The sequence below is a fragment of the Lepidochelys kempii genome, chromosome 9, assembly GCF_965140265.1.
Source record: "Lepidochelys kempii isolate rLepKem1 chromosome 9, rLepKem1.hap2, whole genome shotgun sequence".
Lineage (NCBI taxonomy): Eukaryota > Metazoa > Chordata > Testudines > Cheloniidae > Lepidochelys > Lepidochelys kempii.
The window spans coordinates 28756169-28824016 of NC_133264.1; the positions used below are offsets into that span (position 1 = coordinate 28756169).

Below are 67848 nucleotides of genomic sequence, written 5' to 3' on the forward strand. Positions count from 1 at the left end.
TTATTGGGGAATAAAATTCTAGCTACATGATGTCAAGAAGTAAATACTCAGGCAAAATTCCCAATATCTTCAGCTTTGCATGAGTAAGTGCCATGTCAGGGATACAGGATTTAGCCCTTCACCTTGCCTTTATTTGGGGCCTCTAATACTTTATTCCATGAGTAGCATATTTCACACTGATTTCAATGGGACTGCTTGTGGAAGAAGGCACTATTCAACTAGAATAAGGGTGACCCTGATCCAGCAAACACTTAGTGGACACAGTTAACTTTATACATATAAGTTATTCCATTGATTTTAGTGGGATTGTTCACATGCACAGAGTTCTTCAAGTGTTAGCAGAATTAGGGCATTGGTTTGGAAGCTCTCAGGCTAGGGACTGTCATTTACTAGCTTGAGGGGGACCTCAGGATGTTGCCTTAATACAAATGAATGACAATAACATACAGTAAAGATTCATCTCACTATATTGTGAGATTTGCTGATGGATAAATTTATACTGTAAGTAGATATTTAGGGTGTAAGTTTGTTATTCTACGTAAAATCTCAATTTAGTACTGTACAACTAAAGAAAAATAGAAAACAACATACAGATTATCTGGGCTATTTGTCCATATTTATATTTTGTGCCATAGAGACTTGATAAAGCATCCGCTGCTTCCTTTGCAACTTCATTCTGAGTTTAGAAAGAGAGAGAGGGAAAGATTCATTTTAGAAAAATTAAATGCTTTCACTTTGAGTCACTGAAAAGATCTGAGCTTTATTAAGCCAGCAAAATGTGCCTCCATAACTTTTGGAACAACTTCTTGTTTTCTTGATCTCATTAATCATGTAAGCCCTAGTTTAGTTGAAAAGGGGAGAGCAGTGGTAAATGCCTCAGAGAAGATCCGTCATTTGCAGGCTCTGTTTCACCCCTATGACAAAGAACAAATGGATTAATCATGTGTTTCAGGTCTAGCCTAATTTGACTGCCACTGGGCTAATGGAAGTTGGCCAATGGCTTTCTTTTTCTTTTTTATATACAAATTATAGTGGGGTTTTGAATTGCACCTGTTCATCTCTTTTAAACATGAATTATGTGGCCAATTTCATCCTTGTGTCTTAAACCAGAGGTATACAGTATGTTTAATTGTTGCGTTTTGCTCATCATTGTTGTATCTGAGAGCATAAGGCCACGTAAGAAAGTAGTTTTATACTCAAGACTCCATGCACTTTTACTGTTCAGTTTTCTCTCCAAAGAATTATTGGAAAATGCTGTAGTTTGGTATTGGTTTGTGTGAGAAATAAAACCATAAGAGGTTTGATTTTTTTTAAAGAAAGAAGTATCATTCTGTTTTACACTGAGTGGGAGCTGGGTGTGATGTACAAGGTACTTCAGAACATCGGTGTGTTCTCAGCTGGGAAGCTGAACAAATGTCTTAGGAGTCTTTCTTCAGACAGAGAAGATTAGATTTCATTTTGAAGTTGATTACAGGGACACAAATAGATGGCTGGAGCCTTGCTCCTTTGGGTCCTTCATTATTTCCATCTCTGTACTTCACAATATACGAGATACTGTAATGCACAAAATGTGGTTTCAGGTTAAAGAAAAATTAATGTTGAGGTATTGACTTTACACATATGGCCCCTATGTTTCCCTCCCTGGGGCAAAGGCAAAAGAGAGGAACATTTACTTCAAAACCTCTGCAAAGTTTGGAGAGCTAGATCTCCCCTGAATGCTGCTGACAGAAATGTGATGCAGGAAGGGATCATGGCCTGTCTTTTATTGCATTGGCTGGTGATCCATGGGAAACACCCCTTGTAACATGGATTGTCAGGACATTGGGTGGAGGAAGTCTCACTTGAGCACCCCCAGGAATTGCAGGCTAGCCAGCCCAGTCTCTGTATTGCCTTTAGGCTCCTCTCCATTCCTCACAGCGCCACTTTGGTCGCCCATCGCTGGAACCCTGAGGAGGGCCCCCTCCGGAGTTTGTCATCTGTCACTGGAACCTTGCAGGGGGCCCCCTGTCACCTATTGCTGCTGTGGCCTGTTGCTGGACCCCTGCCAGGGCCCCCGCTGGCTGTCAGCTCCAGTAGCCCCTGGGGCTGAAGCAGAGAATGTCAGGCAGGTCTCTGGAAGTCAGGGATTCTGTGACATCAACATAGCTGTACTCATGGGTCTTAGTGCCACTCTCTCAAATTTGGCCTAGTTGGCCCTCCCTAAAGCCGCAACACCTCAAATGGGTAGAGCCCAGCTAATCCCGTGGGACAGGAGCCAGGAGGTAACAGTTGGTGTCATGTTCTCGGGTAAGTATCAACTGGCAGCCCAATATACCTCCCATCCCACAGCTGGGTGACATTCTGGTATCCATATCCTCTCATACCCCCCACCCTGGCCTCCATCCGCTTCTGCCCCCAAACTCCATCTCCACCACTGCTTTATCCTCTGACCCCCATGGGCCTGTGTGGGGGGCTAAGTGTTTTCTGGGTTGTGTCTCAGCTCACTGCCCCTCTCCCTCAGTTGCCAGTTGGAGGTGGGGGGTTTCTCCAGTTGTTCACATCTGTCCAGAGAGTCTGGACTTTTAGCTCCAAGCCCTCCCTGCATGGTGTGTTTGATGTGTATAAGTAAATGTTACACTCATTAAAATTTGAGAGAGGGGCCCACAATAAAAACCTGCACTGTGGCCCATCTTCCTGTTCTCGTGACACTAGCCCTGCTAACACACAATACTCTTTATGAGCAGTAAAGTAATTCCATGCACTCTGTGCTCTTTTATGTTTACAGACTGTACAAAAACACTCCAATTAATTCATTTGAAACATGTTAATTTTTCTAAGAAGCCTCCTATAGATAGTAATGTTAGAACTTACAGTAAAGTATTTTTTGGTCCAACATGCAAATTCAGCTCCATGAAAAGGCTATAACCACTCAATTCTAGGTATGGCTGTAAAATACTTTAAAGGAGGTTTTGGGTTCCAGGACCTGGTAAGATTTGTCCATTAACTTTGAAGGGGGGAAAGAGGGAAATGCTTCATGTTCCTGTCCCCGCCATTTTCTCTCAATTTTCACTCCTTCACTGTCATATGTCCAAGCTATCATTCCTCCAGCTCAGAAATACTTTGGAGTAGCATGGCATCATTTAATGGTTGGTTGATTGAAAAAAATTGGCTTTTATTTACCTTTTCATTCAGTTAGTGACATGTGTCTCAACACAAAAGCTATTATAAAAGTGTTTTAAATCAGACAAAGCCTCTATACCCTGAGAAGGTACATAGGGCGCTGTTCAAAAGCTGTTCCAACATGGATGCGAGAGGCCAGTTTAGGATGATGCTTAGCCATATTAGCAGTCTGTGCAGAAATTATCAGACCCTGAAATGTATTTAAATAAGGGTAAAGAGCAGAGATAAGTTTAAATATTATCCCTGCGCGGTGAGGCAAATCCCCACCCCCGTTAAGGTGTTGCAGTGCTTCTCTGGCATAATCAGCCCCAGCCCACTGCACCCATGAGACCTGTCAAGCCTGGAGATGGGTGAGTCCTTAAAAGGGAGGATCCCTGCTCAGTCCAGGGTAGCACTCTGAAGGAATATCAGTGTAACTCTTGGAGATTAGGGAACAGAATTTGTTTTGACAGAAAAAATATATTTGTTGGTTAAAGGAAACTGTCATATCTACCGCTTGTTTACAGAAACATGTCAACAGAGGGATATTGTGCCAGAGAAGAAAGTCAGAGAGCACGTGCATGTCTCCATTCATCCCCCAAGTAGGTGAGTAGCTTTATAGGCATTATGTACATTCTGGCACTCAGTTTTATTAATTTTGTATAACTAAGGCATGATGAATACTAAAACCATGCTGTAGAACAGTACTAGCATGACCAGGATACATGCTACAGGAATTCATGTAAGGCTGGAGAAGATGGAGAAATTAGTGTTTCTGTGATACACTGCCCAGATGTAATTTTACCTAATTATCCTCTATAGCAAATGACTTGTCTGTTTTGCAGGATTCCCATTGATATCAATAGGGGTACTTTGGGTACACTAACCTAATATGGCCCTTAGTGAGCAGAATCCAGCTAGGCAGAGAGGCACCACACATTATCAGTCACAGAGGCCTAATTTTTCAAGAATGCATTCAAAGTGAACAGTGAACCGTAATGGAATGTGCACAGATCAGAGGAGCAAATTGAGCATCTGATGTAATTGGGAATAGGAATGTTTATACATTTGGTTAGGTGATGGGGGCCTTAAACCCAAGTCAGTTGCAGGTGCATGTCAAATTTTTATAAAGATCATGGAGAAGTTTTGATAAGAGGTAGGGCTGCTCAAAAAATTTCTATTGAAATTGTTTTTCAATGGAAAATTTGGTTTTCAATGATACGGTTTTTCACAAAAATCATCTGCTTTCCATGGAAAAATTTGACTTTTTGTTTTAACAAAATTGAAATTGTTCATGGAAGTCCCCCATCATTTTCTGACAAGCTCTAGTGAGAGAGAGAGAGATGAGTGGGAAGTAAGGAAAGATTAAGAGAGAAGAGTGACATGAACCATGCTCTTGGAAGACAAGGTAGCAAAACTTGCACCTGCTATGCAGAATGGTCATTCCCCCCCCCTCATTTCTTTTAAATTCTGAGATTTAAAATACAACTTATCTGTGCCTCATTGATACTGTGCATATACCTCTAAAAAGCCTATGTCTTTCTGTCCTTTGGCACGTCAGAAACACCTTATATATTTCCTTATACTGTGAGAGCATTTTTAATTTGAAATCTCTATGTTGGAATAATTTATTATGTGAGGAGTATGGGCAGGTGTATATTGGTGGGAGAGCAGATATCAAAAGGATAAAGGGAAAGGAGAAGGGGTGGGAAGAGAAAAATAAGAATGGAAAAGAGACAAGGGGGAACAGAATAAAGGAAAGAAAATTGGGAAGTTGGGGATTTTGAGAATTCTGAGAAGAGAGATATGTGAAAGGAGAATTAAGGGAACCAGGGGGAAGAGTGACGGAAATAGAGATATTTAGAGGAAGGGGAGGGAAAGAGGTAGGGGGATGAGATAAGTTGAGAGGCTAAAAGGAGAAAAATAGACAGTTAAAAGGCTGAAATGATTTGAAGCTGCAAATAAGAGGAAGCAGATAACAGGAGATGGGCAGGGAGGAGGAAGTGATGGCCAATTTGAAGTTTAGACATTTTTATGCATCCCTGCCTCCCCTCCTCCCAAACCCCCTGCTGGTCTCTACCATCCCTTTTCATCCACCTACTGGAACACTTTGAATAATGTCATCCTAGTTTCAACACAAAACTAGGTGAAATTTGATGGTTTCTACTAAGTTTTGTTTGAAGATTTGGGTTTTGTTCCAGCCTGGAACTCAGTGATCACTTAGAGCAAAACCTAAGCGACTATTCACACAGACCCTTGCAAAATGAAGCTCCCTTTTCCTCAGAGCTTTGTTATTTACTCCTTCTAGTGACGGAGCCACACCTGACCACCTACATCGTGCAAGCACCACAGGGTGCCTCCTGATAGTATTGTAATATCTCATCCAAGTGGTCCATCCTCCTACTGTCATACTGTCTATTTTCTGGTCTCAGTATTAGAAACTGCTCAACTAAAAATCTGTAGACAGTTACCAACACACTAACCTAATTGATTACTAGCTAAGAGATTTCTGTTGGAAGAGACCACAAAGCACATGGTCTCCCCTTACTCTTCAATACACATGAACTACTGGTATTTCATTCTGCTCCAGGAGAGTCTGGACATATCTGGATTGAGCCGGAAATCCACTTCCACATTAGCAACTTCATCATAAACTGAATCCAGATGATGGAAATCGAGCTGCACACAGAAATGAGGAGTATCTCATTTTAGTGTTTACATAGTGCAATTGGCCGGGTGAGTATGTACAGTTGTAATGGAAAACTGTTGGGACAGTGTTGCCACAACTCTAGACAATGCCTGATTTTATTTTTTGAATTGTGAACACACATTTATAAAGGTATTTACAATCCTACTTTCAGAAAACCTCATTTATTTTCTCATTCTTCAGAAGCCTTAGGAAAGCATTTATTTAAATACAATATTGTTAGTACACTCAGATCGGCAAATGCTGTGTATCCTTTAGGGTCTATATTTGGCTCATGGGCACAAATTCATCTCTGATGTGAGTGGATGCAATTCCCTTGATGTTAATGGAGTTCTGCCCACTTATACCATGGGTGAATTTGGCTCGTAGAGTCTTTCACATGTAGATTGTGGGTGAATTTGGCATATCTGGTCTTTCAAGTTAAGTCCATGTGAGTAGTGACCAAAATTGTTATATCTGGTTGTTCTGCTTGCTTGTGGGAAATAAATTTAATCACTTCAGTTCAATTTCTGGTGGACAAGTACCCACATCACAGAAATCAGGCATTAATTGGCCCCCTTGTTGGCAGCCTCAGAAGAGAGAGAGAGAGGATTGAAAATACCTTCTCAGTACCTTTTGATGAGGCTTTTCTAGAACTGGACAGAGGCACATTGGCAAGGCATTGTCACTGCTGTACCTGTTGTAGGGATAAAAACAGGACTCTTGTCTATAGGGCTGTTGAGCTGGCCACTTCCACAAACACTAAATGTGCTCATAATTATTTTTTAGTTTTAAAGACGTGCCGTCATTAGTTTAGAAGTCTTGGACTTCCCCTGATTTGTACTGTGGTACTTTTCACATTACCCTAGGCTGATACAATCTTTATCAGCTTCTCTGATAATTCAACAAAATTGTCTTGATTTTCTTTTTTTTCAGTGACAAACATACTTTTTTCTGTCTCTAAACTGGGGTTACATATCTATATCACCCCAGTTACTGGAATACCTGACAATCTTTAATGTATTTATCCTCAGAACACCACTGTGGGGTATGGAGTAACTATTATCTCAATTTTACCAATGGAAACTGAGGCAAACTAAGACTCTGGGTGACTTTCCAAAGGTGACACAGGAAAGTAGAGCACAGAATTGAACTTGGGTCTCCCAAGTCTCTAGCTAATGCCCTAATCACTGAACTATCCTTCCTCTCTTAGTTTCTCTCACCACAAAGCTATCATAAATTGTGTTTATAGCTATATAGAATTCAATTCCTTTATTAATACATTGTTTGAAATGCTTCTCTTGAGTTAAGGGTGTGTTAAATCTTTCTCAGGAAGATGGTTTGTGGCTCTCATTCCATTCAATATCTAGATGGATCAGAACATGAGCCAAGGATTATTACATTTTGGGGAAGTCATGAAATAATCTATTCTGGAGAATGTCCAATGTACTGCTGAGAAGCTCCTCTCACTATAGTGCAGTATTATGGAAATTAGTACAAATTATTTATGAGATGCTGAACATAGATTTTACAGTGCTAAAACTTAATATGCCTTTTTCAGGCTTTTCCGCATATATTGCTAATCCGGAGAATGAGCAGGAAAATGTTTGTGTTCATCTTACAACACCAGTAAGATGTCAGATATGACAATGGCTCAAAATAATATTGACACCACCAAATAGTAATAAAAACGAAACGTTTATGATACATAGATACTAAATGTAGCTTGTCAGCTCAGGAAACCAGAAAAAATAGACCACATATTCAACCATACTAAAAATTACAGCAGATCAATCCCTTCATTTCCAACGTATCCTATACTTGCTCTGCCAGTGATATCCTTTATTGTTAGGGGTTGTTGTAAACCCTTTGTTATACAGAGACTGCACCATGGTACACAAGGCTCCATTGTAATCCCAAGATAACAGGTGTGTGTTACTCTATATTTTATAAAAATAATCAGCTACTGGATGTATACGTGAGCATTAGCAGATTTTGTGGGCAAAACTGTTAGATGATGTCTAATGTAGCATAACCCATAGATTCCCTTAGACTACTTACATCTGCTCTACCAATGCATAAAGGAGTCTAAATTAACATAACTTAAATGCCCAGGAGCTGGGAGAAGGTGTATATTAAGGTGTGGATGAGGATTCTTTAACACACACTTTCTTATACTTCTTCCACCTGCTGCTTATAATCCTTTGTACTTCAGTGTAGGTGTAAGAGAGAATCTAGCAATACTACTTTAGGTACCACTTCTGAATTTGGCCCCATATTATAATGATGTATGTACAGTATATGGTGAGTTACACCTGCATATCTGAGATTTGAGACCATTGCAAGAAGCTAAAAAAAATTAAAGTGAAGAGTTAAATATATGGCACTCTGTGTAAAAATGTCTCAGCTGTATGATGCTGGCCAAGTCCTTCATGAAGTTCACTTGTTTGTCATTCTGAGGATTCCCATGAAACATTTTCTCACTTCAAAAGACATCAGTAACCAGTCACAATCATAACTTTACATTGTACAGTCCTGTTCGGTTCCAGCCCCTTTCTTTGCCTATTAGTCCCTTTGAAGTAGGGGTCCTCTAATTTGTCTGGTACAGCTCTTCTGTGCTACAATGTGTACATAATATCAAACTAATGTGATCATTGATACAATTTCTGCCAATGATCCTCAGAGAGCTTTCTACCTGTCAAAGCGATGAATGTGAGGAACAACATGAGTTGCTGCAATCAAGGCTAAAAGCAACATAAACTTCATGTTTCTGCTTGTTCTCTGCATAGCAAATACTGTCTGTCACATTTTATATTCCCCCTTCTTATTGCTCAGCAAGCAACTGACTTTCTCTTAGAGCTTCATTGGAGATGGTTTTATTATTATTTGAACCTTCCTACTCTTCAAATAACTGAGATGCTAATAACACTAATGACTCTAGCCTATACTAGTTGGGAAAACAGCACATCTATTCAGATGGAAAGCTTCTGGGACTTAAAGGTCATGGCTCAGAAAGAGGGCTTAATTGCCTTTTTCAGTATACCAATCCATACGTCGTAGTTAAGTAGTTCCTCAAGTTCCACCAGACATCTGTCTTGCATGCAGAGAGAATCCATACAGAATTTGCTCCCGTGGCATTTTGTTTGGTTTTGTTCATTTCTGTTGTTTAGCTATTAAAGTTTTGCTGGGAGCGCAGGTGTTCCTGCATGTCTGTGCATTTGGTTCTCAGTCACAAAATGAAGCTAGCAGCTCAGGATTTATGTTTGTGGTTTTGATTATTTGATTCAAGGATTACATTCTATACATGTAGAAATATAAAGACATGAGCATACCTACCTGATGGATCATATACAACATATGAAATCAGTTACTTATCAGACTGACTTCTTAACTACTGCCCATATTGCTTTAACTAATTTAAAACTGTTGGAACAAAGCCTGAGTAATCAATGTAGCCATTTTCTATATAAGTGTGTGTAGAATTTGTAATGACCGGTGAAGTTTATCAGTTCATTCCTATGTTATTATTTTTCATATTTTCTTTACTTTATTTAATTTTCAGTTCAAATGCTAACCTGTTAAATTTAGTTTTCAGGACAGGACCCCTACCTCCATCCTCATTGTCTGATTTTTGATCTCTGTCTGCCTCTGATATAGGGATGGATTAGATATAGTCATTATTAGGTTTTCCCCCAACTCCATTATTGTTGGGCTCCCATTTGCCCTCACTCTTGTTTCACCTAGGAGCTAGCTGCTATTAAAGCTTCTGATTAATATTAGCCTAGTAAGAGAGGTCCAGCTTCTGCCCCTAGATCTATCATGCAGCTCCACTGAAGTCAATGCCCCATGATTGAATTTGGTTTAGTGATCATTAAAGGGCCTTTAAAAAACGTGTTAACTGGCTGAACAGTCAAAATAGACACTGGTGGCTTCTTCATCCATTCAGTCCAGTCACTGGAGTAACAGATGTTCTATCAATATTCAAACAGTAGGTGAGTCATTGTCATTTTTATTTGTGATTAATAGAAAAATCCCGAGATATTTTCATTGGCTCTAGAGCTCAAGTGTAAAGGAGAACTAACAGCATTCTGTAAAGCAGAAATCATCAGCCATCAGGGAAAGAGAACAAAGGGGATAGTATATTTGAAACAAGCTTTCTTGAATAATTTTGCAGTACCATTCTAATATAAATGGTCAAGGACGTAATTGGCAATATATTTAACAGCTTTTAGAGTCTCTTCACAGGTTGGCTTTATCTGAGATTCAGGGAGTGCAAATCCATATCTACCCTTATCACGGAGCTCAAAGGTGAAGGAGTACTTGATACCCTCATTATAAGCCCAGTCATCAGAGCCACCAGCAGCAGGATCTGCATTGGGAGAGAAGAAAACTTTACTAGAAAGGGACAAGTCACTGGTAATCAGTGGGATTTATTATAACTATAACTACCATACTACTTAGCTAAAAATATAGGAAGGGCAGAGGAAAAAGCAGTGAGAGTCAATGAACCATTTGTTTGCATCCAGAATATGGAATAGAGCTTGCCCAGCACTTTAATAGCCTTGAAAATGGAAACCTGTAGCTGTAAAAAGAAGAATATAACCATGTCCCCCTTCTAAAAATATAGAAGAAACAATCCTGATCAGAATACAGACTCTGAGTTATTTTGCAGTGCTGCTCCCCGCTCACTGTAGAGATCCCTCCTGAGAAGGGGTGGGAGGGGTATCTTTTGCCTGAGGAGAGGACTGGAAGCATGGTATCTGCAGGAGCAAGGATCTATCACATTGAATCTCCTGTCTCTGGAGTATCTCCCTGAGATCTACACAGATCTTTGGAGATCCACAAAGCTGGGGATATGAACTCTGCTTTTTTGTTGTTGAAATAAGCTTTGCTCCTTTCCCTCTCAACGAGAGAATTCTGAGCATACTCTCTGGGTTGTTCCTTGTAAGGAGAGAATGGGGTACTAATATTTTTTATCCTATAGGTGGTCCTCAAAATTGCTAGGAATCCCCAAAAGCATTTTTCTCAATAGTTCTTTTAAACATTGACAAACAATTGCAGCCATTATATTTAAGACAAAAAAAAAAATTGGCTTCCAGATTGTTCAGTCCTACAATGCTGAATTTCAAGCAGGCGATAGCCTGAGGAATTAGGAGCCAAAACAGCTGAGCTATAAAACTCTGGAAAACTGGGTTTGGAGACACGAGGTCAGCTTTATAATGTCGCAAAGGACATAACACAACAGCTGGGTTTCAGGAGAGTGTTAGAGTGAGGCTGGAATTTATATATTTTTAAAATCACCATACAGTAACAGAAAGTAACAGTCTGCTGGCTAGAGCCATGAAGGCAAATTCTGGTCAAAAAGGTTTCACATACTATTGTCGCCCCTTGTAGGCCCTGGACATCAAGAAACTCACAGGCTGAACGAGCCCAGTTGTCTCATGTTTTAATCTAATTTTAGCTGTTTGTTTTAGGAACTCCTAGTATGCTCATCACCGTAGTATTTGGGCGCTACATAGTTATTGTGTGAATCTCATTCGTACCCCCAGGTGCATGTTTGCACGTTTGCAGAACCAGATGTGTTGCATCCACACCTTCAGGACAGTGAGGTTAATGGGACTACTTGCGAAGAAAAGTACCACGCAACAAGAGTAAAGATATCACAGTCTACACCCATTAGGAGGGAAGTAAGTAGGGTGTGTATGGGCAGGGCTCATCTTATGGGGTTTTTTTGGGTCATAATACATAATTTCCTCCCACTGTCTAGATAAATAATTCTTACTACAGTTACTTATGATATTTAGGTTAATACTTACAGATTGTTGAAGCAGATGCACCAAAGGTATATTTTGTGCCATACAATGAAGTCAGCTCTTTAACTGCAGCTTTAGAAATGGTATTCTATAAGGAAGGACAATTGCGGAATAATAAGTTATTCCAGACATTTAAAGCTTTCCTTAGAAATTTGAGTTAACTCATGAGGGCCTCATTTTAGAAGTTTTAAATTATTTGTAACTGTTGTTCCTCTTTTAGAATCAGTAACAGAGTTTATGCTGTCATCGTCTAACGATCTGCAAATGTCTACACTTTGTTCATGTAGCATATCAATAAGTAGTCTGTACTCAGAGCTCTAATTATGAAATGTATCTGGAGTCTGGAAACTAAGGGCACAACAGGATCCAGGGATTACTGTATTTAACAGAAATGTGTACTTGAATCTGTGAGAATAAACTAGAATTATGAAATAAAACGATGGTGAGGTTTAGGCAACAGGGGATGTATATATGGAAATTATGAAGACAGCATTTTCTTCCCACTTACACAAGTGTAAATCCAGAGCAACACAGTAAAAGTGGTATAAGTGAAATCAGAATTAGATCCTGTAAAATGCAGATTGCAAATGTCAACAGTACTATAGCAGGAGGTGCATGAATTACCCTGGAGTCATATACAGCACTTCTGTGATTTCAGTTTGCATTTCCTGTGCAGATTGGGATCCATCCAAGTCCCCCTGACTTCAGTGCGGGTTGCATAAAGTCTGTCAACACTAAAATGCAGCTCTGAATGTTTGCATTATGAAAGTTACAGACTTTCCTTTGGAATGTGTGGCTTTCCCATTTCTTCATAATATGGCATGTTGACAATAAAACTATGGAAAGTATTCCTAAGGGATGGTAAATATTTGTTTGTATATCGTTAGTTGAGAACAGATGTTCAGCACGCAGACAAACAATGGATTACCATATCTCCCTCTGTAGTTCAGAGTTGAACAGTGTGGTATTCCTAACAATTTCTTCAACTCTCTTGTTTCACTCTACATTACGCAATAAATTATTTTTCCCAAGGAGGAGAGATATTTTAAAACATCTTGACTTCCATTTAGTACTTTCACATTTTTATGAATTTTCTAAAAGCTGCATTTGAAAATGTTTCGAAAAATAGATAGATAAAGTGACTATTTGTTTCTGTGAAAGTAGCAACAAGCCATATTAATGGTTAAAATGGCAGTTTTTTATATCATGGGATTGTAACTGCTCTCAGTGGGATAAAACAGGTTCAAGGTGCAAAATTCACATTGAGAACTGGGTTTTGTACACCCAAGAATTCTGGGAGTTTGTATGTAGGGCTTTGGTTTGTTGCATTTCATGGAGGCCTTTTACAAAAGCCAGATTTAGATCTGAGAGCAGGTTTCAAACACTCCCCAAAGACTGGGTGGGATTTAAAGGCAGGGTTTTTGTTCTGGCCTCTTTCTTCTCTATACATGTGCTGAAGAAGAGTGCTGTTGTGACATACAAAGAAACAATCTTGGAATTCTAATAATAATCAGAGTAGTTAAATCTTCCACTTCTGAAAATTGCCTTAATGAGATGATGCTTCTCCTATTAAAATCCATGGCAATTTTGCTATGTATGTCCATGGAACCTGTAGTGTTTGGACACGAGTATCTGCTATTAGTGATGTATCAAATTTTGTTCGGGCACCTTTTGTTTATATTGGCTTCAAATCAGTGTGCATGCGCTGAGATCTGCAGATAAAGGATTTCTTGTTCACCTCACAAAAGAGAGTTCTGTTGCAAACTTACAATTTGCCTCCTTTTATAATGAACATAGAGAGAAAACATACAACATGGCGATGTCTTGTACTGTGGATGGGACCTGGTGCTAATATAGTGTCTGTGGGAGTGTGTCATTTCCTCAGTGGCAAGAAACTGAGGAAAATAAAATAGGAATATTTCCTATAGGGAGGAGAGGCATTAAGTATCAGCCAGCTGCCAAATGGCAAATTTAAAACATCAGATACTTGTATCTGCCAAATTTAGGAGACTAGCTATCAGAAAAATATGCTGGGAAAGGTTCCTATGAAAAGGATGACCCTACTGTGGATCAGAATTACCATAATGATCAGGCAGCTGTAAAGAAAGGTGCTTGTAGATCAGTGGTGGGCAACCTGCAGCCCTCGGGCCACACACAGCCCATCAGGGTAATCCGCTGGTGGCCGCCAGACCATTTGTTTACATTTTTGCAGCCATCCACAGCTTCCAGTGGCGTGGGGCTGGCTGCTGCTTCCCGCAGCTCCCATTGGCTGGGAACAGTGAACTGTGGCCACTGGGAGCTGCGGGCGGCTGTGCAAATGTAAACAAACAGTCTGGCGGCCTGCCAGCAGATTACCTTGATGGGCCACGTGTGGCAGGTTGCCGACCACTGTTGTAGAGGAAGGATTGAAATTCTCAGCTGTTGAAAGACATCCTCAGGTTTTCCAGGTTGGAGCATGGTGATGGAAATAAATGGCCTATTTTATAATTCGGTAAATTGAGTGTGCCTGTGTGATTTCACCACAAAATGAGTCAGTAGCAGAGCTAGGAACAGAACCGAGGAGTCCTGATATCTGATCTCTTCTTGTAATCATCAGGCAACACTCTTTCCCAATTGCTCGGTTAATGTATGAAAAGGGCGGAAAAAACAAAACATCAGCACCAAAATGAAAGTGCCATTTTATAGCAACCAAAGCAAGAACATTTAAGTAAAAAAAAGAAAAGGACAGGAAAGGAAAAAGGAATAGTGGTGGCAAACAATTATCCTTCTTAAAACAACAGGGAAACTGGATGAGGTTTCACTCTGTGCCTCATCTTGTCTATTACTTTCAAAAGGGGAAACAGTATCTCACTTTTGTGAGATGAGACCCAGGCCTAGAGTCTTTATGTTCTTTGTGTTGCTGATAAAAGAGGATGCAGTGCTGTGGCTTTCCCCCCCTTAACTTTGAAAAACTCTTAGCTCTCTACAGACTCTACAGGTTCTCAAGATTCATTTGAACATCTGGTTTGTTACAGGATTCTCTTTCTGCCTTCTTGGTTTGGGCTCTGTAAAAGGGGAACACTCACAACCAGTGCTGCCTAGTGGTCAGGCAGGGGTGCAGCAGGTTGTCACCCCTTTTCAGTTATAGTCCTGGCCTTCAGCTCCCCCTAGGGCTTCAGGGTTTTTATGTTAGTATGGGGATTTTGGGGCCAAGGTCTTCCCCAGCGGGTCTCTCCACCAAGGTAAAGGCTTTCTTCTTGTGCCATCTTTCGGAAGTCGGAAGGGGAGCCTGGGCCCACAGGCGCCAATCCACGGCCTGATGATGGGCAGGTATGTTCTACCTCTTGCAGTGCCACGCAATTGCCCCATGGATCACTTCCTATCCAAGTCTCCCTTTTCCGCTCAGAGTAAATTACAGAACCACAAACAAAGTCTCTGACCTTCACAGTCAGTCACCTGTCTCTCTCCTCTGTAGGTTTTATTAGGTCAGTTTTCAGGCAACAAGAACTCCTGGGCAGTAGTTCCCGCCCCCTCCCCCCATCTGAGCGGCTCTGCTTGCAGCTCGTGCAGGCTTTGCAGGTACAGCTGGGCAGGGCTGAACCCCTTGCTCTCCAGTGTGGGGTTTGTAAGACCCATCACTGGCTCCTGCACTGTCAAGAAACCCTCACTCATAGGGGCAAATTCTGGTGCTAGTTATGCTAGTGAAAACCAAGTAGTGTCACTGAAGTGAAAGGACTTACTCCAGATTTATACTGTGTAACTGGGTGCAGAAATGATCTTCCATTCTCTGTCTTGTTGCTGAACTTCCAGAAACTGCCTGTTCCAGGAGAATCTAACATTCTCTGTTCTGATCTCTCAGCTTTGTTTCCATTGCAGTTCCTAGTGATTTGATGTTTTGCTTAATCTTGTGCAGCATGTCAGCTAGTCGGTGTAACAAAAGGATCGTGTTCCCTGATCTCATTTAACTGAAGTTCAGTTACTATCAGTTCAGTTACTAGCTTTTAAAGAGAGGCATGTGATGCTGGCTCCCTCCTAACTGCTTGTCTACACTGGCAATTAACAGCACTGCAACTTTCTCGCTCGGGGGTGTGAAAAAACACCCCCCTGCGTGCAGCAAGTTGCAGCCCTGTAAAGCGCTAGCATAAACAGTGCCCCAGTGCTGGGAGCACTCTCCCAGCACTGGGAGCTACGCCCCTTGTTGAGGTGGGTTTTTTAGAGCGCTTGGAGACCTCTCTCCCAGCGCTGCGCTTTGACCACACAAGGCACGTTAAAGCACGGCTGCGGCAGCGCTTTAGCCTTGCCAGTGTAGACTACCAGGATAATATGGCTGACTAATCACCTTTATCTGTTAATAGATTATCTTTTGGGAGCAGCTTCCCCATTCTTGCTCTCATATTCTCAACTCAGATTTGTCTCTGCAAATTGCTGCTGGTTAAAAACACTCCAGGGGCCTTGATTACGCAGTTGCTGCACACAGGCAACTCCCATTGACATCAGTGGGATATTTGATGGGATTATTGACATAATAGGAGTCTAGGATCTTGAAAAATCTGTGATGGATAGCAATGCTTGCTGTAAAATTGGGCTCTATGGATCTGCTTGTCATTCTACCTCTATTGTCTTCTTTATTGCCTCTAAGCTCTGCCCTTCTCAAGTCAGCTTTCTGCAAAGAGCTCTAAACTGCACTCTCCTCATTGTAATGCTCTCACACATTGTCCAGGATCCCTTGATTTCCCTTTGAAATGGTAGCACTAAAAGTGAGTTCATCCAATGCAAGAACTTTAATATCACAGTATATAACACTGCCCTTCTTATACCCATCTTTGTGACTACCACATGGACATTCCAAGAAATATGTGCATGTTGCTAGTGTTTTTATCCAGTAGCATCAAGCTGAGGCAAATCTGCCCTGAGGCTATTTGAGATTGCTACATGAGCCAAGATGAAGAAGTGCTTACTGAAGATAGCTCAATTTGATAACAGAACACACCATTGTATGAGGTAATGTGAGAGGCAGGAATATATAAACCCACTTTCCTCTTCTTTACTCCAGTAGCCACTTCTAAAAATAATTTACACCTGTCCATCTTCCATAGGACAGAAGAATCCCATGCACTGCTACAGACTAGGGACCGAGTGGCTAGGCAGTAGTTCTGCAGAAAAGGACCTAGGGGTTACAGTGGACGAGAAGTTGGATCTGAGTCAACAGTGTGCCTTTGTTGCCAAGAAGGCTAACAGCATTTTGGGCTGTGTAAGTAGGAGCGCTGCCAGCAGACTGAGGGATGTGATAATTCCCCTCTATTTGGTGTTGGTGGGGCCTCATCTGGAGTACTGTGTCCAGTTTTGTGGCCCACACCAAAAGAAGAATATGGAAAAATTGGAAAGAGTCCAGCAGAGGGCAACCAAATTGATTAGGGGGCTGGAGCACATGATTTATGAGGAGAGGCTGAGGGGACTGGGATTATTTATCTGCAGAAGAGAAGAATGAGGGAGGATTTGATAGCTGCTTTCAACTACCTGAAAGGGGGTTCCAAAGAGGATGGATCTAGACTGTTCTCAGTGGTAGCAGATGACAGAACAAGGAGTAATGGTCTCAAGTTGCAGTGGGGGAGGTTTAGGTTGGATATTAGGAAAAACTTTTTCACTAGGAGGGTGGTGAAACACTGGAATGGGTTACCTAGGGAGGTGGTGGAATCTCCTTCCTTAGAGGTTTTTAAGGTCAGGCTTGACAAAGCCCTGTCTGGGATGATTTAGTTGGTGATTGGTCCTGCTTTAAGCAGGGAGTTGGACTAGATGACCTCCTGAGGTCCCTTCCAACCCTGATATTCTATTCTATATTCTAATCTTGGGTCCTGGCTCCTTAAGAGTTCCTTAAGATGACTTTGTTTACAAATAACTTCAAAGCGAGCACTAGTAAAATCCAGAACTAGTTTACTGGACCTGGTTTTCAGCCAAGAGGTGAATAGTCATCACATAAATATTCATCATCTAATGCAGTATAGCAGAAATTCACACCTTTGCACATTTTAAGGGCTCAAGTAGGGCTTAAGTGGTCCATAAGCTTGTGCAGAAGGGTTAATTTCCCCTTATACAAACAGTAACCAATATATGAATAGCAAGGTAGCCAATATATGTTCAGGTAACCTGCCTCCTGCTACACATATCACCAAAGCCTGATCTCTGTTGATATAGGATTTCTGTTGCTTGTACACGTCTGGATTTGTCTAGCTTCAACTTCCAGCCATTGGATCCTGTTATACATTCTCTACTAGACTGAAGAGCCTATTATTAAATATTTGCTCCTTATGTAGGTACAAATTCAAAAAGTATGGTAACCCCCTCCAACACTGGCCAAAATGTGAGAAAATTCAATTTACAGCCTAAAATGTTTCTGAAAAAAGTGATTAAATATACACAGAGTTTTACTGAGAGAGCAGCTAAGTGTAAATATTGAAAGAATGCTGAAGGGAAGCTTGGCTGTAGAGTGGATGGACAATTGGTCTGTATCCAACCGTTTTTTTTTTTTTTTCAGTTATGGAAGGCTGGGGGAAGCTTTTGTTCTTTAAATGGAAGATACAATTTTTTCTGGTTGATCCAAGCACATATTCTTTTTGTGCTGCGCAACATCTGGGGATATGGTAGAGAGTGAGTTGAGGGGAGTTGTGCAATACACAGAATGTATTCTTTTTGGAGGACAGTTATATTTTTTCCCCCAAGAAAACATCATAGGAATATTGTTACTTGTGTGAAATTCCTGAGCTGACCCAGTTTTTCCTATCTTGGGTGGCATTATCTTGGTTGTTCAAGCATTAGGCTCAAGTCAGTTCTAGGGTCAGCATTTTCACTGTTGTTCAAGCATTGCTTGAAAATGCTGACCCTAGAACTGACTTGTGTCTAATACAGGGCTGTTTCCCTTCCCATGGGGAAAAAACCCCATGAATGGGAAAATCCTATGTGCGTACCTTGTGCTCCAGGGAGAACGTACATGGCTTCAACCACTTTCCTCCACCCTGATACTGGAAGCAGTGAAGGGCTACTTTCGTCCCCAATTTAAATTAGAGTAGCATCAAGGCTGCTGTAACTTGTAATGGCCCTCTAGGCCTGAGATCACTGGAATTCCCAGAATGTCTCTAGATGCCCTGTCATGCCTTGGAAACCAAGAACTGTGGCACTATTTTACACACTTAGGGATTGCCTTACACAAGAGAAGGTTCCATCTTGCTCTTTAAGTTAGCTGTTTGTTCTCCTTGTGCTGCCAGGACAGTGCAAAGGGAACAAAATAGGGCCAAGGATCTGGCCCTTGGAGTTACAGGTACATTCTCCTTTCAAGGCTTTATGGAAGTGGCAGGGGGCGTGGCCTGGAAACCATCCAGAAGACATGGGGGCAATCATCTCCACCACTGTTGACCTTGGCTTCTGCTCCCTGTAGCCCCAATCCCATCTGGAAGCACAACTCAATGAAGAGTGCTGTGTCAGTTGCTAATTTCCATAGGCCTGTTCTCTACACTCCTCTTACAGAGGCAGTGAAGGTGTGTAGTGGCATTAATGCTAATTAACATCCTTGTGAATATTTTCTATATATCTGGTTCTAAGAGAAGAAGGCTGTGTCGAGTGGCTGCTTTCCAGCATCACCCACCTACCCTGATGTGCCTCCTGAATACCTGCAGAGTCCCACTGCAGACTGTGTCCAAAGGAAGGTTCAGTGGGCTTGGAAGAAAGCTATGTTGACGCCTCTATTCTCCTCATCTGCAGGCTTAGGGTGATTTCAATCTAATTTTACTTGATTTTGCTCCCTTCCTTCAAGCCTCACTTTGGAATGGAGCATTACCCCACAGTATTAAACTAACTTCTGAATTAAACAGTGTGGAGCAATATGTTAATGATAAGCAGGCATGTGAAGTTTTGTTGTTTAACTACATATCTCATCCCACACTGAAAAAGATAAGAAATAGCAACTCTACTTCCTTTAATTTATTAGATCTGTCAGCGTAAAAATAAACATCTAAGATAAGATAATAGTTCTAAATTTTACTTCATTTAGAGCATGATTTATGGTCCCTTTATTTGCCAGAACAATTTATATAAAGCTTTAGATGCCAGTTCTTCAGCCTTTCTCTGAAGTCTGTATCTAGGCAGAACTTTGCTGATATAACACACACATTAAATGGTATATAGTATAATGCCCTTTTATTTTTTCCTCCTTTTTTTCCTGTCTCATTTTTTAACCAAGGAGGAATTGCTAAGAGAAAACCTAATTTCTTTGTGACAGTTCATGTGAACATGGTTAGTTGTTTGAAGTAATCCAGAAAGCTACACCATTAGGACCTGACCCAAAGCCCATTGAAGTCAGTGGGAGTCTTTCCATTGATTTTAATGGGCTTTGGATCAGGCCCTTTATATTTAGCTATCCCAGCTACAGACAGTGCTGATTGGTTGATACTATGATCTCATTCTCAAAAGCCAAGATTTTTGGCTAAAAGTATCCTCCTTTTGTAAAATCAAATATTAGTACAAGTTGAGCGTCTCTGGGACCCTGCTGTTTTTTTGTTGGGAGCTCCAATTGAGGAAATATATTCCTTAATTAGGACATGAGGACAGTTGATCATATTATCGCCTTTTAGTAGTGACAGGATGGCTCCTTTGTAGCGGAAAATAATAGAACTCCCCCTGGGATCATTGTGGCTGATTTAAAATATAGGATAAAATTACCATGGAAAGACTAACTCATATTAAGTGAGATCAGATGGATGGCTGTTGACATATATATCTTGCACTCCTGAATTACCTTTTTTTATATTGAAGAATGGAAGACTCAATCTCTAAATCAAACAAAAAAAAAAGATCAGGCTTTTTATTATTCATAAAATTGCAAACCCTTGGCATGGATGACTGTCGCCAATCGTCAAGATTTTATATATTCTTCTAGTCTAGAATGCTGTAGAACAGGCAAGTTAATATGAAAATTGTTCATCCAGGATTTTTTTTTTAAAGGAAAACTAGAAAGACTTATTGACCCTGTCTTAGTGTTAATATTTTGTCTGTTTTTTTTAAAGTTAGGTTTTACTGTATTTTTTGTGTCTTGAGTGTCAATAAAACCTTTCCCCATCTGAATGTAATGGTGTTAGAAACATGCTGTACTTGGAGCAATATGTTTCATCACACTTGATCTTGACTCAGCAAGCTGGGCAGAAGACCATGCAAACTTCTAGCATATGGGAAAAATTGTGAGCTTGACAAAGAAGCAGTTCAGGAGTTTATATTATTTATTTAGACTGAGCTCTAATGGGTGAAATTTGAAATATTTAGTAAAAATCAAAGACAAGCAAAAAAGATGTAAGAAATGACTGGAATATTCACAGTTAAAACTCTCCAGCATGTAAAGTAATATAACAAACAAAACAAACCTCCACATCTTAATGCTCTCCTTTCCATTTAAGCTGCCAGAAGTCCAAGGCAAAACTATTAAGTTGGCCATACTCTTCCTTTCTGCTTCAGAATTATGATAGATCCATGTGGGAGCTCTCGTAAATCTGTCATAGTTCTGCAGCAGTAAAGCCAACTTAATGCGATTGCCTTAGACTTCTGGCAGCTTAAAGAGAAGAGAGAGGATCAAGATGGGTTTTTTTTTTGTTTTGTTTGCTGTGTTGCTTTTCATGCCAACAACTTTTAATTGCTAATATTCCAGAGAATTGAAGTCATTTTATTATTTATAATTATTTTAATCTTTTTTTAAAGGATAAATAATTCACATACTAAATTGCCTTTATCAGACTTAAAAAGCTGCAGGGCTTGGGTGTGGCCCTAAACTTCATTAAATAATGATGTTTCAGGGCCAATCTCCAGCTGGTTTAAATCACTCTAACTCTATTGAAGCTATGGAGCTACGCCAACTTACACAAGCTGTGGATCTGGCCAACAGAGCATGATTTTTGTATGTAATGTATTGCAGTCGGATACACTGTAACCCACTGAATAAAGTGGAAGCAGTGCTGTATAATTTACATCTCTCAATATGACATTATTTGCAGACAAACACAGCCTTGCAGACAAATCCAACCTTTGTATGATGGAGATGAATCAGGGATCCTTGAGTTTATCTCATGCCTAAACCCTCTTCAAGGTCTCTTGCTATAAAAGACTAATGTACTTTCAAAAGCTTATTGTCCAGATTTTCTCCAGATGTATAAGAAAACGTCTGAAATTAACCTGATCTAAATATCAAATGATGAAATTTGCATATTCTCCCCAGTACACCAAAATTACAAAGAGATACAATATTTGTGTTCTACTTACCAGCTCTGCATAGTTCTCTGGAAGGGAGTAAGTATAAGCATAAGGAAACAGCAGCATCTGGGAATAGGAGTGAATAGTCAAGTATGCCTTTATAGTGGAGAGATTTTTACGAATAAAGTCAGCCAGAGCCTTGGTCTCCTTTTCAGACTCAGGGGCGCTGCCACAATAAGTCTCATCGCATGGTTTTTTTGAAGCACCAATACCTGCAGGGAAGGGCGAATGCTTGTATTTAATGAAACAGAATTATGTTAATGAACCATAAAGATGGGGATTTACTGTCACCAAAGTTATAGTTAAGACTCTTTAGGCAACCTTAAGTTAGTCCCCTGGAACATATACTATACATGGAGACAGAATATTTATTATGTGCTCACACACTTCTAGGCAATGTGGTGTAGCATTCTGCAAATATTTTTTTTTTCACAGCTACTATATTTGGAGGAATAAAACCATTTCATACATCACTGAAGTCAGTCATCATATTATGTAAGTGAATTAATGTATGAGAAGTGAACAGTTCTGTTGACCTGCAGTGCTTTATTAGGGACCTTTACTGGAATGTCTGCTGCATAACACAGGGCACTCCCAGGAATTAGAGTGGAAGTCTAGTGACTGTCACTTTTCTTGTACGATGCTTCCCCCCAGTAGGAGTTCAGTGCCCAACAGAAATTTCCAGACTGACAGCCCTGGTGACAGACGTCTTCTGTTCATCCTAAGGAACAGGTGTAGCATGCACAACAACAGCGTAAGCCTCCCCAAAGTACATTGATGATGATCCTTGCTCCAGGCCTGGAAGGACCAACTTTAGGAATGAAGGAAGCATCTTTGTGGAAGCACCCTTTTGATGTGTTACATGCTGCACCTTTCAATGTTAACTTTAACCAAATATTAGAAAATACTTACTGCACCACACAGCATTAAAATTCCTGTTGGGGTCAGTACCAATGCAACTGCTGCCAGAGTTTGTGGAACGTGTCTTCCTCCACATGCGATACTGAAATGGAAAGTGCATGTAAATACTAAAGGATAGTTAACTAAAGGTATTTGACCCATTCAGTGAGATTCTTGTTCAGAAAGAAGAGTGTACATACATTGGTCCAGGTGTAGACATAGCCGTCAATATTAAGGACAGGCAGGACGTAGAAATCCAAGTTGTTGAGAAGTCGTGTCATAAGGGTATCACTTCCATAGGTACTAACAGCCTAGATATAGATCAAAGAGAAAGCTGTTGTTTTCATGGAATCAGGAATTGCTGGTGGTTTTGAAATGTATTTTTAAAAACACAAGGGTGCGTTATCTTTTGCAATTGATGCATAATCTTTTTACCTGATATGTTTAATATGGGAATTTTTTTAAAAGACTCTTTCCGCAAACCAGTCCACCAATGTAAATCCAAAAGTACAAGTACATTCTTCTGAGGTAGCCTGCTTCATTAAGGGCCTGATCCAAAAGACACTGAAGTCAATGGGAGTCTTTCCACTGACTTCCGTGGGCTTTGGCTCTGGCCCAAGCATCCTAGAATTAATGATAATAGTTTAGCACTGCAAAGTGATTCCATACATTCCATATCCTGACATGTGCGACTGGCTAAAGCTTTGAGATATTTTTAAGTACTGGAAAGAACAAGGAATAAATCCCAGGTTATATCAGTTGGAACCACACTACTGTTTTAAAGCAGCATTATTCATCTAACTTAACATTGCATAGATGAACAAGCACTGATCATGAGCAATGCACTAAATCAGCATGCCAGTGGGCAGACTCAGCGCTCTCCACAGAATAACTTCCTATTTAGAGGGATTCAGTGCTCCTGGCCACATATGCTGTAAGGGCTCTTGTGTCCCTGTAGTCCATCGTCTTATTTGTATGCAAGAAAATATTTGTCAATCCCAGAGAGGATCCTCCTGAGACATTCAGTACAATAGATACACTTCTGACTTTGGCAAGCTCTCATCACAAACAGTCTCAAAAGCATAGATAATGGAACATTACATGCTCTTCCCCACTCCTTCCCTTAGCATACAGAGGCATCATCAAAACTCCTGCACTAAAGCTATAGGGCCCGATTCTCCACTGTCTTGTGCTTTGTGTGATCATTACAGACTTACACCTATATAAAGTGAGTGTAAATGGGGCATAGAAAAGCTGCCATTCTGACCGGGTAGTGTATTGCACTCATGTTTCCCTCACTTTGCACATGTGTGAATGACTACACAGGGTGCAAAGCAGCTGAGAATCAGGCCTGTAGTTTGTTGACTGATTAACAGTGTTCAAAAGCAGATTATGGTTATTGGGAGAACTGGTGCTTCTTCCTGCCTTTTGCATATTCTCTAACTCAGCTCATGCCTTTCCTTTTTGTCTTTGGACATTTGTGTCCAGTAGCACTTTTAAATAAACAACGGAGGATCTTAATGTTAAAGTACTTCCTCCTTCCCCAAAACCACTAAAGAAAGTCACCTTCAGTCAAGTACATTCATATATTGACTGTTTCAGCTACAAAAAACCCAATGATTGTAGAAAAAATAATTGCTAAAAGAAAAATGGTACCAGGTACTATTTTCAGTTTTAGTGGGAGATAAAGAGATCATTTTCCCATCTACTTGTCACTTTCAATTTCCGTTGTTCCATATGCAAAGCTACATGGATGTCTCTCAGAGGACAGGAAGATTAGCCATATCACCACTGTGTCTATGCTAGCATGAGCCAATCAAATGCTTTGGTTTTCCTTTATTTGGATTTTAACTACCTCAGGGGTGGCCAACCTATGGCTCTTCAGAAGTTAATATGCGGCTCCTTGTATAGGCACCGACTCCCGGGCTGGAGCTACATGCGCCAACTTTCCAATGTGCCGGGGGGTGCTCACTGCTCAACCCCTGGCTCTACCACAAATCCTGCCGCCACTCCACCCCTTCCCGCCCCCTCCCCTGAGCCTGCCATGCACTCGTTCCTCCCCCCATCCCCCAGAGCCTCCTGCACTCCACAAAACAGCTGATCAGGAGGTGCAGGGAGGGAGGGGGAGGCGCTGATCAGTGCAGCTGCTGGTGGCTGGGAGGTGCTGTGAGCAGGGGTGGGGAGCTGACGGGGGGCTGCTGACGTATTACTGTGGCTCTTTGGCAGTGTACATTGGTAAATTCTGGCTCCTTCTCAGGCTCAGGTTGGCCACCCCTGAACTGCCTTCTGCTGCTTCTGTTTTAAAACCTTTAAATGTAGGAATTTTTATAAAATTTGAGAATTAAGCAGCACGGAGTTGTTTTTTAAAGATTATTCTGTGGAAGAGGAGTGTATCTTTTTCCCTTTAGAGGAGGCTGTGTGTACAATGTTCACCAGCACTCCCTACCTATGCAGTGTTAGGAGATATGAGAGAGAGAGTGTGAGTAGAAACTTATATTTCTTTTAGGAATTCATAAAGCCAGCATGGAGTGAACCTCACTTCACGTGTGAGTCTCATGTAATAGAAGGTGATGCTTTCTAGTTACAGAAAAATGTTATTTGTTATTATATGTAACAAATTACATTTTAACAGTAAGAAGTGGTAACTCTGAGGCAAATAATACCAACATTATTATTTTCCTCCCCCTGAATACAACATGTAGGGAGCTGTCTTCCCAGCCTTTGATTACATTTCCATAATCTTCTTGTTCTGTTTAGGTGAAGAAAAGCTTCTACCCTTTCTCTTTCTTTTCTTGGAGGAAAAGAATGATTCTAAGAAACCTGGGAATATGAAGCATTAGGAAGACAGGTGTCCATCCTACTTCTATAATACACACTCAGATGCCTCCTTCAATTTACCTTGACTTCTCCATTCTTTAAAATCACACAAAGGGCTTAATTCTGAACCATTGAATTCAATGTCAAAACTTCTACATCACAAATTGAGCCAAGCGCATGACTGGATTCGTAGTGTTACTATAGTGTTATAATAATACAGACATGAAGCAGATTCATTGGTTTGTCCGTCTATCACCTCTCTTTCTATACATATATGCTGTGACAAAGCTCTGTCCTTGCCTCCGTGGGTCCCGTGTTTCCTGGCTGATTTCACTAGCCTCAGAGGCTCACTGAGACCCTCTATGTAACCCTTCTCTCTCTAGGGACAACGGTCAGTCTACTGAGCCATTTTCATCATAAGCCAGCGAGGGAGGTGAGGAGAAGTTATCCTTCCTTGCACAGTCTCTGTTGTCTCCCAGTCTCAGTGATTAATCAGGGGGCAAAGGTGGGGGCAGGGGGGAGCCCAGGCCCACCCTCTACTCTGAGCTCCAGCCCAGGGACCCTAATAGTATCAGCTATGGTAGCTGACCTTGTAGAAACATGACATGTACAATTCCCTGGGCTACTTCCCCCACAGCAGCCCTCACTTCCTCAAGCTCCACTTCACCCTTACCTCAGGGCCTCCTTCCTTGTGCCTGATATGGTGTGTACTACTCAGCCTCTCCACCAGCACAACTTCCTCCCACAGCTCCTGACATGCCCACCCACCTGACTAACTGGGAGGCTTTTAACTAGTTTCAGCCAGCCCCTGATTGGCTTCAGGTGTCCCAGTCAACCTAGCCCTCTCCCTGCCTTCTGGAAAGTTCTTAATTGGCCCCAGGTGTCTTAATTGACCTGGAGCAGCTGCCATTTCACTTATCCTGGTACTAGGGATTTGTTTAGCCTGGAGCTAATATATCTATCTCCCACTACTTTTCCATAGCCATCTGGCCTTGCCCAGTCACAATGCACAGGGGATTCTATTCATACCTACCACAGTGAGAATGGGTAGCTCATTTCTTTTAAATAATTTTAATGGAAATTAAAGGGCAATACTTAAAACCTCAAAGCAAACTTGAGTGGTTGCCTTGGGATTCCCTGGGCAGACAGGCAGAATAGTCTGCACTATGCCTCTGCCTCCCAGCTTTGTCCTTCGTGTAGTGGATGTGGCCAGTGACAAGAGGCAGCCCAGATTGCAGCAATCCCTGGATGTTGGAAGGGCCCCCTTGGGGGTCATCACATCCCTGTGGCGTCCTGATGCTCTTTGTTTCCACAAGCTGCTCAGGTGTCGAATGGCCAGTCCTGAGGATCCGGCCGACAGTGTGTATATACTTCATATCAAGGGGAGATTGGAGCCCAAATTGTATTATTCCAACCCAAATCCAAAATCAGAGAATAAAATTAGAAAGCACTGGATTAGAAACTGCCAAGGACTGAACTGCAGGATATCATATTATTGTATTTGTTTCACGTTTTTTATAGTCTGTGTCAGGTTCCTCTAAAGTTGATTTATTTTGTGAAAACTCTTTTTTGTTACTGAGTTTACCAACCTCTTTCACAAACCACTGGCAGAATGCAGGGGAGATCCACTCTCTTGCATGGAAACCACAATCCATAAAGATGGCCTTTTTGTTTGAACCACTTTTCCCCACCTATAGTAAATAAAATGTCATGAAAAAACAACCTATTTGGTGTACACATTATTAATATTCTGTTTCCAGACTGGTGACTCTAAAGGTGAAACTTGACAGCAGTATGAGCTATATTCCTTGATTAAATTGGAAACCTAATACTATCAGAATATATTCTTGCCCCTCTGGACAATCAAGTTGTTTAAGTTAAAATAGTACAATCCTATTTGCTTTGTTTTTTTATTAATGCAGACAAGCTCATATTTTCGCAGAATATTTCATTACTACACAGTGTTGGTAGATTTCATATGATAGTATTATTAGTTGAAAAGACCAAGTTGGTTATATACATTCTAGTGAATGCTGGTGCTGTTTTGGGTAAGTGATTTTGTCTGTTTCTCACTCCCCTCCGCTCTCTCCCCTCCCCCCCGCCCCCCCGTTTATTTCTTGGTATCTTATTTATTCATAAGAGTTACGTGACAGAAAATGACATCTGAAGAAGATAGAGAAATTTGTTTGTTTCCTGTTGCCAGCTAGACTGACATTTATAGATCCTTTTATGGTAAGTGTGTTTACAAACAACAGATGGTGTTAACACTTACATAAAGGTAGATTATCATTTACATTGCTCACAGGAATTTGGTTAAATTTATAGGTCTGAACTTCCAAAATATTTATTATGGGTTTCACTCTATAAACCCTTTACCTTAAATCAAAAGGATAAAAATTCACAATAAAAGTAGCTCTCAAAATCTGTTTTGATTTCCTAGAGAATTTATAATACGTGTTAGAGTTAGTGAGGCCTTAATAAATATTGTAATTTTATTCAAGTTACGAGAACAGACCATACTGGTAAAAAGAAACTAAAAACAATCACCTTGAGGAGGTATAGGGGCCGTCCCTGAAATGTAGTCCCGATCTGAGTGCGAGAGACAAGGTTTGCGTTCTGAGCAGCAATGTCAGCGGTCCAAGCAGCTATCTGTTTAATACAACCATTACGTTAAATGGCATCTCTAACCCCAGTTCAAAAGCAATTAATGAATGAAGAGTGTAGCATATTTATCGACTACCTTTTCCCAGTTGTTGTATTTTTCATAATTGTGTCCAGTAGCACGAACATTGCTGTCAAACTGAGCATCAAGTACCGTCTGCAGGTTGTCGATCAGAATTCTGCAATAAACCCACAGTGATATCAACTCTAGAAAGAAGACTTGTCAGTGAGGTGAAATTGTCCAGCAAATTTGACTTTCCCTGCTGGAGAAAGCATTGGACAGATGTCATTGATCTACCATTTGGAACTACAGTGATTCTGAAATGAAGTGTTTGGGTTGGACTATATTCCAGTACGGTGAATTCACAGCTAACCTATTTTTGCCTTATGTTCTGCTCCAAGGATGGGCTCTTCTTGGCCAGCGGCTGTCCACCAGGCCAGCTCTTTGCTCCCAACCCCCTACAATGCAAGCTCTTTTGGGTCAGCTGCAGGGAAGTTAACAACCTTCTTTTCCCCATGCTCTAAGGATAAGCTCATGGAGCAAGTGCTCTTCCTCGGTGAGCAGCCCACTCCCCTTCACCTCAGTGTGAGCTTATGCAGCCATCATTTTCTTGCCTGTGGACATGAGCTTCTAGGGAACAGGGCCTTTGTTGAGTTGATAGCACAGAATGACATTTACCCCATAATGTCACAAGGTGATGATGTAACATGCCAATGCATTGAAAAAGCACCACCAAGCAAACATCTGTTAAATGGTAACCCCCTCTCTGTCAAACCAAACTCCCAGTATTCAGCTGTGGTATGGCAGCCTCATAATGCCAATGGACTGAACAGTGTTCCCAGCTCTACTGTATTTGTTGCATGCCAGCTGCAGCAAGGTGAATGCAGTCATCCAACAAACAAACATCACACAGGCACTGAAGTCCTGTCTGCCTCTGGCTGGATCTCTGCCACTCACCTTTCCCATGGACTGAGACTAATGGATAAGGCTTATCATCAGGCAGTACCTTGGAAAGTTTGCTTTTATTCCAGATACTCTAACTTTTGTTTTTCCAGTGCTTGTCTTACCCTGAATGGCTAGAGGGTCAAAGATTGCAAAAACAATATGTTCTTGATCAAAGTGATCTGGATAGAAGAGTGAGAGGTCAATTTGCTGTGCAACACCAGCCTTCATAAGAAACACTTGAACTGGTTGCATTGACATAATTTCAGGGCACTGCAGCTGCAGATCAAAGAATTGTATTTACTTTGGCTGTCACAAGGACATTCTGTTGAAGTTTGTCAGGGACATCCTGCCACCCTCATGGCCTCGCAGTCAGAAGACAGGTGCATGAACTTGTGCAAATTCATGTAGGAAATTCTAGCACATACCAGTGTAACTCCCTTGCCAAACAGAAAATCCTACTTTCAATGGATTCTTATGCTATAAGGGAGCAGTAAGAGCACTGAAAATAATCTTCTTAAGAACTATAATTATATGTTTATTGCCAAAATATATGGGTCTTTCCTTCATAGGGCTACTCTGAATATGTCAGAAATACAATTATCGCGGCAAGTGCAGCATTAATAACACTGCTGTGGTTTTCTTAAGACTTGAAAAAGAAACTGTTTGGTCTTTTAATGTCTTTTAATGAAATAATGTTACTACCACAGATAACTATTGAGTTCTCTGCTTTCATATTAGTGGTAATTTTTTTGTAAATGTCCCATTTGCATTAGTTATTTTGCATACATTTGTCCTATGATATGTTAAGGGGCTCCAGCAAATGTCTCCAGGGATGGATTCTTAACAGATTGAAAACAGAGATTTAGTAGATTAAACGGACTAATTTAATGAGAGCTGCATGATCTAGTAGGAAGGAGTTTGATCTATTGAACTGAGCATGGGGTTGTGAGCCAAAAGCTTGTCTACCCTAATCCAGCTCTGCCACTTGACTTGGTGTTTGTTTCTGTATATTGGTAAAATGAGATAATAATACTCACTTACCCACTATACAATTAATGGTCCACATATATCCATATGCTCCAGCTGTTTTGTACTACTATGGTGGCACAAGTCAGCCATAAACCTTATTAGAGAGAAAAGGTGGTTGAGGTAATATATTTTATTGGACCAACTTTTGTTGGTAAGGGAAACAAGCTTTTGAGCTTACACAGAGCTCTTCTTCAGAAAACTTGTGTCTCTCACCAACAGAAGTTGGACCAATAAAAGATATTACCTCACCACCTTGGGTCTCTCATATACTGGCACCAACATGGCTAAAACTACACTCCATAAATCTTATTGGTAGCTGTCTAGAGTGGCACAAAGGAGCCAGAACATATTGCTGATCCTGGCTCAGTGTTTGCATAGTGATTTGAAAATATAAATTAGAGGTGGGATTTTCAAAGGCGCCAAAGTGATTTAGCAGCACAAGTCCTTCACTGTGTGGGCATGAGGACTATCAGAATTCGTCCATACTGCTCGAGTGCTGCTAGGAGTGATAACTCCTAGGAGCTTCTGGGACTGAATAGTACTGCACCAGATATATTGGAAGACTTTGTAAGAAGTTATATATGTGGTCCCCTTACAACTTCATGATGATAACTGGATCCAGGACCTATTTGGAGGGATTGATTATATACTCTTCTCCTTAGAGCATTGTTTAAGTGTGGGATTTCCTTGAGATCAATAGGGGACTTGAAAATGTATATAATACTGCAACTGTTCCACCTAAGGCCTGATCTGACTTGTATTCAAGTCAGTGGAAAGACTCGCAGTTACTACAGGAGGAGGAAGCATTAACAGAAGGCACTGATAACCCAAGAGATCTTTTCCTGGATTAAATAAGAATAAGATGACTAATTTGCTGAATTTCTAACCATCAAAGACACTGTTTAATGCAGAGACAAGGTGGATGAGATAATATCTTTTATTGGACAACTTCTTTTGGTGAAAAGAAAAGGAGTACTTGTGGCACCTTAGAGACTAACCAATTTATTTGAGCATGAGCTTTCGTGAGCTACAGCTCACTTCATCGGATGCATACTGCAGCAGACTTTATATACACACAGAGTAAAGAGTTGTCACTTTGGATGGGCTATCACCAGCAGGAGAGTGAATTTGTGTGGGGCGGTGGAGGGTGAGAAAACCTGGATTTGTGCTGGAAATGGCCCAACCTGATGATCACTTTAGATAAGCTATTACCAGCAGGACAGTGGGGTGGGAGGAGGTATTGTTTCATATTCTCTGTGTGTATATAAAGTCTGCTGCAGTTTCCATGGTATGCATCCGATGAAGTGAGCTGTAGCTCACGAAAGCTCATGCTCAAATAAATTGGTTAGTCTCTAAGGTGCCACAAGTACTCCTTTTCTTTTTGCGAATACAGACTAACATGGCTGTTACTCTGAAACCTGTTCTTTTGGTGAAAGAGACAAGCTTTTAAGCCACACAAAGCTCAGTAGCCATTCAGTAATAAATAGATGAGTTGATTCAATATTCTTTGTTGTAACTAAATCATGTTGCTCAAGGTGTTGTATTGGACAGATAGTTTCAGAAAGCACTATGGGATTATTTTGTAAACAGATGCATCTGTGAAATCTAGGTTTCTAACTCCTGGATACTAGTTTTATGATGATACTTAAAAATGAATGAAAACATTGTTTGCATGAGGAAACCTCTTCCAGTCTCACTGAACTGCTGTTTGGCCTTTGGCAATTCACTTCAATTTGCTGGGCTTCTGTCTTTTCTTGCCTTTTGTCTATTTTGACTTTTTATACTGTAAATTCTTCAAATCTCTTACTATATGTTTTTACAGTGTCTATCTATCATGGGCAGCAGGTGAGCCCCGGCTCGGGGAGGCCGAACTGCCCCTTCTGCCCGAGGCCCTGCCACTGCCGCCGGAACCCAGAGCCCCTTCCCCTGTGCCGCGGCCACCCGAGCGCCTCCAGCTGCAGAGCACTGGGAGGGCGGGGGGTGCAAGACCCCTCAGCCCCAAAGTGCCAGGTGGGCAGCTTGCCCCCCATTCCCAGAGTGCCAGGTGGGTGGGCATCAAAGCCCCCAGCATCCCCAGCCCCAGAGTGCCAGGCAGGCGGGCGGCATGGCCTCCAGCCCCGGAGTGCCAGGTAGAATTTCTGGCTGTAGGCCAGCCCCCATAAGTCCCAGCCCAGAGACCCGGCCACAGGGGAAGAGCCGCCCATAGCAGAGTGCTGGGAAGCAGGAGGAGGTCTGGTGGCAGAAAGTGAGTGGGGCTATGCAGGGCTGTGTTTGGGGAGGCTCAGCCTCCCCCAGCCTTTGATACCCACTGCCCATGACCCTAAACCTAATTGCAGTCTCTAGGGGCTACAATAATAATAATTAGTAATTAATTAATAAATATCTTGACTAACAATTATGGCCTTTCTGTTGTTAGAGGTTTGTTATGGGAAGGCCCTTCTGTTATGGGAGGGTTGGCTGGGTAAATTTTCTCAGTATTTACCCTTCTTATATTCAAAATACTAAATAAGAAAAAAAACATACTCATATTCCACTCCACTCTGCTCCAGGAGACTCTGAACATCAAAGCACTTGTCCGCTTCAACCCGGAAGTCAACTCTCATTTCTGGTTTTACTTGTGTGATGGTCTCTGGATTCCAGAAATCAATCTGAAAAGTGGAACAGATGAAATTGCGATTGTTAGGTTGGTATCTATGTTGTGGTAACATAGATGTGGCTTGATATGATAATAAGGCAAATTCCATTAACTCAAGACAGCACCAGGGCTATATTCCATTAATCTACCTAAGTTTTCTAAAATTAAACATAAAATCACATGGAAAATTAACTACAATGATTGTATTAGGACATGTAGTTCACACATTCTGAGATGTAGATTTGCTCAGATGGCAGTGACCGCTTTCCAAGATTTCAATTCAGCAAAGTACTTAAGCATATGTTTAAGAGCTTTTAATGGACTGGGGCCTAAGGCAGGAGATGAGCATTCAGGTTCAAAGACAACTTCTGGACAAAAGTGTATGTCCGTCTGAGGAGTGAGTAAATTAGAAATATAATCTTTCATATATTTTTAGGAACAAAAGACTATTATGATCATCAAGTGAGACCTCCTGCATAACGCAGGCCATGGACTCTTTTCCAGTAAGTTCTCCAGCAAGACCATAAGTCCTGTTTGAGTTATAGCGCATCTTTTAGGCCTGGTCTACACTATGGGGGGCGGGGGGGTTTGGTCTAAGATACGCAACTTCAGCTACAAGAATAGCGTAGCTGAAGTCGACATATCTTAGATCGACTTAGAATCACTTACTTTGCGCCCTCGCGGTACGGGATCGACGGCCACCGCTCCCCCATCGACTCCGCTTCCGCCTCTCACCCTGGTGGAGTTCCAGAGTCAACAGCAGAGCGATCGGGGATTGATTTATCACGTCTACACTAGACACAATAAATCGATCCCTGATAGATCAATCACTACCCGCCAATCTGGTGGGTAGTGTAGACGTGGCCTTAGAAAGATATCCAGTCTTGATTTCAAGACGTCAAGTATAGAAAATCCCCCATGTCTCTAAGTAAGTTGTTCCAATAATTAATTAATAATTATTAAAATGGAAAATGACTGCCTAGGAAGGAGTACTGTGGAAAGGGACCTGATGGTCATAGTGGATCACAAGCTAAATATGTGTCAACAGTGCAGGGGTAAAAGGGAGCTGGTAGGGGCCGGTACTGCGTACCGGTAGGAACCCGCACCGGCCCATACCCAGCCCACATTAAGGCGTTGCCACGGCAGCGCTTTACTGTCCCTGCCCCTTTTGCCTCCTCTGTCGGGGGCCTTGCTGGTAGGGTCCGTACCGGCAGGGCCGCCGACGGAGGAGGGGCAAGGGGCAGCAACGTTAAAGCGCTGACGCGGCAAAGGACCGTCCTTAAAGCGCTGCCGCAGCAGTGCTTTGATTTCACTGCCCCTTCCCCCTGTCGGCGGCCCTGCCGGTACGGACCCTACCAGCAGGGCCACCCACAGGGGAGGCAAAAGGGGCAGGGACATTAAAGCGCTGCCACAGCAGTGCTTTAAGGAGGGTCCTTTGCCACCGCGGCGCTTTAATGTTGCTGTTTCCAGCATGAGTGGGGACACGGCAAAGGACCCTGCAGCGCTTTAATGTTACTGCCCTTTTTGGCCCCCCCGGCCGCCGACGGGCAGGGAGGGGGGGCAAAGGGAGCAGCTGCCCTGGGGCCGGCGATTTAAAAGGGCCCAGAGCTCCGGACGCTGCTGCCGCTATGGCAGCAGCAGCGTCCGGAGCCCCGGGCCCTTTAAATCAATACGGGAGCCCTGGGCAGCGCGGGCCAGCTGGACTGGAAGGGCTGGCTGGGGGATGCTGACCCCCGCAACCCTGCCCCTTCCACCCAAGGCCCTGCCCCTTCCGGGGACCAGAGCCACCCTGCCCCGTACCAGTAAGTGGCCTCAGTTACTTTCACCCCTCCAACAGTGTAACACTATTGCAAGAAAAGCAAACTTCATTCTGGGATGTATTAGCAGAAGTGTTGTAAGCAAGACACAAGAAGTAATTCTTCCACTCTACCCTGCGCTGATTAGGCCTCAACTGGATTACTGTGTCCAGTTCTGGGTGCCACATTTCAGGAAAGATGTGGACAAATTGGAGAAAGTCCAGAGAAGAGCAACAAAAATGATTAAAGGTCTAGAAAACATGACCTATGAGGGAAGATAGAAAAAATTGTGTTTGTTTAGTCTGGCAAAGAGAAGACTGAGCAGGGAGCTTTCAAGTACATAAAAGGTTGTTACAAGGAGGAGGAGGGAGAAAAATTGTTCCCCTTAACCTCTGAGGCTAGGATAAGAAGCAATGGGCTTAAATTGCAGCAAGGATGGTTTAGATTGGACATTAGGAAAAACTTACTGTCATGGTAGTTAAGCACTGGAATAAATTACCTAGGGAGGTTGAGGAATCTCCGTCATTGGAGATTTTTAAGAGCAGGTTAGACAAACACCTGTCAGGGATGGTCTAGATAATACTTAGTCCTGCCTTGAGTACAGAGGACTGGACTAGAAGATGTCCCAAGGTCCCTTCCAGTCCTAAAATTCTATGATTCTGTCTTAACTGTTAAAACTTTCTGCCTTTTTAATAGTTGACTATATCTATTTTCAGCTTCTGAGCATTATAGCTTATTAAGCCTTCCTCTACAAGTTTAAAGAGCAGTCTACTAACTGAAATCTCTTTCCTGTGATCGTTGCCCCTTAACCTTATCTTAGATAAACTAAATATATTGGCGTTTATGTCTCTCACTATAAAGGCAAGTTTTCTAGACCTTGGATCATTCTTTTAGGTCTTTTCCAACCCCTTTACAATTTTTCATCATTCTTTTTGAAGAGTGAACACTGGAACTGTCCACAGTATTACAGTAATGGTCTCACTAATGCCAACTATGATCCCCTTGCAGCCAAAAGTCTTGATTTCAGTGAGAATTTTGTCTATATGAGGACTGTAGGATTGGGCACTTAGACCCTGATCCTGCAATAAACTCGTGGGTAGAACCCTATTAACGTCAGTGGGGATCTGCATGGGCTCAGTGGTCTGACTTTGGATATCTGCTTGCAGGCGTAGGTCCGTAGGACAGTGGTCCCCAAACTGTGTGGTGTGCCCCCCTAGGGGGCCATGGAGGAACATTTGGGGGGCATGTAGTGGGGCTGGAGCCAGTCCCCACAGGGGGCAGGGCGGGAGCGCCATGTTTCCAGCCCCACTCCGCCCCCAGCCCAGCTCTGCCACCAGCCTCACTCCTCCCCAAACTCTGTTCAGCCCCCAGTTCTGCTCCGCCTCCAGGCCCAGCTCTGATCTCACTCCTTCTCTGCCCCCAGACGAGCTCCACCCCCTAGCTGCAGCTCCGCTCTGCCCCTGCTGCACTCCCAAGTGGCCTCTGCTCTCATTCCCTCTCTGCCCCCAGCTACAGCTCCACTCCGCCCCTGTTGCACCCCCAGCCTGGCTTTGCCCTCATTCTCTCTCCACCCCCAGGCCAGATCTGTCTGTCCCTAGCCCCAGCGCCTCCCCCATCCCCAGCTCTGCCTTTAGCCCAAGTTCCTCTGCCGAGGAAGCCTTGCCTGTGCAGAAATGTAGGGGGGGCAAGGACTGATTTCGCTACGGGGGGGGGGGGGGGGGACTGAAAAGTTTGAGCAATCGGGGCTATATTTGTATTTATACCTTCAGGTGTATACATTTTGCCTGGGACTAAATAAGCATACTTGCATGAGTAAAGGCTACTGATGTGAGTAAAGACATCTTTTTTCTTGGAATCTAAGCAATGAACAAAATATTATTACCTTGGGGATTACAATAATGTAAGCAGGGAGTGCTGTCATCTTAATATACAATGATAAATGTGTGTTCACTATTTAAGATTTATAACTTTCTCTTCCTAACAATAATAAAAAAAATCACATCTTTTGTTGTTTCTGTTGTTGCTCTATTTATTATTTATTTCTTTATTTTTATCTTACTTGCACTTTTGTCATACCATTCCTTATGTGAATATTCCTTACTATGCAATTTCCTCACAGTCTGTAATTTCAAGCATAGTTCAAAGTTTTTTTTCTTTTTTTAAAGGATGTCAGGGGGGAAGTTTTGGCAAGCATAAATGTTTTAAAGTACAGGCAACTCTGATTCCAATAACAACAAATATTTTCAAGTATATTTCACTTGGAATAGTAATTTTTGATTCAAAGATGATTATAGTTTTCTTGGTCCTTTTGTAGTCTATATTGTCACTCCTGATGATCAAGTCTGCTGTTATATGGGCACCAGCATGTTTTCCCCATTATTACTGTATACAGCATAAATATTAAATTTATTAATTATGTGCATGAATTATAACTACCTTTTACAACAGATAAGACCAGCTTCTGCATTCCTTACACACCTATTCAGATCAATGAGAATGCTGGTTTCAAAGTATCTGCAGAATTGGGCCCACAGAGTATCTCTAGTCCACAGTAGCACTGTACACGCACTGTACATAAATCTATGAGATGGAGATCACTGTGTGTATAAATAATTTGGGGCCTGATTCACTAAATCTGGTACAAGGTACAAATTGTAACTGTTCCCTTTCCCCAGATGGGGGAGTTCATCCCAGAGAGGACTGGTGGTGGTACTGCCACAGACTTCCTTTGGGTTTAGTCAGCTTTCAGGCTCACTAGTGGCTTCATTAAAGTCCTATTAGTAGAGGGTGCTGTGCAAGGAGCCAATTCACCATCTCTCCTGGCTATGCCCCCTCTCTGGCCGTCACCTCCCAAAGTATAAAGGAGGTTGTGGCTGGTGTGTCCATCCATGAATGCTGTATTTGTGTGTGAGCTAGCTGTTATCCCAAAACTGGTTACTAGTCCTGATTGTCAACTATTTTGGCCATAATTTTGCATAGATTTTTGATTTTCATTTTTTAGGAAAAAGAAAAACCAGCCCTCTAATTTAATTCCTTTATAAGGCACACTTGAAAGAAAGTGTGACATGTTAATTTATATAATGAGGGTGAGAAGGCAGTGGCACACCAATAGCCTGGCCTTCTCAGATGATATCACCTTATCGCTGGTGAGAGCGCCTCCACTTCTGCACATCATTAAAAATGTCATGTTTTCATCTCACTGATGATGGTGGTTTTTCTTTCCACAGCTATTTTACAACATCAAAGCTGAAAGGAAGTATTGAAAACACAGTTGCTGTCCTTATTATTTTTACGTCATCATCATGTCATCATATACCTACATCAAGGTCAGTAAAAAAACTGGCAGCTTGATTGGGCAGGGTAGGAAGCTTTAAAGAAAATCCAAGGAAGAAAATATATCGCATGAGAGGCTAAAGGAAAGTTGAAGTTGGATGTGAGCCTAGTTTTTTAGGTTAATTCTAAGTGAACAAATTCTGTTGTAATTATTAAGGTAAAAACCACTGGAAACTGGAATTTTCATGTGGTGTTTAGCATAACATGTATTCAAAAGTATCGTACCATACATTTTTCTCTTGTTTTTAACATGCAGCTTGGATTATTCAGCTAGATTTTCTAGAAATGTGTTTATTTAGCTCCTGCCTTATAACTTAGTCCGGCTCCCTCAACAGGAAAATTCACATTGACTTGAATGGACTCAGGATCAGGCCTCTAATTCAGCAGTATGACATGCAGTATTTCTTAGATCAATATTGGTAAAACAAAATAGCTTTAAGTTACAATCTATTCCCCCACCCAACTCCATCTTAATTACCTGCACATTGCTGGCCAAGGTGTTGAGGAATTCTACCTGCTCTTCATTGTGTGGTGTTACACGAAACACCTTCTCTCTTGGTGGTGGAGGAGGCGGGAGAAAAAGGTATGATTAAAACAGGCAGGTCAGCTAAGAGAGTTCTGTTTAGCAAAAAAGTGCTGGTTTAACCTTAATTTGAATTCTTACCCATCAAAGTGGTGACTGTGAAGTGGAGCTGAAGCAGCTGCGGCACCTACAAGAACCAATACAGCCCACATTTTTTTAGAAGGGCATGTGATTATTCTCGGCTGCTTTTATAATCCAGTTTACCCTGCTCTTTACTAATCACTCAGCAAAGTAGCCTTACATTAGCTGATTGATTATTCTCCTGTCCTTGTTTTATCTGTCCATTGTTTATAAACTGTGTATTTTGTCGCACACCTGTGGAAACAGAGCTGAGAGTCTCACAGCTGGCTCAGGGTGCCCACCACTAAAACTGGATGACCTATTCATAGCGGAGAATTTATATGATGAATCTTGCTCTTTTTTTTCACTTGTGAATTACTGGCGAACAATTTTCATGAATTTTTATTCAAAGTAATTCAATTAATGTACTTGAAAACAAATTGGGTGCACAAGCTGTATGCTAACTGGGCCTACAGTCCTCTGTAGTCCACAGGGGCACTGTACATGTCCTGTACATCATTCAGCGAGGTGGGGATCATTGCTTGTGATTGTCTAGGTGATGATTCATTGCATCTTTAATCTAAATGTCTAGGAGGAATTTGCCCCTAACCCTTCGTATATTCTGAATGCTCACATAATACTCTACTTGAGGTACCACATATGGACAAAGAAAATCAAATGAAATGTAGTCATATAAATAAAGGGCCATTTTTTCAGCTGTTCCCTCCATTTCACACCTGCAAAAATGCACACAGGTGGTTGCAAAGGAAAAATAGTACTTGCCTCTATTTTGCTCATAACAAAACATGTAACTCAGATAGTTAGATGTCATACTACTCAATTCACCAAGCAATAGATTCATTTTCATTGTGTTCACTGGTACTAACTTAAACTTTGTATTTTAGTCTTTCAAGTGCTTTTGATGGGCTATCCCCAAATGTACAAAAAATGGAGTGTAAGGGCTAAATTCTGTCCTCAGTTATGTCTGAGTGGTCCTATAGATTCTAAGGCTTCAGCCATACATTTTACTAAGGGCAGAACTGGACTTTATGGCTGCAGTTTTGTATTTTGATTTTAACTAATGGATCAACATATTTATATTCCCAGTTTAGAAACTATAGAGTCAATTTGGAAATGCAGGAGATTGAAATAACTAGTATGTTTCTTAGATATTCCTCAGCACAGCAGAATTCTACTTAGAAATAGCTCCATGAGGCTTTCAACAGAGGTGAGCAAATATTTAGGGTTGTGTGTTGAGTATGAGGATGAACATTGTCAGTCAAATTTGGAGGCCCATATACAATCAAAATGAATACTGAATTCAAATGTAATCAATACAGTGAGACTTTTGCTCAAATAAGGACCACAGATTTTGACCCTACATTATATAATATATCCTTTTTTGTATAAATCCTTTTATGTATAATGACGAAGCACTAGTTCAGTGCACTAATCAGACAAAACTTTCTCCTTTATAGAAATATTGCTGCCACAAGTTTTATGATGGACTTTATTTATGCAATATATAAGTTCCATTTAGTCTGTTCCACTCCCAATGCTATTGTGGTTGCATATGATATAATTTAGGCTCTTTGATCCAGAGATGGTTGTTTGAATTTGGCCCAAATTGTTGATACCTCTTTTAAGAATGAACATGATTCCACACGTGAATATCCTATTATACTTTTGGGAGGCAATTTTGCAAAACTACACTGAACAGCCTGAAAATACGTTAAGACTGGAACATCCAACATATGCAGCCATTTGCACCTAACAGTCTGATCCCTGATGAATTTGTTGTTTAAACAAGATTCCCAAATTGCACGTATCTTAATAACCTGAGAATAACCTGAGAATTATATTTGCCAAAATATAAGGATTGAATTTAATTTACAACTAATGACCTAATTTTGTGACACTGCACATTGCCACAAACAATAATCTTACTCAGAGTCAAGTCCGCTAAGCAGGATGACAGCAGGAGTTATTCTGACAGACTGCCAAAACAATAATGCAAAGACTTCAAAAGTTTTAATTTTAAGATGAGATCTACCATATTTGATAAAATGGTATGGTCTCACGAACATTGCTAAGACAATAAAGCAGAATGATCAAGCCCAGAACTTGCAATGAATAAATGATCACAAGAAGTAATCAAACAAATCGCAGATGTCATCATTCCCTGTTGAGCTCTAGGAAGCATCTCAGAAATAGAAGACTGTCAGATTGCAGCGTTTGAATTCACTTTTAAGAAATTCTTTGTGCCTTTTCATGCAGTTTCCAACACAATCCCTAACCCAGCTTTACTGCTAGTACTACTGAGCTGCCAAGCTATGTAGAATATTATAATTTCTGATGACAGTCTTTGCTGTGTCCATTACAGATTAGGTCAGAGAAAACTAGTGACATGGAATCTTATTGAAGTAGTTCATTTTGCATCCCAGGATTGATGATTATGTGTCAAATTATCTCATAAGCTAGCTCTAAACATGGTCTTGTTTTTCTAACTGTATTAGATAAATGTTCAATATCGGTATGATAAAGTGGCAGCTCAGGGAGAAATCAAATAGCAAATTAAATTTGGATAGACCAGCTGCTCCCTTCATTTTATGACTACAAGACCATAGCACATCAGCTGGACATGGATGAGTAAACCATTGCCATATATATTTGGAACTGATAGAAAAGGTTAGCTAGTGGCAATGCCTGATAGGCCATCTCTAATGGGGTATAGGAAGAAGACCCCAAGTTTTCCCCTATGCTCCAGTTTCCTTATAAAACAGGCTATGCCTACAGGAGTGGGGGTGGATGTGACTAGGGACCCAGAAGAATATTTCTCAAGGTGTAGGACAGGAAGCAGGAGCAGCTGGGCCCAGTCATTAGTGAGCAGCTATAGAGAGGCAACAAGGCAGAAGGAGCTTGTTGTTATAGGGAGAGACATCTCATTCCCTTCCTGACTGGGAAGATATCAAACTGCATATACTGCTGGCCCGGTACCCACTGAAAGCTCTCTTCAAACAAAGAACCTCAGCCTTTTGGGATGCTTGCTCAAAAAGATATGGCTGATGCCGCAGCTTCCTGTGACATATTGGGTCTTAGGTTTCCCTGGCTCTATCAGATGAAAGCTGTTTTATGAAGAATCTGGGATGTAGGAAAACCACAGCAGTGGAGGAACATACTGTACATCATACATCCTCATGGACTTTTCTTCTCCTTACTTGCCTCCTGTGAGATATAATGGGTATCACTAAGTGTGTCAGTGTTGCCCACTAGTGGCTGAACCACAGAAAGCATAAAGGATCTACTAGTACAAACAGTTACAGAAGCTGGCCTTTAGCTCAAGTGGTAGAGAACTCTGGCTACAGAAGCTGGGTTCTAGTCCCAAATTCCCTGCGTGTGTGATTTGTAACCAGTTGTCTGTTGTTTCCAGCACATTGATTTATTACAATGGCCTGAAAGAGTTGCTGCTTCAACTGGTAATTCATACAATTAATGGTAAAATAAACAGGCTCTCTGTCTCCTGTCATCCAGTATGACATCAGATTTTCTGATTCAACTGTACAACAGAAGCACTATGTTCTACAGTAGGGAGTGTGTCTAGGAATTAGAGCAAAAGAGTAGGTGTCAGGAATCTGGGGTCTGTTCCCACTTTCATTATTGATTTGTTAGGTGAAAAGTCTCTATGCCAGGTTATCTGCACCAGTAATCACTAGTATCAGTGGATATTTACTGATCTGTCTCAAGTGAAAATGGATAACAGTGAGCAAGGTCAGGAGGGAATAAGATTGCCTACCTGCATTCCTATGTATTTCATCTTCATTACATCACCAAGTTGATAAATGGGTAGAATAATATCTAGCTTTTATATGGAGTATTTAACATTTGGAAAGCATTTTGAGATCATCAGCTGGAAAGCACTGTATAAATTCAAAATGTTATCATTCCACTTTTATCACTCACTTACAAAAGAGGCTGTTAGATATGTTTGTGCAATAATCTAATCTAGCAACAAAAGGGATTTGTTAATTATAAAATGTGTAGATGGTCTAGACTGGTGTCTGTATGTCGTCTGTGTTCCTGTTGGATAAAAGAGCCTGGGAATAGTCAAAGATCAAAATATTGTACTCTGAACCTGCAAAATTGAATTGTGTGGATGCAGCTGCGGAGCAATAACAGAGCTGCTAAACAAGAAACTGGCTTCTCAGTGGTTTGTTCTTCCTAGAGGTCCTAGGAAAGTTTAGTTTGTGCTTTATAAGCTATTACTAGCAGGACAGTGGGGTGGGAGGAGGTATTGTTTCATATTCTCTGTGTATATATAAAGTCTGCTGCAGTTTCAACGATATGCATCTGATGAAGTGAGCTGTAGCTCACAAAAGCTTATGCTCTAATAAATTGGTTAGTCTCTAAGGTGCCACAAGTACTCCTTTTCTTTTTAAGCATATGTTAAGAAAACTCAAACAACTGATGCACTAAGCTTCAATACAAAACAATTTCAATTTCTATCTTCCCAGGTACTCTGCAGAAAATCTGGAGTTACCTGAAAATTAAAATGGAAGCCCCTTTGTGAGTATGAGAAATGCAGCTAAAACGCTGTTAAAATGCACTTAGCATCTGGCACAATTTACTGCCACTCCAAGTAACTACCTCAAGTGTTCCTGTCTGGAATAAAAATGACATTCAAATTATATTTACAACTCTGCTAATACTACCCAAAGTCTTGCATTTGTCACTTCCAGCCTGTCTAATTCACGAATGCATTGCAGTCACATCCTTCTGAAAAGTTGTTCTCAAGTGCTGCAATCTGACTGTAGCCCTCTTTGGGTGGAAGATGATTCATGTCTGAAGACTGACATGTTCATTCTTGACAAGATTAGACAGAAAAAAGCAAATCAATGTACTAGCAATGAAGGGTCCTACCACCCCAGAGACTAGGGCATAGAGAGGGGAAGTAACTTGCCACAGTATTACTCAGTAGGTGAGTGTCAGAACCAGGAATAGACCCCAAGTCTCCTGACTTTCAATTCATTATCCTATCTCTGGACATAGGAACTGTCATATCGATTCAGACCAGCAGTCCATCTAGTCCAGCATCCTGTCTTCAACAGTGGCCAGAACCAGAGGCTTCAGTCGAAGGCATAGACCTCTGCATTAAGTAGGGGATACTCTGCGCTCTCCCACCCCTCCCCCCACATAGGTCTCATCCTGATTTCTGATCATTAGAGACTAGTTTAAGCACTAAAGCACACTGCATCTCTCAACACTCTCTTAGTCCCTGTCCTGGGCTCTGCATGGACTGAGGGATGAATCAGGCACTAGTGGTACAATCATCCATCTGCCTCCTTAGCATAAGGATTTGGGCAGACTGTTGAAACTCCATCTTGCCCAGTTAAGTGAGCTCAGCAACACTGTCCTGGAGCCAGCCTAGCATATGCCTGGATCACTGTGAATGGTAGAAAAGACAAACTGTACATAAGCTGAGAGTTCAGTATGCATTGTAAAACATCACAAAAGTGTGTTGTGTAAGGTCAGGAACAGAGTAGACAGAGAATTGCTGCTTTGATTCTAATGTGGACTGTAGTGGAAATTTTTTAGGATTGCTGGGTAATTTAGTGTTCTGTTTTGCTTTTGGTGTGTATTGGCCTTCATGGATGATGTAAATCATGAAAGTTCTTTTCTTCTGCATCTGGTGTTTGTGATCCCTAGACGTGATAAAGTTTAAAGCTCAGTGTTTGGACGGTTACCTTCAACTCTGAATGATTTTGAAATCTGGTGGCCTTTGCTTAGATGAGAAGCAGGCTGGGTGAACTACTGTTAGGCTGGTGTGAAGGGATGAAGGTTAGGGAGTTCCCATTTACTAAAACCCAACACATTTTAGAGCTAAGAGAACTTTCTCAATTGTATTTATTGAAGGAAATAAGCCAAATTTACCACTGGCATAAGGAGGAACAACTCCATTGAAATAGGCTCCTGGACACTACAGTAATGCAAATAAATAAATAAATAATAATAAAAATAACAATAAAATAATTAATAAAATAATTAATTAAGGTCTGAAATTCCAGCCGCGGATGAATTTGGGTCAATGCTTTTCCTGTCTACTAATAAAAGATAGAAATTATTTGAGGCACACTAGTATTACTTTCCGCCCTTTCTTTGTAATGCAGAAGTTATGGGTCTGTAGTTTGATATATCACATTGTAAATTGTGAAAATCAATAAACAAAATGTGAGAAATCCCCAAACAATCCAAAACTGATAAATTTTGATAAATCAGGTATTCCAGACATAAATTTATTAATCTAACCACAACATGTTCTGTTTCAAACAGTCCCCTTCATTAAGCAAACGTATTCATAAAACACTTCCCATAGTAATTCATTAGTCTAATAAAATAATATATGAACACCCCAAGCAACGCAGTTATTGAACAGCTATGCATTTGTTAAAAGTTCATAGCTGCAGTTTGCTTGTTATCAGAGTAAGGAAGAAGAGCAGATTAGTCAGAAAGAAATGAACTGGGCACTTCTTGTTCCTCTATACATTTACAAGTAAACAGTGCTAAAATATACAAGGGAACCCCTTTAAACAATCATAGTAGCCATTTGTGATAAAGGGCTACGATGCCAAAGACCAAATTCAGTTTATTGAAGTGAATGGGACTAAATCTGGCCCAAGTAACTTGCTCATTAAAACTCCCTTTATTCACCAAAACAAATCAGTAAATAAGGGTAACAGCAGATTTCTCAGCCAAAGGATAATTCATTATGATTCTTCAGTAGGCAGTAGAATGTTGTACGTTACCAGGGTACACAGGGAAACCATAGAAAAAATTATTCTGTGCTTAAATGAAAAAGATAGAGTCATGGGTTCTGATTCTGAACCCACTTACATGAATAAAAACAACAAGGAGTCTGGTGGCACCTTAAAGACTAACAGATTTATTTGGGCATAAGCTTTTGTGGGTAAAACACAACTTCTTCAGATGCATGGAGTGAAAATTACAGATGGAGGCATTATATAATGACACATGAAGGGAAGGGAGTTACCTCACAAGTGGAGAACCAGTGTTGACAGGGCTAATTCAATCAGGGTGGATGTAGTCCACTCCCAATAATAGATGAGGAGTTGACACTTCCAGGAGAGGCAAAGTTGCTTTTGTAATGAGCCAGCCACTCCCAGTGCCTATTCAAGCCCCCATTAATGGTGTTAAATTTGCAAATGAATTTTAGTTCTGCTGTTTCTCTTTGAAGTCTGTTTCTGAAGTTTTTTTGTTCAAGTATAGCTACTTTTAAATCTGTTATAGAATGTCCAGGAAGATTGAAGTGTTCTCCTACTGGCTTTTGTATGTTACCATTCCTGATGTCCGATTTGTGTCCATTTATTCTTTTACGTAGGGACTGTCCGGTTTGGCCAATGTACATGGCAGAGTGGCATGGCTGGCACATGATGGCATATATAACATTAGTAGATGTGCAGGTGAATGAGCCTCTGACGGTGTGGCTGATGTGGTTGGGTCCTCTGATGGTGTCGCTAGAGTAGATATGGGGACAGAGTAGGCAATGAGGTTTGCTACAGCGATTGGTTCCTGGGTTAGTGTTTCTGTGGTGTGGTGTGTAGTTGCCACAGGTTTTGCTTCAGGTTGGGGAGCTGTCTGTAAGCAAGGACTGGCCTGCCTCCCAAGGTCTGGGAGAGTGAGGGATCGTTTTCCAGGATAGGTTGTAGATCGTTGATAATGTGCTGGAGAGGTTTTAACTGGGGGCTGTATGTGATGGCCAGTGGTGTTCTGTTATTTTCCTTGTTGGGCCTGTCCTGTAGTAGGTGATTTCTGGGTACCCGTCTCGCTCTGTCAATGTGTTTCCTCACTTCCCCAGGTGGGTATTGTAGTTTTAAGAATGCTTGATAAAGATCTTGTAGGTGTTTATCTCTGTGTGAGGGACTGGAGCAAATTCAGTTGTATCTTAGGGCTTGGCTGTAGACAATGGATCATGTGATGTGTCCTGGATGGAAGCTGGAGGCATGCAGGTAAGTGTAGCGATCAGTAGGTTTTCTAGTATAGGGTGGTGTCTATGTGACCATCACTTATTTGCACTGTAGTGTCCAGGAGATGGCTCTCTTGTGTGGACAGGCTGAGGTTGATGGTGAGGTGGAAATTGTTGAAATCCAGCTGGAATTCTTCAATGGCCTTCTCCCCATGGGTCCGTGAGTCAACACCGGTTCTACACTTGTGAGTGAGTCATGATGCGCTGAAGTGATTTGGTGTAAATTATGTAAGAAAAGTGCACTGCAATTTTTGTGTATAACAGACATGAAAATCAGCCTCAAGGGGCTTATAAAATTCCAGAATAAGGCTTTAAAATCATGTTAAATGTGGCATGTAAGAGTTTGATTTATGCTTGGAGGTGCAGTTTGATTTGTCAAAAAAAGTACAGCAGGCACTTAAAAAAATAACACATGCATAAGGAATCAAAAGGCCCCCACTGTGTGGCTTTGGAGAAGTTGGTTAACCACTCTGTGTTAAAGTTTCCCATCACTAAAAATGGGGATAATCTAGCTGAAAGGAGTGCTCTGAGGATTTATTCTTAATGTTTCTAAAGAACTTTCAAGAAAAAGGACGAAATCCAGCCCTGGTAAAAGCAGCTGGAACTCCACTGAAGTCCAGGGAGTGGTGCCCCCATATGCCAAGGTTCAATTTGCCTTGTATGTTATTAATTTTCATACCCCTATCCTGGCTCCCTCAACCCCATATGGGTATAGCTGACTGCAGAATTTAACCCACTCAGATGATATTGTGTAACTCCTCCAACTGAATCCATAAGAGAGGGTTTTAAAGGGTTGGGCTGAGTTTAGGAGCCAAGGAGCACGGTTCTTGTGTTTTACACACTCTCCTTGATCTGTCCATGCAGCCTTGCACATCCTGGCATGAGTGAAATGTGTGTGTAGCTGTGTGAGCATTCCCAGACTGGCCAGAATGTGATGATTAATTGTACTTTTGTAGAATTATTTTGCACATATTTGGGAAGCAACACTGAAAAGGGCATTTTGATTTGCAGCAGACACAGAAGGCCATAGTGCTGTACAGAAGAACACTAAGAATTCTGAGACTCCTTAAAAATTTTAAAACCTCAATGTGAAACTAATAATAAGGATATAATTTTAATTTTCTGATTAAAAAAGCAGTATCATGCCAATCCTTTCCCACCGCTCTCATTATTGCTAGAGGAAAATGTATTTGATACAGTGGATGAGCATTACTCTACGGAACTAATGCTAAATAAACATCCTGAAGGTAATAGGAGTGACTTTGGAATACTATAGGAAAATGAACAGTGGCAAAAGGAAGATTAGGGAAGGAAGGATACATTTAATTAAAAAACTTAACATGCAGGGGATTCATCAGAGCAGTGGCGTGCCATGACATTATTAGTCAGGTATGCAAATCTACAGTTGCATGCAAAATGGCATCCTTCATGTGGCATGGCTTTGCTCTTACCATGTGTGTGAGGTCATGCTGTGTGGAAAACACTGTTTTGTTCTACAGAATGGCATCCTCTGTGTGTGTTTGAGGCCGGACGGAATTGACCCATGGGCACAGCCGTTCCTGGGGAATGTAATGCCTGCCTTGCATGGGAGACTCCAGCTCTGTTCTTTAGTCCCAAGCGGTGAGTGAGCTCACCTCCTAGTAGGAGGAAGCAAAGGTCTTTCTGGTCTCCAAAGGTCTTTGGAGGAAGAGTTGTAATAGTGCCTAATCTCAAGGATGGGGGAGTAAAAACTAGAAGCTCTGTCCTGGTCTGGAGGGGGTGGGGGAGAAGAAGTGGGTGGTATCCTTGGAGGAGTAAGATGTGAAAAAGTCTAGAGTTTAAGTTCCAGTGCTGTGCAGACTGATCAACATTGTACTCCTTTCTGGAGATGACCCTCAAAGGAAACAGCATGAAATCTAGAATACGTAACCTAAGTGTCAGACTTTCATCCATGACAATCGCAGATTGTTCTATTTCCATGTGTTCTTATTTTATTTTCAATTGTGGAGAAAATGTCCAAAAAAGTATTGTATTCCATTAAAAACCATAGCAAATCAAGTATTGTATTCCATTAAAAACCATAGCAAATGAAGCACTCAGAAGCTAGGAAATGTCAGTGTTATGCTTGTCCATGTAACTTTCATCCTACCTCCTTCACATGTGCATTATGATACATTTTTAATTTACATGAGCACATACTATTTTTTCCCCACAAGGCTCATCCCTGTGCTAAACATGATATGGTAGCTGTGGGAACCATAAGTTTGAGTTTCTTCTTTAAAATTGAAATTATCAATTGAAAATGGAATGCAAGGCTTTGTGGGGGTTGTGATTTTTTATTTGTATTGAATAGTTTTGTAATTTGCTGTTTAGAAAGACTTTGGATGGGAGAATCAGCCCAGCCCAGCTGTACTATAGGAGTAACAACATGTTTTTCCACTTCATAGTGGTGACAGTTCTGGCTAAACATTTGTAAATGGCGATACTGAAGTTTTCCTTATTGTATATAAGAACATTGTATATTGTATATAAGAATAGTCATACTGGATCAGATCAATGGTGTACTTATCCAATGCTTTTTTGAACCCTGTATCCTGGGATGCCCTGCAAGGATGTGACTGTACACATCTATTCACTGTGGGCTTGATTGTCATTTAAACTAAGGCCCTTTTACTCTGCTCTGGCAGAGGAAAACATAACTTACAGAGAACATAACTTACAGAGAACTGTAAAGCAGCATTAGTGTATCTGGCCCTGTATCTATTTTATGTGGATTTTCTGGGCCAAGGTATGCATCCAAACCAGGGAAACTGAAATAATAGCAGGGTTGATGATGCCTCTGATTATTATTATATTATTATGCATTATTATAGCCCTGCAGAAGCATGTGATTATTTCAGTTTGTGATCAGTCTTGTATTTTAGTCTTTTTTTCTTAACCAGTTGAATCTCACGTTGCATGCATGTTTATTTCAATGTGCAATCACTTATTTTTTTTTCTTTTCATTTTAAAATAACCCAAACAAATAAAGTTCAGTGCAAATACTATGTTAATGCTTGAGAATTTAAATGCAGAAAAGCCAGGGCATTCAAAATTATGGTTTCCAAGCAACAGAAACTGAGCCACAGGACTTTTCTATCCCATGCCTCCTTAATGGCATATACAATAATAAAAACATATTCCTTTTGTGCAAAGGCATCAAGATACAGGACTTGCAGAGAAAATGACTTTGAATTGTTTTCCCTTTTGCACTCAAATTCTCAACTTAGAAGTTGCATGAAACACAGTTGGGTGACTCGGTTTGTTTGTAGTGAATGTTTTATGTAGTTTGCTGTTTGGAAAACTGCTGGGTTGGGAAATCAGTGTCCACAAAGGCCAGCAGGTTATCCTAGCAATACCGTAACAGCAGTGTTATAAACGCCACACTAAGGCAGAGACAGGGGAATGGGTAGAGCAGTGGGCCAGAAAGGCCCCACTCCTCAGGGATTGCCTCAGCAATAGGAGAGGAAACTTCTACCGAGCCCATCTGGCTGTTGTTGGGATTTTTCTCCGAGACCTTTCCACCCAGTTCCCAGGAAATTAGCTTGAATCTGGGCTCATCACAGGTTGTTGTTTTTTAAATTGTCGTACAAGAACACTGTGTTGAGGTGATCCAGCTCTAGTGTAATGGGGTGAGTACAGGGACCTATCACTTGAAGCACCTAATAATAAATCAGATTATATACATATTCTAAAACAGACTAATGCATGCACATTACATTTTACATTGTACGCCACTTCATAATTTCCATACTAATTTTTGTAACCATCCCCTGTACAAATCTTCAACTGTCCACAAGCTGTAAAATATGCTAGTAAGCAAAACTGCAGCTACAAGCTTATCACACATTACTCTTCTTACTATTTCCTTATCTGTTGACTAGCTGTTATTTACGAGGCCACTCGTGAATTCATGCTTTGTCCATTGTTAACCTCTGTTTCCTTACTTCTGTTTTCTCTCCTTGTTCATGCAAGGGTTACAGCGGTGAGACTCTTCTGCCATCCTAGACACTTCCCAAGAGGAAGGGAGAACTGTTGGGAAGGGCTCGAGAAGGCTGCATGCATTGGCCCTAGACTGTGTCGGTTTGAAAGTAAAGACAAGTAAGTAAAGTAAGTAAAGACAAGAAAGTAAAGTAACACCATTAGCCGTCACCTTCAGCCCCCAACTAAAACCCCTCCAACGCATTATTAAGGATCTACAACCTATCCTAAAGGATGACCCAACACTCTCACAAATCTTGGGAGACAGGCCAGTCCTTGCCTACAGACAGCCCCGCAACCTGAAGCAAATACTCACCAACAACCACATACCACACAACAGAACCACTAACCCAGGAACTTATCCTTGCAACAAAGCCCGTTGCCAATTGTGCCCACATATCTATTCAGGGGACACCATCACAGGGCCTAATAACATCAGCCACACTATCAGAGGCTCGTATACCTGCACATCCACCAATGTGATATATGCCATCATGTGCCAGCAATGCCCCTCTGCCATGTACATTGGTCAAACTGGACAGTCTCTACGTAAAAGAATAAATGGACACAAATCAGATGTCAAGAATTATAACATTCATAAACCAGTCGGAGAACACTTCAATCTCTCTGGTCACGCAATCACAGACATGAAGGTCGCTATCTTAAAACAAAAAAACTTCAAATCCAGACTCCAGCGAGAAACTGCTGAATTGGAATTCATTTGCAAATTGGATACTATTAATTTAGGCTTAAATAGAGACTGGGAGTGGCTAAGTCATTATGCAAGGTAGCCTATTTCCTCTTGTTTTTTCCTACCGCCCCCCCCAGATGTTCTGGTTTAACTTGGATTTAAACTTGGAGAGTGGTCAGTTTGGATGAGCTATTACTAGCAGGAGAGTGAGTTTGTGTGTGTATGGGGGTGGGGGGAATGTGAGAAAACCTGGATTTGTGCTGGAAATGGCCCACCTTAATTATGCACATTGTAGGGAGAATGGTCACTTTGGATGAGCTATTACCAGCAGGAGAGTGAGTTTGTGTGTGTGGTTTTTGGGAAGGGGGTGAGGGGGTGAGAGAACCTGGATTTGTGCAGGAAATGGCCCAACTTTATTATCATGCACATTGTGTAAAGAGTTGTCACTTTGGATGGGCTATCACCAGCAGGAGAGTGAATTTGTGTGGGGGGGTGGAGGGTGAGAAAACCTGGATTTGTGCTGGAAATGGCCCACCTGATGATCACTTTAGATAAGCTATTACCAGCTGGACAATGGGGTGGGAGGAGGTATTTTTTCATATTCTCTGTGTATATATAAAGTCTGCTGCAGTTTCCACGGCATGCATCTGATGAAGTGAGCTGTAGCTCACGAAAGCTCATGCTCAAATAAATTGGTTAGTCTCTAAGGTGCCACAAGTACTTCTTTTCTTTTTGCGAATACAGACTAACACGGCTGTTACTCTGAAATAAGTCCACTGTGACCTTGCCCTAAACTAAAATGCAATGGTGGTAGGAAGCAGTGTAGGGGAAGGTGAGCAAGTGGGTTGGCTGAACTTAGGGCAGTGCATGCTGATCCACTTTCAGGGTCCTGGACCAGAACCTTGTGGAGAGGTCCCCCTAATTACTCTGGAGCTATGTCCCTGGCACCAAGGAAGGCAGGGCTAGAGGTTATCATCGAAGAGGCCAGTTCAGCTAAGACCTCATCAAGGGGGCAGGGACACCTTGAACTAACAGAAAGACTGGAATTGGAGGCCCAGACCAATAGGCCTGCTGGCCGACCAAACCGTCCTGCAAAAAACTGATAGAAAGAGTTGACTCGGAGGCCTGGACCACTAGGCCTGTTGACTGAACAAACCACTCTACTACAAGCAGTAACAACATGCTCTTTTCATTCATTAGCAGAGGTAGGTATGGCTCAAGTTGATAGAACATTTTTTTTATTAGAATGACAGCTGGGAGAGGAAAACATCTCCACCCACTTCTCCATAGGATTATTATAAAATGCCACCACTCTATGCAGAGGTATTAAAACAACGATGTTTCCTACTGCAATGTTTCACTGAATTCTGATTGAATTGGCAGAAAGTTATCCCGAGAAAAATATTTGCTTTTGAACCATACAGTAGTCCTGACATTTTCTAGCCTTGACTTAGTCTCTTCCTACCATTGATGGAGGGGAACTGTCTGCTTGACTACCCCTCTCACTTTCCTACTAGATAATCAATTAATTTTTTCAGCATGCCCTGCATCAGACAGAGAGGAATGTGAAGTGAAGATGTTGAATTACACCTGGTCTAAACATAAAACATAGGTCAATCTAGGTATGCCCCCCAGGGATGTGAAATATTCACACCTCTAAGGGATATAGTTAGGAAGACCTAAGCAGACTCAGCTAGGTTGACGGAAGAATACTTACGTCAACTTAGCTACCGCCTCTCGGGGGGTTGACTTTCTTCAGTGATGGAAAACCACCTTCCATTGCTTCAGTAAGGGTCTACACTACAGGGCTACAGCAGCTGTGCCACTGTAGCACTTGTAGTGTAGACATATCCTTACATATTTGTGGCCATTTTATTCCCAATTCTTCTCTAGAGACCAAAAAAACACAGAAAAGACTGAGAAGATGGATTGGAAGCCAGACACGTCTGAAATGCCACTAAGAGCAGCACAATAAAAACTGGAGACCTTGAATGATAACAAAAATAACTGAGTTGATAAAAACCGGATTGGTAGGAACCTCATGTAGGACATATTGTGTTTCTAATGTTACAGGTCATTTCTTTTGCCTTTCTTTCGAAACATGTTTTTCCAGTTGGTTTCAAGTTGATCCAGCTGTTTCAAATACAATATACTGAGAACATATTCATATGACAGATAACTAGCAGCTATTGCTGGAAAACTAACAAAGCAAGAGATGGATGCTGCCTCTAAGAATGAACTTGTCCTATAGAACCAAACTTGTTCTTGAATATTTTGCTCTTCTTTTGAGTTTTTTTGTGATGAAAGCTGGATTGATGACACTGAGGGAATACATCCTTTCTTGGTTTAGTTCTAGTAAATGTATTTTAAGAAACACATTCAGGTGTGGACTCCTTGTTCACTCTTCAAGCAACTGAACAGAAAGGAGTGTTATATATATAGTTCTCTGCATATGTTTACACTGTTAAAGATGATGCCATTGTCAAATGTTAATTACACCTCTTGATTTATTTTATTCGTATCAATTACTGACAGTAAAGGGTAAGAACATAAGAATGGCCATACTGGGTCAGACCAACTGTCCATCCAGCCCAGTATCCTGTCTACCGACAGTGGCCAATGCCAGGTGCCCCAGAGGGAGTGAACCTAACAGGTAATGATCAAGTGATCTCTCTCCTGCCATCCATCTCCACCCTCTGACAAACAGAGGCTAGGGACACCATTCCTTACCCCTCCTGGTTAATAGCCATTAATGGACTTAACCTCCATGAATTTATCCAGTTCTCTTTTAAACTCTGTTATAGTCCTAGCCTTCACAACCTCCTCAGGCAAGGAGTTCCACAGGTTGACTGTGCGCTAAGTGAAGAAGAACTTCCTTTTATTTGTTTTAAACCTGCAATCCATTAATTTCATTTGGTAGCCCCTAGTTCTTATATTATGGGAACAAGTAAATAACTTTTCCTTTATTCACTTTCTCCACACCACTCATGATTTTATATACCTCTATCATGTCCCCCCTTAGTCTCCTCTTTTCCAAGCTGAAAAGTCTGAGCCTCTTTAATCTCTCCTCATATGGGACCCGTTCCAAACCCCTAATCATTTTAGTTGCCCTTTTCTGAACCTTTTCCAATGCCAGTATATCTTTTTTGAGATCATAGAATCATAGAATAGAATCATAGAATCATAGAATATCAGGGTTGGAAGGGACCTCAGGAGGTCATCAACCCCCTGCTCAAAGCAGGACCATTCCCCAACTAAATCATCCTAGCCAGGGCTTTGTCAAGCCTGACCTTAAAAATATCTAAGGAAGGAGATTCCACCACCTCCCTAGGTAACGCATTCCAGTGTTTCACCACCCTCCTAGTGAAAAAGTTTTTCCTAATATCCAACCTAAACCTCCCCCACTGCAACTTGAGACCATTACTCCTTGTTCTGTCATCAGCTACCACTGAGAACAGTCTAGATCCATCCTCTTTGGAACCCCCTTTCAGGTAGTTGAAAGCAGCTATCAAATCCCCCCTCATTTTTCTCTTCCGCAGACTAAACAATCCCGGTTCCCTCAGCCTCTCCTCATAAGTCATGTGTTCCAGTCCCCTAATCATTTTTGTTGCCCTCCGCTGGACGTTTTCCAATTTTTCCACATCCTTCTTGTAGTGTGGGGCCCAAAACTGGACATGAGGGGACCACATCTGTACGCAGTATTCAAGATGTGGGGCATACCATGGATTTATATAAGGGCAATAAGATATTCTCCATCTTATTTTCTATCCCTTTTTTAATGATTCCTAACATCCCGTTTGCTTTTTTGACTGCCATTGCACACTGCGTGGACGTCTTCAGAAAACTATCCACGATGACTCCAAGATCTTTCTCCTCATTAGTTGTAGCTAAATTAGCCCCCATCATATTGTATGTATAGTTGGGGTTATTTTTTCCCCAATGTGCATTACTTTACACTTATCCACATTAAATTTCATTTGCCATTTTGTTGCCCAATCACTTAGTTTTGTGAGATCTTTTTGAAGTTCTTCACAGTCTGCTTTGGTCTTAACTATCTTGAGCACTTTAGTATCATCTGCAAACTTTGCCACCTCACTGTTTACCCCTTTCTCCAGATCATTTATGAATAAGTTGAATAGGATTGACTCTTGGGGAACGCCACTAGTTACCCCTGTCCATTCTGAATATTTACCATTTATTCCTACCCTTTGTTCCCTGTCTTTTAACCAGTTCTCAATCCATGAAAGAATCTTCCCTCTTATCCAACAACAACTTAATTTAAGTAAGAGCTTTTGGTGAGGGACCTTGTCAAAGGCTTTCTGGAAATCTAAGTACACTATATCCACTGGGTCCCCCTTGTCCACATGTTTGTTGACTCCCTCAAAAAGCTCTAATAGATTAGTAAGATATGATCTCCCTTTACAGAAACCATGTTGACTTTTGCGCAACAATTTATGTTCTTCTATGTGTCTGACAATTTTATTTTTTACTATTGTTTCAGCTAATTTGCCCAGTACTGACGTTAGACTTACCGGTCTGTAATTGCCAGGATCACCTCTAGAGCCCTTCTTAAATTTTGGCGTTACATTAGCTATCTTCCAGTCATTGGGTACAGTAGCTGATTTAAAGGACAGGTTACAAACCATAGTTAATAGTTCCACAATTTCACATTTGAGTTCTTTCAGAACTCTTGGGTGAATGCCGTCTGGTCCCGGTGACTTGTTACTGTTAAGTTTCTCAATTAATTCCAAAACCTCCTCTAGTGACATTTCAATCTGTGACAATTCCTCAGATTTGTCACCTACAAAAGATGGCTCAGGTTTGGGAATCTCCCTAACATCCTCAGCCGTGAAGACTGACGCAAAGAATTAATTTAGTTTCTCTGCGATGACTTTATCGTCTTTAAGTGCTCCTTTTGTATCTCGATTGTCCAAGCTACCCCACTGGTTGTTTAGCAGGCTTCCTGCTCCTGATGTACTTAAACATATTACCTTTTGAGTTTTTGGCTAGCTGTTCTTCCAACTCCTTTTTGGCTTTTCTTATTATATTTTTACATTTAATTTGGCAGTGTTTATGCTCCTTTCTATTTACCTAACTATGAATTGACTTCCACTTTTTAAAAGATGCCTTTTTATCTCTCACTGCTTCTTTCATATGGTTGTTAAGCCACTGTGGCTCTTTTTTAGTTCTTTTACTGTGTTTTTTTTTAATTTGGGGTATACAGTTAAGTAGAGCCTCTATTATGGTGTCTTTGAAAAGTGTCCATGCAGCTTGCAGGGATTTCACTCTAGTCACTGTACCTTTTAATTTCTGTTTAACTAACCTCCTCATTTTTGCATAGTTCCCCTTTCTGACATTAAATGCCATAGTGTTGGGCTGTTGAGGTGTTCTTTCCACCACAGGAATGTTAAATGTTATTATATTATGGTCACTATTTCCAAGCAGTCCTGTTATAGTTACCTCTTGGACCAGATCCTGCGCTTCACTCACGACTAGATCGAGAGCTGCCTCTCCCCTTGTGGGTTCCTGTACCAGCTGCTCCAACAAGCAGTCGTTTAAAGTATCGAGAACTTTTGTCTCTGCATTTCGTCTTGAGGTGACATGTACCCAGTCAATATGGGGATAATTGAAATCCCCCACTATTACTGAGTTTTTTATTTTGATAGCCTCTCTAATCTCCCTTAGCATTTCATCGTCACTATCACTGACCTGGTCAGGTGGTTGATAATAGATCCCTACTGTTATATTCTTATTAGAGCATGGAATTACTATCCATGGAGATTCTACGGAACATGTGGATTAATTTAAGATTTTTATTTCATTTGATTCTACAATTTCTTTCACATATAGTGCCACTCCCCCACCCCCACACAACCTATTCTGTCCTTCCAACATATTTTGTTCCCTGGAATGATTGTGTCCCATTGATTGTCCTCACTCCACCAGGTTTCTGTGATGTCTATTATATCAATATCCTCCTTTAACACGAGGCACTCTAGTTCACCCATCTTATTATTTAGACTTCTAGCATTTGTGTACAAGCACTTTAAAAATTTGTCATTGTTTATTTGTCTGCCCTTTTCTGATGTGTCAGATTCTTGTGACTGTTTCTCATCTGATCTGGCCCATACTTTATCCTGTTCCATCCTCTCCTCCTGACTAAAACCTAGAGAATCTCTATCAATAGCCTCTCCTCTAAGGGAAGTCTCTGTCCGATCCACGTGCGCCTCTGCAGCTTCCCCCCATCTCTTAAAAACTGCTCTGCAACCTTTTTAATGTGAAGTGCCAGCAGTCTGAATCAACTTTAGTTTAGGTGGAGCCCATCCTTCCTGTATAGGCTCCCCCTATCTCCAAAGTTTCCCCAGTTCCTAATAAATCTAAACCCCTCCTCTCTACACCATCGTCTCATCCACGCATTGAAACTCTGAAGCTCTGCCTGCCTACCTGGCCCTGCATGTGGAACTGGAAGCATTTCTGAGAATGCCACCATAGAAGTCCTGGATTTCAGTCTCTTTCCTAGCAGCCTAGATTTGGCCTCCAGGACGTCCCTCCTACCCTTCCCTATGTCATTGGTACCTACATGTACCACGACCACCGGCTCCTCCCCAGCACTACACATAAGTCTATCTAGATGCCTCAAGAGATCCGCAACCTTTGCACCGGGCAGGCAAGTCACCAAATGGTTCTCCCAGTCATCACAAACCCAGCTATCTATGTTTCTAATGATCGAATCTCCCATTACTAACATCTGGCTTTTCCTAATGACTGGAGTTCCCTCCCCCGGAGAGGTAACCTCAGTGCGAGAGGATACCCCAACATCATCTGGAAGGAAGGTCCCAACTATGGGAAAGTTTCCCTCTGTTCCCATTGACTGCTCTCCTTCTCTGGGCCTTTCATCCTCTTTAACAGCGCAGGGGCTGTCTGACTGGAGGTGGGACAAATCTACAGTGTCCCAGAAAGCCTCATCAACATACCTCTCTGCCTCCCTTAGCTCCTCTAGTTCCACCACCCTGGCCTCTAAAGCCCATACACCATCTCTGAGGGCCAGGAGCTCCTTGCACCGAATGCACACATATGCCACTCACCCACAGGGCAGGTAATCATACATGCTACACTGAGTGCAATAAACAAGATAGCCCCCACTCTGCTGCTGGGCTTCTGCCTGCATTCTCTCCTACAGCTAGCTAGGTTAATGATAGGGTGTTTGTTTAAATCAAGAAGTTTTGATTATGGTTTAGTTTAAAGGTTTTAAAGAATGGCAAGTGTACCTCGCCCCCTTTCCAAACTCCCTCTTGAAACTCCCTGTTAGCGGTCCCTGTTTGCAAAGCAAAGGTAGATATTTAGTGTATAAGATGATACCATGTATGGCAATTTAAAATATTATGTGGATTTGTGGTGGAATGTCTGGACTCCAGTGATAATTTAATAACCCATGTGACTCTTTCTTATCTCATCTCATCGTTCTTTGAATTCAAGCTTTGTCTTAAATACTGCATTTGCAATTTAAGCACTGCGTCATTCATGCTGCTATTGCTGTTTGCAATTTAAAGATACACTAGAATGATACTGTATTCTTTGACTGAAGAAAATAACATCTTCGCTTCTTTCTAATAATACTTTTTATTGTTTGTTTTCCAAAACACTTCATACTTTACCTTAAAAGGGAAGAAAAACAGCACAATTTTTTAAACTGGCAATAAAAAGTTACATTTTTATTTTGCATTTAAACCTATAGGGAATACAGCTTGCTTTAAGTTTATTACCATTCTGATCCTCCAGGTCTCATACAATTCAGGCTGACGCTGGCTGCTACAGTACAGCATGTCTCAATAACAAAAAATAGATGTAAGTGTACTTTGACCTACTTCACTCTTTTTATCTCAAAGTTTAAAAAGTACTCATAGCTTTTCAGGGGATTTCAGAAAAAATAGGTCAATAGAAGAACCATCATAAAAGTAAGATTTTCCCATTGAAGGTACCTTTTTTGTAATTGAGTGTAAGGAGATAAGATCATTACAGATCTTGATTTGGGGTTTTTTTTGCAGTACAATTCTGCATGGGCTTTTGATTTATACTATTTACCTTGTATAATTCAATCTGCCTTGAACAATTATAATCAAGCAATAGGATAATAAATTGGAGGAACATGAACAGTCTATATAAATGTCTCTATAAATAATCTGAGAAAGCACATAAGCATGTTTTTAAAAAAAATCTGTTTAAAATAAATCTACACCAGAGGTTCTTATTCAGAGTGTGGACCACATTGTTGGCAAGAGACTGTCTTGTGTACCACCTCCCCTCCCATTCACAAACTGTGCTGACCTCAGCTGCTTTCATTCATAATCACATAACATCCTTGCAGCAATTGGTTTACATGAAAAAAGATGTACTTTTAATGTACTTTTGAGCTTGTTTTACTCTACAATAATGTGGAAACAAGGAGGAACCAGCACCATGCCACCAGCCACTCCCCATAGACCACATTTTGATAACTGCTGACTTAGTCCTCAATCCTGTGTGGCCACAGAGGTTCACCTGCATATAGCTCATCATAGACTGGGGGCCTTAGAATATTAAGTAAGGGAATATTTTAAAATCAAACTTTTCACTACTTATGTTGTTTATTTCAGTTTTCTGTTTTTTCTCAGTTTGAACAATAATAAAATAATTGGGTTTAGAGGATAGAAAATTTCTAATCAAACTTCATATTTTTGTTGCTATAAACTAGCCCATTGCTGTTTGGGATGAGATCACTGCAAGGGTACATTTGTTTAAAAAAAAGAAAAAAAGTCCTTTAAATATTTCATGTTAACTATTCTCCTGTTTGTCTTAGCTCTCTTAGCTTGTTTTAACATTTTTGGGAACCAAATGTAACCTGTTTTCTTTTAAAGTGTTGTTTCAACTATCTGGCAGACTTTATTATCTTCATGACTCCATAATTGCATTTTTACTAAGTTTAGAAGCTGTTTGGACCGTCTCATGGAATCTGCAAACTGCATGAGCTTTTAATTTTGGGGCTTCAGGCTTACAAACTCTGACTTATGCTAGGAACCTTCAGGAGCCAGTCTTCTCAGACTCATGGTTCATTTTATATTCAGCATTGGCAAGCAGGCAGGTTTTGTAATCTCCATAGGTCTTTCATTTTGGAGTTCACAAAGTACACAAAGAACTTGAGAAGTCTATAATCTTTGCAAATGTTGTATGCATACACCATAATCTCTTCACCACCAAGAGTCACCATACAGCCCCTGAAATCTAACCACTAGATAGTGATCAAATCAGCAGACAAAGGGGACCCCAATGTAGTCCTCAACTGTGATGAGTACGATAATGAGGCCAACTGACAATTGTCTGACACCACCTACTATAAAGAACTCAGAGAAGACACCACACCACAATTTACCCAAGAACTTAAGGATATCATCAAATCCTTCCCCAAACAACTCAAAGAGAAACTCTACAAACTCATGCCCCAGAAACTCACCCCTGAGACCTTGTACACAGGGGTGCTGCAACAATATTTATAGTGGGGGTGCTGAGAATCATTGAACCAAACTTAGTCCAGCACCTATGCTTCTACATGCTTCTCAAGATACACAGACAAGAGAACCCAGGCAGACCCATCATATCTGGCTACGGCACTCTTACTGAAGGATTATTAGGACTCCTAGAAACATCCTCAAACCACTGACCGCATAAAGGACTCCAGGACACAACTGACTTCCTCCACAAACTCCACAACATTGACAACCCCCTCCCCCCCAGAACACCATCCTTGCCACCATGGATATCACTTCCCTATACACCACCATCCCTCACAATGACGGCATAGCTGCCTACCTCAAATATTTATTTACAAATGGACAACCCTCATATAGCTACCTCAGACAATCACTATACTCTCAAATGAACTGACACAGGAAAATGATAAAAGACAAAAACACCCTATCACTTGTGGGTGAACACTTTTCACAAAGCAATCACTCGATATCTAATCTAACAGTCCTCATCCTCAAAGGAAACCTGCACAACACCATCAGAAGACAAGCCTGGGAACTTAAATCCATAACTCCGCTAGACACTAAAAATCATGGACTGAATAGAGACACTGGATTTGTGGCTTATTATAACAATCTGTAACCAGCTATCCCCCTCTTTTTGTCCTATGACTGCAGAGGTGTTAATGGGCCAGTCTTCTTTGAACAGTCCCTTTAGAACAACGTTTCTCAAATGCCACCACCAGGGAGTTTCCCTGCAGCCATGACAGCCTCCTGGGCAGTGATGGGGGGGAAGGGGAAGCATCGGTCCTGCCCCTCCTTCCCTGTTGTACCTGGATGCACCACCCTGCACTTCCTCTGGAGACAGGTGAGGCAAAATGCTGAAGGAGCAAGGTAAGTTCTCTTCGGGGAGGCTTAGTGGGGCTCGGGCTTCAGCCCTGAGGTGGTTGGGCATCAGGGACTCAGGGAGCCTAGCTGTGGACCAAGGCTCCAGCCACGGGGCTTCGGACGTCAACACCCAGCTCTGGCCCTGAGTGCTGACTCCCTGCTCTGGCCATGTGGCCCTGGCCTTCAGCCATGGGGCTACAGGCTCCAACCCCTGGTCGCGCAGTGGTGGGCTCCAATCCCTGGCTCTGGCTGTGTGGCACTGACCCCTGGCCCTGGGAGCCAATCCCCCAGCCCTGGCCATGCAGCAGTGGGCACCGACCCCAGGCTCCAGTGGATGCTGGCTCAGGGCCCTGACCTCCAGCCCCAGGTGTCAACTCCTAGTTCCGACCACGCGGCTGCAGCGGGGCCCCGCATATCCATCACTCCTGTTCTCCGCTCCCTTCCCCAGCCCCACATTTATCCTCCCTGGCTCCTGCTGCCTCATCTCCCACCCCTCCATTCAACTCTTAATTTCCCAGGACTTGCTGTGAAAAGTGATATTAACAAAGATACAAATATCACCTTCCACAGCATTATTTTTATTATTGAGTCCACAAACCCCCCCCCCACCTCTACATAAATAAATTACAATGATCTGGATGCGTATACATGCATATTTATTTGTTTTTCCTAAAGTTAATTATTTTAGAAAAAAGTTGGTGGCTGCACTCTGAGGACACCAAAAAATTTGTTGTGAGAACCCCGCTTTAGAATATGTGCTAACTATTTCTGCTAAATGATCTGTTCAACCGTGCATTTAGTTGTCACGCTCGAAGTAGCTTTCCCAGACCTAAAGAAGAGCTCTGTGTGGCTTAAAAGCTTTTCTCTCACCAACAGAAGTTGGTCCAATAGATGATATTACCTCACTCACCTTGTCTCTCTAATAATCTTTGCAAGTCTCTTATTTCAATGCTTTCAGGACTTTACAAGCCCTACCCGGAAGCTGATGAACCTTGTAACTCACAAGTGTTTGATATATAAGGGATTCATAATAAATACAAGTCACCATGATTCATGGCTCATGTAAGATCTGACAAGTGGGTGATAGGAGCTCGCATGAGTTACAATCTCCACTGGATTCTTTGCAAGGCTGGCAGAAATTGTAAAATCTGCCATCGGGACCTATAAAGTGTTGGTTGCAGGGGCTTGCAAACTCTACAAGCCATTAAACAAAGGGTTCATGGGGTATTACAATGCATATGTAGCAGGCTCAGAGTTTATCAGCAACACAAGATGTCTGATGGAGACTAAAAATTGCATGAAGTGAGGTTATGCGCAGACGCTCTCTCTTGACTATTTTTGCAAGCTTACACGTATTAGGGTAGTCATAATATCCCAAGGTCCAAGCAGTCTAGTAACTGCACTGAATTATACTGTGGCAGTTACAAGCTCTGGCAGCTCTGCCACTGAAGCTTCTAACTGCTGCAAACCACAATTCTTTCACATATGGCACTTATGACCTCTCTCAGCTGTGCAAACGGAGCTTATCAGTGTCATGAATTGCAGCTGTAGTAGCAAACCAGCACAGTTTCTAAGTTCCATGAACTGTAATTATTTCTCTCCTAGAACGTACAAACCATGGCAGCTCTGTAAGTACTTTTAGCCATTTATATTTCTCTCTCTCAGCTTTTGAGATGCACTGTGAAATGTAAAGTGGAAAGTAATGGCCTGATCCAGCTCCCATTAGTATTAATGGAAAAACTCCCATTGACTTTTGTGGGTGCTGCATTATGCTGTAAGTGTTATGATCATAGATATTTCTCTCATAGGATACACAAGTAAATTCCTTTGTAACCCTGGCAAGCCATAGCTCTTTGTATCATTGAGTTTACAACCTCTGCAGATCTTTATTGTTGCTCCTAATGTCTGCAGGACATTTCATAGAAATTATACTATCCTGTGAAACCCCCACATAATGAAAGTTCTATATTTGACCTCTAATAATGTAATTATTCCATTATTTTACACTTAACTTCAGTAAAAATAGCCCCACATATTAGTTGTAATTGAGAACTGCCATAAAAGGAAATTAGAAGTTTTTAGAACAAGCTTTTAAATTACGAATGGACAAAAGTCATTAGACTTTTCAAAAGGTGAAAAATGACTATTTTATTGTCCCTTATTTCAAAAGCTCCTTGTCCAATTAAACTCAAACTTGCCACTAAATAAAAAAGGCTGCTTTTCAATAGGATTTAAGGGAATTAGGTGCCAAAATCCTATTGAAATTCTTGTGGAAATCCCAGCCTAAATACACCGTTATTCTTTGTTTAGAGATGGGTGAGGCACATAACTTTCTGATGGAAAGGTGTAAATGTATAATGGAGTGTGGAAGATGAGCTTATGATAGAAATAGTCATATCTTCAACTGTGGTGCCACTATCATGGCTCAGTAATAGGATTTTATATTACGGTAGCACCTATAGGCCTAGGGCCCCATTGTACTAGATGTGTACAAATATGTAACACAGAGTCTCTGCCCTGAGGAGCTGACTAGTGTTACTATATATTTATATGAGGGCCTGTCCTTTGAGAGTGCAATCAATGGTTTATGCTAGTAATGATTTTTTTTTCACGTCAAGTTACATTTCTACATATTGCTTCACTATCTTGGCTGCTAGTGTGTTTATATAGGTTTTGTTGTTACTTATTAATGGTGACTTCTGCTATATGCTAGGCATTTTCCAAAAACTTTAGAGGCTAATTCCTGCTTCAAGGTGCCCATGGTATTTTTATGATCCTCTCTGATTTAAGAGGAGTTGTTCTTGGTTGATGTTAATTGCAAGTATATCAGATTCCAATTGTTTCTGGGGGAGAAAGAAATGAAAAAAACAACAGAAAATTCCACTTCCACAGTATCCCTTGATCTGCAAAGGAAACTCATGTGGAGGTAAAGTGCTCAAGGTAAACAGAGCACCCATCTCTGTTGCAGAACTCAGTACACTGTAGAAGACCAAATTTAACCCAAAATTTAATGTCCAGAGGAATAGATCATTGCAACAGATAAAAATGGTTAGTAGTATTATATGTATTATAGCAACTCCTAGAGGTACCAAAGAAGATTAAGGACACATTGTGAAAGATGCTTGCCACAGGATTAATGTCCCTTTCAGGACAGGCCTGGGTCTGTATGTCTCTGCTTCAAGTTTGCATGAAGACAGGTCTTCTGTGAGTTGTAATCTGCAGAGGCTCATGAGATTGTAAAGTAAGCCTTCTGAGAAATGGGTGCAGCACTATATAAACCAAGCTTTGTGCCCTCCACAGTGGTCTGCTGCCTATAGGCTGCATTCCGCCTACTAGAACTATTGCTGGTTCCCTGTCAGCAGCAGGATGTGTCTCTGCTCAGCTCTTAATAGTCTTCTGGTGCTAACTCCTGGGCTGCCTTAAAGGAAGATAGGCAGTGTACGAAGCTGGCCTGGGAGAAGGCCAGGCAGTGTACGAAGCTGGCCTGGGAGAAGGCCAGGCAGTGTACGAAGCTGGCCTGGGAGAAGGCCAGGCAGTCCTTTGTGGTTAGGGTTCCAGGACTGGAACCTGTAATACATAGTTCTCACTTAGAGAGATGGTATGGACCGCTCTGTAGCCCAGGGCTGAAGAACTGTGTGTGTTCTGCACTGAGAAGCAAAGCAAGAATGAACTGTTTGGGTTGGGGTGGCCAAGAAATTGTCTAGCTCAGTGAGCCCTCCACTGAGGGGGGTGAAGTCTGTGGCCTGGGGAGGGCCAAAGCTGTATTGTGTGTGCTTTGAACTTTGTTTACTCTGGGAGGGGATGGCTTGTTTACTTTAGCTGGAAGGCCAAAGCAGTAAAACCACTGAATCACTGAAGAACCCAGCTATCTGAGAGCAAGGGAAACCAAGGCACAGATTACCTAACACCAGGTGAGGTAAACTGACACTACTGTAGTGCTGTACATACTCATACTGGCAGTGTTTTGAATGGGGCAATGGCGTTGCAAAAGTTTGCTTCTTAACTAAGACTATCTTGTTTTGAGAAGTGACATGCCGGAAGAGTGTGAATGGTACTTTCCAGGTTATTTTATCTGTAAAAGTTCTGCTGAAAGTCCTGCCATGGTGTTTGTAGCCCTGGGGTAAGAAGTTTCAACTCTGCTATAGTAAATGTCATTACACCTGGGCTGAGTTTGGCCTTGTAGCTGTAGGATGATCTATTGCTAAGATTCTGGCTGGTTAGGCTGGGAAAGAAAATATCTGGCCAGATTCTGATCTCAGTTGCACATGTGCAACTCCCAAAGATGTAGTGCTACACCCTGGCCTAGGAAGTATAATCATGAGGTCTTCCATTATTGCAGATAACATAGATGTTACACTGGAGACTGTATGAACAATTGTGCCTGTCTTTGTTATGCGCTAAAAACTTGCATATTGCAACATCTGATTTGCTTCATCCATTTAAAACCAACCATCCAACAATCCAACAAACAAAAAAACATTTAATTGCTAGAGAGTTAATAATAACAACATATATGTTCTAAAAGTTATAGTAAACAAAATTGTTCCTCTGGTGTGTAGCATTTGTTTTTTTGGATTTAGGAGAGTGGCTCCTTTTTTATTTTTTTTTGTTCAAAGCACAGAAAACCTTAGAAGGAGAGGTTTTTGTTTGCATATTTTGTTACTTAGTGTACCCAGCTCTAATAGTATCTTTCAAGGAATATTTTTGAGGGATTTGTGCTTTGAAAATTCAAGAAAGCAGGAGTGATTTTACAAAAAATTGCAAATTTTTGTGGCTCTCCAGATAGTTTGCCACTATGGTGGTGATAGTGACATAGTAATCAAGGTTGATGTTTGCAAAATTTCAAAATAACGATTTTTGCTCAAAAAGTGACATTTGTTTCAATCTTGAAACATCTGCCAAAGGAACAGGAGAAAGTGGCAGTGTGCTCTAAAAGCACAGACAGGAACCAGAAATGGGGTGAGTTTTATTTTTGCCCCTATCCCTTACTGACCTTAATATTTTGCATTTCTACAGCATTTTACTCTCATGACAACCTTGCCCATGTTTAATATGCTAGACCACAGTACTCATTAGACAAGTAATTTTAACTTGTGGTTTTTTTATCTGGTGAGACAGTGTAATATTGACATAAAGAATATAGAACATAAGAAAGGGTATTTAAATTGTACTATAGCATGGTTTACATCAACAAAAATATTTCAAAATATATTGACCTATATCACTAGTTATAAAATTCAAATGCTATTTTAACAATGAATCCTCACTTCTCACTTACTTTTTAAATTGTAGATCAGTGGTCTCCTAAACATTGGATTTTGGTGAAACAGGGCAGAATTTTCAATGATCAGACTGGTTCCTGGGTTTTTTGACCATATGCGTGAACAGAAATACCTACTAACAACATTATGAAATAATATTATTTATCCAGCATCTTAAATGCACCCAGCAGTTTACAGAACAAATATATTAAAAAGCATCTCTTCCCCAAGAATTTTCAATCTTAAATTTAAGCACAACATGAACGATAACAGTAAGTGGGGGAGGGAAGGGGAGTCTGAAGGTAGGTTAAGGGAGGACAAAAACACAGATAAGATAATGCAGTTGCTTGAGTTTCTTGGAACCAAAATATGTGTATATGTAAGAATGTTTATTTTTTAAAGATATAGTTGTTGATTGTCATGTGTGCTGATATGGAGTGGCAATTGGTAAAAGAGTTGGAAGGGTACATGAAAGGGTTGAAATACAGAGGGGAGGAGAAGTGGGATGAAGTTTCAGGAGAGTGGATAGGCAGGGCAAGGGCAAGCAAAGTGTGGAAGAGAAAATGTCCAGGTGGCATGCTCAAACTTTACTAACAATGGGGAGTTAGTGAATTGAACAAAGTGGAACTGCAGAGGCAATGGCAATACAGAATATAGTATAATTCATATGCATCTATATTATAATTTTGAAACATGATTAAAATCCATAAGGAACATCTGCTTGATTTTTTTTAAATATTCTGTATATCTATTGTCTCTAACTATAAAGAAGGGGATTTTTAAAATAATTACAGTGTTGAAGATAATCATA

General features: G+C 41.2%; 1 protein-coding gene across 1 annotated transcript; it reads right to left on the minus strand.

The window, feature by feature from the left end:
* Positions 1-10005: 10005 nt before the first annotated feature.
* LOC140917276 (carboxypeptidase B-like) lies at positions 10006-38752 on the minus strand. Its single transcript, XM_073359727.1, has 11 exons — positions 38682-38752; positions 38496-38571; positions 32777-32901; positions 28358-28457; positions 28165-28266; positions 27207-27308; positions 23001-23111; positions 22813-22903; positions 21910-22112; positions 11641-11725; positions 10006-10193 (listed from the first exon to the last, which is right to left on the minus strand). Exons 1-11 carry the CDS (start codon positions 38750-38752, stop codon positions 10006-10008), a joined length of 1254 nt encoding a protein of 417 aa, XP_073215828.1.
* Positions 38753-67848: the final 29096 nt, after the last annotated feature.

Excerpts from the sequence above, each read along its gene's own strand:
- LOC140917276 (XM_073359727.1), bottom strand. The coding sequence starts at position 38,752 with ATGTGGGCTGTATTGGTTCTTGTAGGTGCCGCAGCTGCTTCAGCTCCA. Across the intron at positions 22,904-23,000 it reads ATGTCTACACCTGGACCAAT|TATCGCATGTGGAGGAAGAC; the intron begins GTATGTACACTC and ends TTTCCATTTCAG. Across the intron at positions 22,113-22,812 it reads TTTTAATGCTGTGTGGTGCA|GTATTGGTGCTTCAAAAAAA; the intron begins GTAAGTATTTTC and ends CCTTCCCTGCAG.